The following is a 71,393-nucleotide window of genomic DNA, read 5'->3' as shown; positions in this document are numbered from 1 at the left end:
TGCGGCCGGCCCCCCCTGCACCCCCCACGCTACGCCACTGGCAAAAGTATGTCTTAACAGTTTTTTCATTTTATTGTATATCATTTCCCAAAAGCTTTTCACTTTCTTATTCCCACCACACATGAAAGAACGTCCCTTCTTTTTCTTTACATTTCCAACATTTGTTACACCTCTTATACATCTTTGCTAACTTTACAGGTGTGATGTACCATCTGTAAAACATTTTCATAACATTTTCTTTCAGTGCCGTGCATGCAGTAAATTTTATATTCTCTTTCCACAATTTTTCCCATTCATCAAATTGAATATTATACCCAAAATCTTTGGCCCACTGTATCATTACCGATTTAACCTCTTCATCTTTCGTATGTGTCAGGGGTTCAGGAGCAGAGGCAAGGGCAAGGGAGGAAACAGAGAGCGAGGGGGAGGAGGCAGAAGAAAAGATGAGTGATGACGACGACCCGAGATCTCCGAGTCTTTCCAGTGAATCAGAAGATTCACAGAAAGGAGCACCAGTGGTCAGGGCAAGGGGGGAGCCTAGGGGGACACCCCAGGAAGATAGAGCCAGAGGGGACTCCGAGGAGAGCAGTTGGAAATCGGGACCAGCGTCACAGCCAGAGAGCAGGGAAGAGGAAGAGCGCCAGAGATCAAGCGCTGGCAGCTCGCAACAGGGGGGAGGGCACGAGTCAGGAGTGGCCACACCTCCATCGGGGAGCGAAGAAACGGTCAGACGGAAAGTGGAAGGTTGGGCGCGCGCGCCAAGTTCAAATGCACAGGAAAGTGACGCAGTAGGCAGCCAGGAAAGGGAGCCAGGTCCTAAAGCCCGGCGCAAGGAGACAGGGAGTTCCGGGGGGTCGGCGTCAGAAGAATCCCGGAAGGAAGAGACCCCGGGGGCAGAGGGACCCAGAGGAGAGCAGTCAGGCGGAAAAGGTGGAGCAGGGCTAGGATATTAAGTTGGTGCACAAGGGGCGGAGACTCAGACGGAGCTTCGCCGATCTAGCCATTAGACGTAGAGTTGCACGCAGCAGCTTGGGAATGGAAACTGTAACTCAATAAAGACTTTTACTTAATGACCGCTGGCTAGCGTGATCCTCTGTGAGCTAGGATCTTGAAGCAGCTCTGACAGTAAGCTCCGTCCCCAAATTGTGGGCATCTACAGCCTCGAGGAGAGGAGAGAAGCAGGTGCCTACTAGCTAGCTCACGAACGGCAGACAACATGACGGCTGAGCAGCAGATAGAGGAACTCAGAAAAGCAGTGTCACAACTGAATGCTGAGGCTCTTGCATCCAGGAAGAGAGAGGAGGAGGCAGCTGCCGCCTGCAGGGATCTCCAGGTCAGGTTGGACATGCTTACGAAGCACGGGCAACTGACACCCAAACAGGAGGGAATTGGGTTGGCGAGACGAACAGGCGGTCTGGTCTCTCACTTCGATGGGAACCTGCAGCAGTACCCCAACTTTAGAGCAGATGTAATGTGCGCACTGGAACTGCTGAAAAAAGACTTTAGAGATGAGCAAGAGAAAGTGGGGTTCATCATGTCCCATTTGCATGGGGAAGCTAAAGCATGGCTGCGCAATTTGTGGAGGGATAAGGATCCGGCGCTCCAAAATGCGGATGCCTTTATTAAAGCGATGGATGGGTGTTTCTTATCAAGCATTGACGTGGATCTTGCTCAGCAGCAGGTACATGGACTGAAACAAGGGAGGGCCAGCGTAAGGCAGTATCATGCCCGCTTTTTCGCTTTGGTCAGTGCTCTGGAATGGGACAGGGATTCGGCTCCTGTAAGAGACCTGTTTTGGGAGGGATTGCACGGCTCTGTTAAAGATGAAATTGCGAGGGGGGAGAGACCCCGGACCACGCAGGAGATCGTTCAGAGGGCGCTAGCCGTGGGGGTGCGGCTGGAAGAACGTCCGTGGAGCAGGGACGAAGGGCGTGGAGGGCGCGAACCAGCCAGGGGCTCCTCCTTCCTTCCCAGAGAAGCAGCGCGTGCGCAATCCACGCCTCCACAAGGAGGAGGGGTGGAACCTATGGAGGTTGGAAGTGCAAGGGCTCAGTCAGCAGCCAGAGCCCTAGCACCGACAACAGTGAAAGCGAAGCCTCCTAGAGGGAACAGGAAGTGTTACATCTGCGAGGATCCAGGGCATATGGCGAAAGAGTGTCCCCGGAGGCTCCACAAGCACACTGCAGCCTCAGCAATGGTAACTGCAGCAACGCAACAAGGAGGACCACAGCAGGGAAACGACGATGTCTGGCTGGAGGAAGAGGCAATGGGGCCCAGCCAGACGTGTCAGTGAAGAAGTCCCCAGAGATTTCACAGCCCATGGACCCCCTCCCGCCCAAACCAGTAGTGAGGCTCACCGCATCGCTCCAGCTGCCCAATGGAATCACCATGGACGTGCCGCTCACCATTGACTCGGGAAGCAATGCGGACTTTATAGGGCAGGACTTTGTAGACCGGCACGCTATACAGTTGCTGCCGGCCACGCTGCCCCTGCAGGTGGTCACGGTGGATGGCAGGGAGCTGCTAGGGGGGCAAGTGGTGAAGCAGACGCCACCAATGGTGATGCGCCTTGGGAATCACAAGGAAATCATCAGCTTCAACGTCACTCAACTATCGGACACGCCCATTGTATTGGGCATGAGTTGGCTAGACAAGCACAGCCCAACGCTGGCTTGGTACCAGAGGCAGCTGACCTTCGGCTCTTCCTTTTGTGCTGAACACTGCATCGTCCCCCGGCAGGAAGGAGAGGAAGAGGAGTCACAGCTGCTGCTAGGCACGCTGCAAGCGATTCCCCACAAGTACGCAGAATTTTTGGAGGTTTTCTGCGAGAAGGAGGCAGACAGGCTACCCCCCCACAGACCATATGACTGCAAAATTGACCTGCTGCCGGGGGCGGCGCTGCCTAAAGGGAAGCTGTATTCCATGTCTGAGGACGAACTGCAGGAACTCAAAGAGTTCATAGATCATAATTTGGAGCGCGGTTTCATCCGGGAGTCCAAGGCAGCGGGGGGCAGTCCTGTATTCTTTGTTAAGAAGCGGGACACGCCCCAAAAAAGACTTGTGGTGGACTATCGCATCTTAAACAGTGTGACCAAGCCATCGGACTTCCCCATGCCCCGAATCGACGACCTCCTCGCAAAGGTACGGAAGGGCAGCGTGTTCACCAAGTTAGACCTGCGAGGGGCGTACAACCTCATTCGCATGCGGGAAGGGGATGAGTGGAAGACGGCCATGTTCACGCCTCTGGGCACCTACGAATATAGAGTTATGCCTTTTGGATTGCAAAATGGCTCCCACGTTTTTCAAGCGTTCATGCATCACGTGTTGGCGGGGCTCCTCTACAAGACGTGCGTCTGTTTCTTAGATGACATCCTGATCTTTTCGGAATCGCAGCAGGAGCATGACAGACACGTCAAAGAAGTGCTAAGCAGGCTACAGCAGCATAGGCTCTACGCCAAGCTGGAGAAGTGCCAATTCGACGTGACGGAGGTGGATTTTCTGGGCTACAAGTTGTCTGACAAGGGGCTCGCCATGGACAGCGCCAAGGTTCAAGCGGTGTTGGACTGGAAGAGCCCACGCAACCGGAAGGAGGTCCAACGGTTTGTCGGCTTCGCGAACTTCTATCGCAAGTTTATCAAAGGCTTCGCTATGCAGACAGCGGCCATCACGGACACGCTTAGCTCCAAGAAAAAGAAGTTCATCTGGACAGAGCAGGCGGAGCAGTCCTTTCAGGCACTCAAGCGTCTCTTCGCGTCGGAAGAGCAGCTGCTGCATGTCGACCCCAGCAGGCCGATGAGGGTGGAGACAGACGCCTCGGACAGAGCCGTGGGAGCAGTCCTGCTGCAGAAAGACCCGCAGGGGGTTTGGAGGCCGGGAGCGTTTTACTCCAGGAAGCTCAGCAAGTCCGAACAGAACTACACCATCTGGGACAGGGAGTTGCTGGCCATTCATGCAGCATTCAAAGCATGGAGGCACTTCCTGATCGGCGCCAAGCACACGGTGCAGGTCTGCACGGACCACAAGAATCTGGAGCACTGGCGCACGGCACAGTTCCTGAACCAAAGGCAGATACGTTGGGCTGAGTTCTTTGCGAACTTTAACTTCCGAATAGAGTATGTCCCGGGGGACACCAACATCATGGCGGACGCTCTCTCTCGTAAGCCACAATATCTGGAGGACGCCAAGCCAGCGGCCGCCATGCACATCTTCGCACCAACAGTGTGGGCGTGCGCTGCGGCAACAGTGGACCTGGAGGCGGTGCGGCGAGCGTTGCAGGATGACTCCTTTGCGCAAGCGAAGATGGCAGAGGTGCACAGGGGCACGGCAGCGACCGACGAGTTCCAGCTGAGAGATGGATTGCTCATTCGTAAAGGGGCCATCTACGTGCCAGGGGACGATCTTCGCGCCAAGGTACTGCAGCAGTTGCACGACGCGCCCACTGCCGGGCACTTTGGCAAGGAGAAGACGGTGGAATTAGTCGCCAGGGACTTCTGGTGGCCCGGAATGAGAGGGGAGGTCGCGGACTACGTGGCGCGGTGTGACACCTGCCAGAGGGCCAAACCGGTGCACAAACCGCCGGCCGGACTGTTGGAACCACTGCAAACTCCGGTCGAACCATGGGAGAGAGTGGCCCTGGACTTTGTCACGGATCTGCCCAGCTCGAGGTGCAAGACGGCCGTGCTGGTGGTGGTGGACTTGTTCTCCAAGATGGCACATTTCATTCCGTGTGCCAAGGTGGCCACGGCGGAGCAAACCGCCAAACTGTTCATAGACCACGTGTTCAAGGTTCACGGTCTGCCACGGTCTATTCTGTCCGACCGGGGGCGACAGTTCATCTCGAATTTCTGGCAGAAGCTGATGGGCTTCCTGAACGTCAAGATCAACCTGGCGTCGGCGAGACACCCGCAGACCAACGGGCAGGCGGAGCGGGTCAATGCCATCATGCAGCAGTACCTGAGATGTTATGCGAATCAACAGCCTGCGACGTGGGTGGATTACCTGCCGCTCGCCGAGTTTGCCTAAAACAACACGAAGCACGTGTCCACGGGGGTCACGCCGTTCTTCGCTAACAACGGGAGGCACCCCAGAACCTTCCCGGGACTGGAAAGGATGGGGGAGGGGGAGCCACAGACAGCAGATGCGTTCGCGTCGGAGTTGCAGGAGGTCCACGATCAGCTGCGGCGACACCTGGAGCTGGCCAAACATGCATACAAGGTGCAAGCGGACAAACACAGAAGGGTTGGCGAAGAGATCCATGTGGGAGACTGGGTCTGGTTAGCAGCCCACGCAGTGCCGGCCAGGTCGTTGGCCAAGAAGAAGCTGGGGCATAAGCAACTGGGGCCCTACCAAGTCGAAGAGCAGGTCAACCCGGTGGCTTTCAGGCTGGCGCTTCCGGAGGGTTCCAGAATGCATCCGGTGTTCCACAGATCGGTGCTCACTCCCTACAAGGCACCGCACAGGTTTCAGGAACCCGGAACGGCACCGAGTCCGCTCAGAGATGGAACCGGGCACGCGGGAGTGGCACAGAAGGAACGCATCAACGAAGTCACAGAGATTTTGGACTCCAGATGGGGGGAAGAAGGGGTAGAATACCTTCTCGCCAAGGAGGGCACCCCGGCCAGTGCGAACAGCTGGGTGCCGGGCTACGCCTTGGACGAACCTCTGCTCAAAGACGAGTTTCATGCCCTCTTCCCACATAGACCAATGCCAGCAGACTTTTTCGACGACTGGCTTTTCACGCCAACGCTTTCTGCCAGCACGTTCCGGGGGTTCGACTCGGACGAGGACCCGATACGAGACGCCCGTTCCCCGGAGGGGTCACCCTCGGGATCTGCCTCAGAACCCTCGTATTGGTGGGACGATAGACCAGAGGAGCAGTGGCGCAGGAAGTGGCAGGAAGGTCCAGGACGAGCAACGCCGCCAGGAGGAAGTGAGGGAGAGACGGACATGGACGTTTTCGTGGACGACCCTGGTTTTGAGCACGGCGGCACAGAGATGGAAGCGGAGGTGACCGTCATCGACGAGAGCAGGGAGGCAGAACCGGGAGACTTCAGATGGAGGCCCGCCACGGGAAGCGAACTGTATCCGACGTTCGTCCCTCTGACACAGCAGCACCCAGTTCCCGCACCGGAAGGAGGGGAGGGGGGAACGGGGGGCTTCGAGGGGGGGATGGATGTCAGGGGTTCAGGAGCAGAGGCAAGGGCAAGGGAGGAAACAGAGAGCGAGGGGGAGGAGGCAGAAGAAAAGATGAGTGATGACGACGACCCGAGATCTCCGAGTCTTTCCAGTGAATCAGAAGATTCACAGAAAGGAGCACCAGTGGTCAGGGCAAGGGGGGAGCCTAGGGGGACACCCCAGGAAGATAGAGCCAGAGGGGACTCCGAGGAGAGCAGTTGGAAATCGGGACCAGCGTCACAGCCAGAGAGCAGGGAAGAGGAAGAGCGCCAGAGATCAAGCGCTGGCAGCTCGCAACAGGGGGGAGGGCACGAGTCAGGAGTGGCCACACCTCCATCGGGGAGCGAAGAAACGGTCAGACGGAAAGTGGAAGGTTGGGCGCGCGCGCCAAGTTCAAATGCACAGGAAAGTGACGCAGTAGGCAGCCAGGAAAGGGAGCCAGGTCCTAAAGCCCGGCGCAAGGAGACAGGGAGTTCCGGGGGGTCGGCGTCAGAAGAATCCCGGAAGGAAGAGACCCCGGGGGGCAGAGGGACCCAGAGGAGAGCAGTCAGGCGGAAAAGGTGGAGCAGGGCTAGGATATTAAGTTGGTGCACAAGGGGCGGAGACTCAGACGGAGCTTCGCCGATCTAGCCATTAGACGTAGAGTTGCACGCAGCAGCTTGGGAATGGAAACTGTAACTCAATAAAGACTTTTACTTAATGACCGCTGGCTAGCGTGATCCTCTGTGAGCTAGGATCTTGAAGCAGCTCTGACAGTATGCCATTCCAACAATATCTTATACATTTTTGACCGAGTTTTATATTAATTGTTTATTATGTCTATTTGAAATTTAGATTCTTTTTCTACATAACCCCTTTCTTTTAAGTCTTTTTTAAACATTTCATTTACTTGAAAGTAATGCAACCAATCATATACATAATCTTTAACTTGTTCAAATGGTTTCAATTTCCATTTTCCTCCTTCTTTAATTACCAATTCACCATATGTACTCCAATTACCTCTCATATTAATTTTCTTAACACTCATTACCTCCAGCGGAGATAGCCAATAAGGGACTTTTGGCTCCAATATATTTTTGTATCTATCCCATACTTCTATTAAAGAACTCCTGAAAATGTGGTTTCCCGCTCAGGCTTGTGCGATTTTGAATATGACACCTGAAGCTGGAGGATGCCCCACGGCGATTGGTGGAGCTGGGATTGGACTGAGGTGGGTGATGAAGGTGGGGCTCACACAAGGCACCCCTAAGTGTCCGGGTCAGGAGGGATGACCATTGAGTGCCTCCAGCTCACAACCCTGTGTGGTGGGCTGAGGGGATGGGAATGAATCATCCCAATAACAATTTACACCCGGCTGGGTGTGAACGGACCTGATTCAGCCCTCTCTTTCTCTCCCGATAAGTATTTTCTATTTTCTAGGGTGCTAGTCTCCGTCCAGGTGGGCGCCGTGCCACCCGCCTCGCAAGCGAGACTCTTCCGCTACCACTACCAGCTTTCCAGGGAGAAAGTGGCAAGTCAGGGTTTGCTTGGGCCAATGGAACTCCCTGCCAAAGGAAGAGCCTCCGGCACTTGAATCCACTGCCCGCCTAACTCTTCTTTTCATCTCTCAGCTGGCACCGAGTTCTGGTTGGGCCTGGCAAGAAGAGAAGCTTCTGGTCGACAGCGGTGGCAAGTTTCAGGCAAGCCTTCTCAGAAAGTTTGGGGGCTGTGGGACTGCCTGCCACTGGAGTTGCTATAATAATGACTTTTCCTTATGTTATTCCTGTTAAACTCCTTTTAAAGGTGACAGTGTTTGTCCACTTTCGGGACTGCCTGCCACTGGATGCCCTATAAAGATATGGGGCTTTTCAGCATGAAAAAGAAATCCCAATGACCCCTTTGGGACTCACTGCTACAGTGCCGGGGGGGGCTTTGGAACTCCCTGCCACTTTGAAATGCCTCTCTGGGCGAGGCGTTCAGCAGGTGGTGGGTTCGAATTCCTCCCTGGCAGGAATGCAGACTTAAAGCTGCTAGTCTGAACCCGTGTCTTGCGGTGGACAACATAGCGTACGCAGCCGGAGGTGGGTGCGAGGAGCAGTGCCAGGGGAGCAGCAAGGAAGGTGAAGAAGCCCAGCAATTGGTGGATCCAGGGTTTGAGAGACAGTATTTTTGCACGGCTTCTTTCCGGCCAGAGCAAAGAAAAGTGACCATGAGAGTAGAGATAATTTATTAAATTTATCTGCTTTATCTGGTTCAATAATTATAATAATTATAATTATTATTTAATTATTGTCAGGGGTTCAGGAGCAGAGGCACAGGAAAGGGAGGAAACAGAGAGCGAGGGGGAGGAATCCGAAGGAAATATGAGCGATGACAGCGGCCCCAGATCTCTGAGTCTTTCCAGTGAATCGGAAGATTCACAGAAAGGTGCGCCAGTGGTCAGAGCAAGGGGGGCGCCTAGGGGGACACCCCAGGAAGAAGGGACCAGAGGACTTCCGGGTTGGCGCGGACAGCTAATGGCGGATTCCCTCCGAGCTCCGGAGGGAATCGGCTCCGCTGGGGACGGGTCCGGCCGCGACGGCGACGCGGGGACCCTCAAAAACCTCAGGCGCGGATGCCTGAGGACCTGGTGACTCGGTGGGCACCTTAAGCGCCCTCCCCGATTCACGAAGAGCCTTTTTAAAGGCTACGGAGAGGATACGGAGAGTGGCGTGGTGCTGAGAGTAAACCGCTACCCCAGCAGAGCGAAGCCGTGTGCCATGGCTGAAAAGCGCTGACTTGCTTCCTTGAAAATTTGGACTGAAAGAATCACCCGTGAGTAAGACGGATTGGGACTTTTAAAATTTTTTCCTTGAATTGGAGACGACCGGGGGGTGTGCTAAAAGGAAGTCCGCACCCCCCCCCCTGCAGACGATTCAAGCAACGACATAAGAGCTAAGCTGGAGAGCCTACCCTTGGTGGGGTGAGTTAAAAAGGACACTAACTTTCAAGATTTAGTTAAAGGAAATTTTGTGCTGGAGAGTGGAGTTTTGGAGACCCTCTTTATGTTTTGAACAACCCCCCCTCCCGGGCTCGGGAACGTCCTGCCTTTGAGCCTGTGTAAGAGCTGCGGAGTTTGACAGCTGTCAAAGCTGTCAAACGGGCAGTTTAAAGCGGAAAAATAACTATTTAAGATCCCTCTGGAATAAGATGAGTTATAATTGAGTTAAAATTGTTGGAAACAAAGTAACAATAACAAGCTAAAGGACTGTTGGAGAAAAAACCAATAAGTAACCAGATTCCCTCTAGGGGGAATTCTGTGAAACTACAATGGATACAATGGCTGTGGATGGAAAGTTACTAGTGGAAATCGAAAGGATGTTTCAATTGGTGGGAACCTTACAAGAGCAGAGCTTAGCCATGAATAAACAACTTAACATTATGACCTTGGGAACAGGCAACTCTGCTGTTTGTATTGAGGACCTGAATGAGAAAGAATCCACAGCTGAATGGGAAACAATGTCTACAGAGGTGGAAGAGACTAAACAAGAAAAAGAGAAAGTAACCTTGGGAAGCAACAACCAAAAGCTGACATCTGCGGAACACAAGCAAGGAGACTCTGGGAACACATCTACCACAAGTCTGCGAAAGATGCAGAAGAAGAAGGAGGAGGTTCTGGGACAATATGCACAGGAACTTAAAATAAAGAAATATGATTGGGGCCTCCATTTGGACTTTGACTTTGAGGATACAGGCTTTGTGGAAACACTCCAGCAGTTGCTCTCAAATCTCCTTGTGGGAAGAGAATATGTTTTGATGGTGAAAGATCCTTTTCCAGACTCGACGATTGACATAAAGGACTACCAACAAGACCGGCGGAGAGGGACTGAAAGGGACTTGAAAGCCTCGGACATGAGGAACCCAGGCTGAGAATCTTGACTTTGGATTTTTATTGGGAAGGGACAAAAACCGGGGATGGGAGGGAGGGAAGAGGAGATTCTTAAAAACTCTTAAGACTTTCATGTTTGGTTAATATGACTTTTATTCAAGACAAAATGAAAAATCGATGGAAGAGAACTTAAGTCCAACTTAGGAAAATCAATTTTTTTTATTAGAAAAGAGGCAACAAAATGAATAAGATGGCTAAGAGGAGAAATACCAACTTGCTGATATAATCTTGGGAATTGGGATGCATGAGGGGGGGTGGGGGGGAGTCAGGGAACAAGGTTATGAGAAGAGGATCTGCTGAATTTATACATGTTTGTGTCTTGTGTTATTGTTCGTATTGTCTTTATAAAAGCGGAAAACCCAATAAAAATTTTATAAAAAAAAAAAAAGGAAGAAGGGACCAGAGGGGACTCAGAGAGCAGCAGTTGGAAATCGGGACCAGCTTCCCCACCAGAGCGCAGTAGGGGGGAGGGGTCCCAGGTATCGGGATCTGGCGGCTCGCCGCAAGCGGGAGGGCATGTGTCAGGGGTTCAGGAGCAGAGGCGAGCCCGGAAAGGGAGCCAGGTCCTAAAGCCCGACGCAAGGAGACAGAAGGGTCCGGGGGGTCAGCGTCAGAAGCATCCCGGAAGGAAGAGGCCACGGGGGCAGAGGGACCCAGAGAATAACGGTCAGGCGGAAAAGGTGGAGTAAGGCTAGGGTATTAAGCTGGTGTACAGGGGGCGGAGACTCAGACGGAGCTTCGCCGGTCTAACCCATAAGACGTAGAGCTGCACGCAGCAGCTTGAGAATGGAAACTGTAACTCAATAAAGACTTTTACAAAGTGGCCGCTGGCTAGCGTGATCCTCTGTGAGCTAGGATCTGGAAGCATCTCTGACAGTAAGCTCCGTCCCAACTTGTGGGCATCTACGGCCTCGCGGAGGGGAGAGAAGGCGGGTGCCTACTAGCGAGCTCACGAACGGCAGACAATATGACGGCCGAACAGCAGATAGCGGAACTCAGAGAAGCAGTGACACGACTGAATGCCGAGACACTTGCATCCAGGAAGAGAGAGGAGGACGCAGCTGCTGCCTACAGGGATCTCCAGGTCAGGTTGGAAATGCTTACGAAGCAAGGGCAACTGACACCCAAACCGGAGGGGATTGGGTTGGGGAGACGAACAGGCGGTCTAGTCTCTCACTTCGATGGGAATTTACAACAGTACCCCAACTTTAGAGCAGATGTAATGTGTGCACTGCAACTGCTGGCTAAGGACTTTAGAGATGAGCAAGAGAAGGTGGGATTTATCATGTCCCATTTGCATGGAGATGCCAAAGCATGGCTGCGCAATTTGTGGAGAGATAAGGATCCGGCGCTCCAAGATGCGGATGCCTTTATTAAAGCGATGGATGGGTGCTTTTTATCAAGCATAGACGTGGATCTTGCCCGGAAGGAGGTACATGGACTGAAACAAGGGAGGGCCAGTGTAAGGCAGTATCATGCCCGCTTTTTTGCATTGGTCAGTGCCCTGGAATGGGACAGAGATTCGGCTCCAGTCAGAGACCTGTTTTGGGAAGGATTGAACAGCGCGGTTAAAGACGAAATTGCAAGGGGGGAGAGACCCCGGAGCACGCAGGAGATCGTTCAGAGGGCGCTGGCGGTTGGGGTGCGGCTGGAGGAACGTCCATGGAGCAGGGACGAAGGGCGTGGAGGGCGCGAACCAGCGAGAGGGTTCTCCTTCGTTCCCAGGGAAGCTGCGCGTGCGCAATCCACGCCTCCGCCAGGAGGGGGAGCGGAACCTATGGAGGTTGGCGGTGCCAGAGCTCAGTCAGCAACCAGAGCCATAGCGCCGGGAGCAGTCAAAGCGAAGCCTCCTAGAGGGAACCGGAAGTGTTACATCTGCGAAAGTCCTCAACACATGGCAAAAGAGTGTCCCCTGAGGATCCACAAGCTCAATGCAGCCTCTGCAACGGTGACTGCAGCTACTCAGCACGGAGACTCACAGCAGGGAAACGACGGAGTCTGGCTGGAGACAGAGGCACTGGGGCCCAGCCAGACGAGTCAGTGAAGCAGTCCCCAGAGATTTTGCAGCCCACAGACCCCCTCCCGCCCAAACCAGTAGTGCAGCTCACTGCATCGCTTCAGCTACCCAAATGGCCTCATTCTAGACGTGCCAATCACCGTTGACTCAGGAAGCAATGCGGACTTTATAGGGCAGGACTTTGTCGACAAACACGCTATACAGCTGCTGCCTGCCACGCTGCCCCTACAGGTCGTCACAGTGGATGGCAGGGAGCTGCTAGGGGGGCAGGTGGTGAAGCAAACGCCACCTTTGGTGATGCGACTTGGAAATCACAAGGAAGTCATCAGTTTTAATGTCACCAGACTGTCGGACACGCCTATTGTCTTGGGCATGAGTTGGCTGGACAGACACAGTCCGACGTTGGCGTGGTACCAGCGGCAGCTGGTCTTCTGCTCATCATATTGCGCTGAACACTGCATTCTGCCCCGGCAGGAGGGAGAGGAGGAGGAGGCACAGCTGCAGCTGGGGACGCTGCAAGCAATCCCCCACAAATACGCGGGATTTTTGGAGGTCTTCTGCGAGAAGGAGGCGGACAAGCTACCCCCCCACAGACCATATGACTGCAAAATTGACCTACTGCCAGGGGCGGCGCTGCCCAAAGGGAAGCTGTATTCCATGTCTGAGGAAGAACTACAGGAACTCAAAGAGTTCATAGATCATAATTTGGAGCGCGGTTGTCAGGGGTTCAGGAGCAGAGGCAAGGGCAATGGAGGAAACAGAGAGCGAGGGGGAGGAGGCAGAAGAAAAGATGAGTGATGACGACGACCCGAGATCTCCGAGTCTTTCCAGTGAAGGGCGCCAGGTATCAAGCGCTGGCAGCTCACAACAGGAGGGAGGGCACGAGTCAGGAGTGGCCACACCTCCATCGGGGAGCGAAGAAACGGTCAGGCGGAAAGTGGAAGGTTGGGCGCGCGCGCCAAGTTCAAATGCACAGGAAGGTGGCGCAGTAAGCAGCCCGGAAAGGGAGCCAGGTCCTAAAGCCCGGCGCAAGGAGACAGGAGGGTCCGGGGGGTCAGCGTCAGAAGAATCCCGGAAGGAAGAGACCCCGGGGGGCAGAGGGACCCAGAGAAGAACGGTCAGGCGGAAAAGGTGGAGTAAGGCTAGGTTAGTAAGCTGGTGCACAGGGGGCGGAGACTCAGACGGAGCTTCGCCGGTCTAACCCATAAGACGTAGAGTTGCACGCAGCAGCTTGAGAATGGAAACTGTAACTCAATAAAAGACTTTTATAAGTGACCGCTGGCTAGCGTGATCCTCTGTGAGCTAGGATCTGGAAGCAGCTCTGACAGCGGTTTCATCCGAGAGTCCAAGGCAGTGGGGGGCAGTCCTGTATTCTTTGTTAAGAAGAAGGACACGCCCCAAAAAAGGCTTGTGGTGGACTATCGCACCTTGAACAGTGTGACCAAGCCCTCGGACTTCCCCATGCCCAGAATCGACGACCTCCTCGCAACGGTACGCAAGGGCCGCGTGTTCACCAAGTTGGACCTGCGAGGGGCGTACAACCTCATTCGCATGCGGGAAGGAGATGAGTGGAAGACAGCCATGTTCACGCCCCTAGGCACCTACGAATATAGAGTTATGCCTTTTGGACTGCAAAATGGCTCCCACTGTTTTCAAGCTTTCATGCATCACGTGTTAGCGGGGCTCCTCTACAAGACGTGTGTCTGCTTCTTGTTTTTTTTTTTTATAATAATTTTTATTGCATTTTTCCAGTTTCAGATAGTACAGAAAGAAGAAAAAGCAGAAAAGATAAAAAGAAAACGAAAAAAAAATCAAACCATTCCAACAACTTATTTCATCTTCTATCGGACTTCCCCACATCTCCCGCATAATGCATTCTTATCAATAAATTTAATCAGCAAGTTGTAACCTTGTTTCGCGTGTTTCTTTGTACTTTCAATTAGAATTTGAGTTTAAATCCCTTATTTTCCAATTACTCTAAAAACATAACATATTATCACTTTTAACTATTTAAACATTGGTTCTTTCAAAGATGTTATCCAATTTCATATAAAATCCACTTTCATTACTGGGGCTAACCTTCTGAATCATGCGGCATATTATAGTTCATATAACTTATAATGTTTTTGTAGATAGTCTTTAAATTTTTCCCAGTCCTCCTCCATCGTCTCTTCTCCCAAGTCTCGGATCCTGGCAGTCATCTCGGCTAATTCCATGTAGTTCATCAGTTGCGTCTGCCAATCTTCCAGTGTGGGCAAATCTTGAGTCTTCCAATACTTAGCGATAAGAATTCTTGCTGCTGTAGTAGCATACATAAAAAACGTTCTGTCCTTCTTTGACACCTTTTGGCCGACAATGCCCAAGAGGAAGGCCTCCGGTTTCTTAGGAAAGGTGTACTTAAACACCTTTTTTAACTCATTGTAAATCATTTCCCAGAAGGCCTTCACTTTTGGACAAGTCCACCACAGGTGAAAGAATGTCCCTTCAGCCTCCTTGCATTTCCAACATTTATTATCAGACAAATGGTATATCTTAGCAAGCTTGACTGGGGTCATGTACCACCTGTATACCATTTTCATAATGTTTTCTTTCAGAGCATTACATGCAGTAAACTTCATACCGGTGGTCCATAACCTTTCCCAGTCCTCCGACATGATATTGTAACCAATGTCCTGAGCCCATTTTATCATGGCTGATTTGACTATCTCATCCTGAGTATTCCATTTAAGCAGCAAGTTATACATTCTCGATAATAACTTGGTCTTTGGTTCTAACAACTCTGTCTCAAGTTTCGATTTTTCCACCTGGAATCCTATTTTTTTGTCTAGCTTAAACACCTCGTTAATTTGGGCATAATGAAACCAATCTTGCACCTTACCCTTTAATTTTTCAAAGCTCTGCAACCTCCAATTACCTCCAATGTTTTCTAAAATTTCCCAATATTTCGGCCAGCCGGCCTCCATATTAGGTTTTTTCCGAGCCTTGGCCTCTATTGGTGAGACCCACCTCGGAGTTTTACTTTCCAGTAAGTCTTTGTATTTTTTCCAGACCATAAATATTGCTTTTCTGACAATATGGTTTTTGAACATTCCATATGTTTTAGCCTTGTCATACCACAGGTACGCATGCCAACCTAACGAATTGTTAAAGCCTTCCAGATCTAGGACATCAGTGTTTTCTAGCAGAATCCAATCTTTCATCCAGCAGAAGGCAGCAGCTTCATAGTATAACCTTAAGTCTGGCAGGGCAAAACCCCCTCTCTCCTTTGCGTCAGTTAGTATTTTAAACTTTATTCGGGGCTTTTTGCCCTGCCAAACAAATTTCGATATATCCTTCTGCCACTTTCCAAAACATTCCACTCTGTCCACAACCTGCAAGGCTTGAAACAAAAACAACATTTTTGGCAAAACGTTCATTTTTATAGCTGCGATTCGGCCTAACAAGGATAGTTTCAGTCTTGACCAGATTTCTAGATCTTTTTTGACTTCTGTCCAACATTTCTCATAATTATCTTTAAATAAGTTCAAGTTCTTAGAGGACAGATTGACCCCCAGGTATTTCACTTTTTTAACGATGTTTAGTTCTGTTTCCTTCTGAAACTCCTCTGTTTCAGTAGCTGTCAAATTTTTCCCTAAAACCTTAGTTTTTTGTTTATTCAGCTTAAAACCCGCCACCCGACCAAATTTCTGAATCAATTCTAAAACTCTTTTTGTACTAGCTTCTGGCTCCTGTAATGTCAAAACCAAGTCATCTGCAAATGCTTTCAATTTATATTGTTTCGCTCCGACCCGTATTCCTTGTACCTGCCGATCTTTCCTAATCATATTCAGCAACACCTCCAGGACCGAAATAAATAATAAAGGGGAAAGGGGGCACCCCTGTCTTGTTCCTTTTTCAATGTAAAATTCTTCTGTCACCACATTGTTCACTATCAACTTAGCCTTTTGTTCTGAATAAATTGCATCTATTCCATTCTCAAACCCCCGTCCCACTCCCATCCCTTCCAAATTTTTCTTCATAAACTTCCAAGAAATATTATCAAAGGCCTTCTCTGCATCAATAAATATAAGCACTGCTTTGGTGTTAATATTTGTTTGCAACAGTTCCAAAATGTCAATAATATTCCTGGTATTGTCAAACAAATGCCTGCCTGGGAGAAAGCCTGCTTGGTCCTTATGAATCACTTCATTAAGTACTTTTTAAAATCTATTTGCCAAAATGTCTGCAAATATTTTATAATCCACATTTAGGAGTGAGATGGGACGGTAGTTCTTAAGTTGAGTCTTTTCAGTTTCCACTTTAGGTATCAATGTGATGAATGCTTCTTTCCACGTTTCTGGTGCCCTCCCTCCCCCCATAATCTGACTGCAAACCTCCATTAAAGGTTGTATCAGGTAGTCTTTTAACGTCCTATAATACTTGGAGGTAAGTCCATCAGGGCCTGGAGATTTGCCTAGCTGCATGTTCTGAATGGCATCCTCAATTTCCTGTTGTGTTATTTTGGAATTTAAGATTACTCTCTTCTCCTGAGATAGTTCTGGTAGGCCATTGTCTTTCAGAAATTGTTCTATCTCAATCGCTTCCTCAGACCCTTGGGTATATAGTTTTTTAAAGTATTTCTGGAAACACTTTCTAATTTCTGAATGTTTTTCCCTTCAACTTCTAAGTTGGTAACGTAGTTTAATTTTTGTCTCTTTTTCAACTGCCAAGCCAACAGTTTCCCACATTTATTCGCTGATTCAAAAGATCTTTGTTTCATTTGTTTAATTTTCCATTCCACTTCTTGGTTAATCAATTTCGTGTATTGTGACTGGTGGAATTTAATTTCTCTTAAAATCTCCTTTGATTTTGGATTCAGTCTTAATTTTTTCTCTCCATCTCTTATCCTCTCTAATATCTTATCTTTTTTCCCATTCCAAAATTTTTTCTTAATCGTATTCTGTTGTATCAGAAACCCTCTCATAACAGCTTTGCTTGCGTCCCAGACTATTCTTTTTTCCACCGAGGTGTTCAAGTTGATTTCAAAATAGTCCTTTAAAGCTTTTTGGGCCTTCTTTACAATCTCTTGATCTCTTAACAGGTTGTCATTCATTTTCCATCTAAAGGAATCGGCAGTAGTAAATCTCATTTCCATTTTCAAGGCGTTGTGGTCGGAGCAGGTCTTTGGGCAGATTTCCACTCTTATAGTCTTAGGTGCCAGCCCTCTGGTTGTCCAAATTTGGTCGATTCTTGTCTAGGACAGGTGAGCCTCAGAAAAGAAAGTTCCTTCTTTACCTAAGGGGTTTCTCGTCCTCCATAAGTCAATCAAGTCCATATTGTCAGTTAGTTCGAAAAAAGTTTTTGGTAGTCTTCCGTCCTTGGTCAGATTCTGATTCTGTGACTTATCCATATAAGTAGAGACCACCCCATTCATGTCTCCCATCATAATGATGTTAGAATAGTCCAGATAGTCCAGCAATGTCTCATGTAGCTTCTTGTAAAATTCTGATTTCCCCTCATTAGGTGCGTAGATTCCTAGTATCAAAACTTTTTCCCCTTGGGTTTGTATTTCGATTGCCAGGATTCTTCCTTGTTCATCTTTAAACAAAAATTTTGGTAGTAAATTCTCTTTTGCATAGATCACCACGCCTCTCTTTTTGACTCTGTCTGATGAGATAAATTCTTGGCCTAGTCTTTTGTTTATTAACACTTTCCTGTGAAGCCTAGTCACGTGAGTTTCTTGTAAACAGATTATATCCAAATGTTCTTTTTTCAGAATATGAAAAATCCTTTTGCGTTTTTCCGGGGAATTTGCGCCATTAATGTTCCAACTGTACAGCTGCAGAGACATCCTGTATCAATCTGTTGTTGCTCTTTATGGGGTGTCTTCTTTTTTATCCGAACCCGGAGGTGCTGGTTCTTTCCCAGATTCTGGTGGGGGCCAAGGAACTGCTGTACCCTTCTGCAGGTCTTCTCCGTGGTCGTGTAGGAACTTCTGGCTGTCCTCTTTCGTTCTAATTTTAACCTTCTTTTCTTTGTAGTTGAATGATAAACCTTGCGGGAACTCCCACCTATAAGGTATCCCGTTACTTCTCAAAAGTCCAGCTAGATCAGTGTAGTTAGCTCTGAGATCTAACAATTGTTTAGGAATATCCTTGTAGATTTGCGCTCTTCTGTCCTGGATCTCGAGTGCTTTGTTGAAGTGAAGGTCAAGTAGTTTGTCTCTCTCTTGTTTGGTCCTTAGGATGATCAAGCAGTCTCTGGGTCTGTCCTTCCTGGTAACTCTTCCCAGTCTAAATGCAGTTGTAATTTTGAAGTCTGTGTCTTCCTTTATACCCCAAAATTTAGAGAATTCTGTTGTCAAAAAGCCAGTCAGATCTTCTTTCTCAATCTCAGGGATAGAGCGTAATCTTAAATTATTTTCCCGATTTTTCAGTTCCACCATAGACAGATAGGCCTGTTGGTCACTAATATGTTTATGTAGTGGCCTTACCTCTCCTTTCAATTCGTCCACTTTCTGAACAGCTTGATCAGCTTTTTCGTTTGCAGCCTCGGCCAATTTCCGAATCTCAGATGTAGCGTCCTTTAAATTCCCAATTTCTTGTGAATGCTGAGCCACTTGTTCCGATAGTTTGGTAATTGAGGATGTGGCTAAGTCGATTTTAGCTGTTTGGTCATCAACCTTCTTATTTAAAATTGCAAATTGTTGTAGCATTTCATCTAGAAGGGTATTAGATCCCCCTGCTGCCATATCCTCAGTTGTTGGTTGTTCAGGTTCCTTTAGTAGTGCTGTTGTTGAGGGTGCAACTCCCTGTAGAACGGCAGGGACTGAAGATCTACGAGACTGAGAAATCAGGGTTGTTTGTACAAGTTGGCCTTTCCCTGCTTTCGATTTTGCAGATCTTGTTTTCGGAGGGCCACTCATTCCACACCTGTCTTTGGATTCAAGGTCAGACTGTCAAATGTTCCATGGGAAAGACAGGCCTCAGAGTAGATAACCAAACAACAGAAAGTCAAAACAAAGTTAGTTCCCAGGAATTTGTAAATCCCAAGCTCCACTAGAGGGAGTGTTGTTAAAGTTCAGAAAGAAAGAAGGAAAGTTTTGGTCGCCATTAAAGTTCCTACGCAGCATAAAATAAGAATAGTCCTTAAAACTTTTTTCCACTTGCAGAGCCCTTTCAATGTTGCCACAGTAATCCCATCTAAAGGAGCAAGATACAGTTACTAAGTTGTTTCTTTCAATAATGCCTCTATGTATCCATTTCGACTTTATAAATTGTATCCGCAAAGAACCCTTTTTCCCCTGTCAGCCCGGGGCTGGGTTTTAAAGTTTTTAAAGTCAACAAAAGGAGAAGGTCCCCAAGTTAAAACTGCACAATAACATAAAAAGAAGGTTTGCCTTTCCTTTCAGTTGCCAGCTCTGCCAATCGCACGATGCTTCCCGTTTTTAAAGTCCCTTTCTAATGCTTCCAGCTTGTCGTTTCCTTTGCCTTTGATCTCTAAGCGCTACCGGGAGACGGACTTCCTTTTTCTCGTCTCCCGCTTTCAGCCAATTTTACAATTTGTAATTCCAGATTTAAAGTGTTTCTTACTCACGAGTAAGTAGTTTGGAGTCCAATGCTTAAGGAAGAAAGGTCGGCGCTCATCAGCAGCAGCCGCGCGGCTTTGCTCCCGCAGAAAGAGCGATGTACTCTCAGCACCGCTTCCCCTCCGCGCTTCCGGAGCCCCTTACGGGGTCCCTTCGTCGTTTTGGGGGTCGCTCCAGGTGCCCGCCGAGTCCCACGGCCACGAGCTCACTCTGCTCGTGGTTTTTCTTAATGGGTCGTCGCTGTGCCACAGCGAACGACCCTTTTCTGCGGAGCTCCTCTTCACAGCGCAAAGAGGACCGCCATTGCTTGTTTCGCGCCGCCTCCGGAAGTAAGACGTGTGTCTGCTTCTTGGATGACATCCTGATCTTTTCTGAATCGCAGCAGGATCACGACAGACACGTCAAGGAAGTGCTGAGCAGGCTACAGCAGCATAGGCTTTACGCCAAGCTGGAAAAGTGCCAGTTCGACGTGACGGAAGTGGATTTCCTGGGCTACAAGTTGTCAGACAAGGGGCTCGCCATGGACAGTGCCAAGGTTTGCGCAGTGTTGGATTGGAAAAGCCCGCGCAGCCGGAAGGAGGTCCAGCGGTTTGTCAGCTTTGCGAACTTCTATCGCAAGTTTATCAAGGGATTTGCTATGCAAACAGCGGCCATCACGGACACGCACAGCTCCAAGAAAAAGAAGTTCATCTGGACGGAGCAGGCGGAGCAATCCTTTCAGGCACTCAAGCGTCTCTTCGCGTCGGAAGAGCAGCTACTGCATGTCAACCCCAGCAGGCCGATGAGGGTGGAGACAGACGCTTCTGACAGAGCCGTGGGAGCAGTCCTGCTGCAGCGAGACCCGCAGGGGGCTTGGAAGCCGGGAGCGTTTTACTCCAGGAAGCTCAGCAAGTCTGAACAGAACTACACCATCTGGGACAGGGAGTTGCTTGCCATTCATGCAGCATTCAAGGCGTGGAGGCACTTCCTGATCGGCGCCAAGCACACGGTGCAGGTCTGCACGGACCACAAGAATCTGGCGCACGGCGCAGTTCCTGAACCAGAGGCAGATACGTTGGGCTGAGTTCTTTGCGAACTTCGACTTCCGAATAGAGTATGTCCCGGGAGACACCAACGTCATGGCGGATGCCCTATCCCGTAAACCACAGTATCTGGAGGAGGCGACGCCAGCGGCTGCCATGCACATCTTCACACCGGCAGTGTGGGCGTGCGCTTCGGCAACAGTTGACCTGGATGCGGTACGACGAGCGTTGCAGGATGACTCCTTCGCTCAAGCAAAGATGGCAGAGGTGCACAGGGGCACGGCAGCGACCGACGAGTTCCAGGTGCGCGATGGATTGCTCATCCGTAAAGGGGCCATCTACGTGCCGGGAGACGAACTTCGCGCCAAGGTACTGCAGCAGCTGCACAACGCGCCCACTGCCGGGCACTTTGGCAAGGAGAAGACGGTGGAATTAGTCGCCAGAGACTTCTGGTGGCCCAGGATGAGAGGGGAAGTCGCGGACTACGTGGCGAGGTTCGACACCTGCCAGAGGGCCAAACCAGTGCACAGACCGCCGGCCGGACTGCTGGAACCGCTGCAAACTCCGTTCGAACCATGGGAGAGAGTGGCCTTGGACTTTGTCACGGATCTGCCCAGCTCGAGGGGCAAGACGGCGGTGCTAGTGGTGGTGGACTTGTTCTCCAAGATGGCACATTTCATTCCGTGTGCCAAGGTGGCCACGGCGGAACAAACCGCCAAACTGTTCATAGATCACGTGTTCAAGGTTCACGGTCTGCCGCGGTCTATTCTGTCCGACCGGGGGCGGCAGTTCATCTCGAACTTCTGGCAGAAGCTGATGGGCTTCCTGAACGTCAAGATCAACCTGGCTTCGGCTAGACACCCGCAGACCAACGGACAAGCGGAGCGGGTCAATGCCATCATGCAGCAATACCTGAGATGTTATGCGAACCAACAGCCCGCGACGTGGGTGGATTACCTGCCTCTCGCCGAGTTCGCCTACAACAACACGAAGCACGTGTCCACGGGGGTGACGCCGTTCTTCGCAAACAACGGAAGGCACCCCAGAACCTTCCCGGGACTGGACAGAATGGGGGGGAGGAGCCGCAGACAGCAGACGCGTTCGTGTCAGAGTTGCAGGAGGTCCACGATCAGCTTCGGCGGCACCTGGAGCTGGCTAAGCACGCATACAAGGTACAAGCGGACAGACACAGGAGGGTTGGCGAAGAGATCCATGTGGGCGACTGGGTATGGTTGGCAGCCCACGCAGTGCCGGCCAGGTCGTTAGCGAAGAAGAAATTAGGGCATAAACAACTGGGACCCTACCAAGTCGAAGAGCAGGTCAACTCGGTAGCCTTCAGGCTGACGCTGCCGGAGGGCTCCAGGATGCATCCGGTGTTCCACAGATCGGTGCTCACTCCCTACAAGACACCTCACAGATTTCAGGAACCAGGAACGGTGCCGAGTCCGCTCCGAGAGGGAACCGAGCAAAGGGGAGTGCCACAGGAGGAGCCCATCAACGAAGTCACAGAGATTTTGGACTCGAGATGGGGGGAAGAGGGAGTAGAATACCTTCTCGCCAGAGAGGGCACCCCGGCCAGTGCCAACAGCTGGGTGCCGGGCTACGCTTTGGAGGAACCTCTGCTCAAGGACGAGTTTCATGCCCTCTTCCCACACAGGCCCATGCCAGCAGACTTTTTCGACGATTGGCTTTTCACACCGACGCTTTCAGCCAGCACGTTCCGGGGGTTCGACTCGGACGAGGAACCGACAATGGACACACGTTCCCCGGAGGGGTCGACCGCGGGATCGGCCTCAGAACCCTCGTATTGGTGGGACGATAGACCAGAGGAACAGTGGCGCAGGAAGTGGCGGGAGGTTCCAGGTCGAGCGACGGACCCGGGAACGACTGAGGTTGAGACGGACGTGGACATGTACGGGGAGGATTTTGGGTTCGAGCACGGAGGCACAGAGATGGAGGCAGAGGTGACCGTTGTCGACGAGCGCAGGGAGGAAGAACCGGAAGTCTTCAGTTGGAGGCCCGCCACGGGAAGCGAACTGTATCCGACATTTGTCCCCATGACACTGCAGCACCCAGCTCCCACACCGGAAGGGGGGGCTTCGAGGGGGGATGGATGTCAGGGGTTCAGGAGCAGAGGCGAGGGCAAGGGAGGAAACAGAGAGCGAGGGGGAGGAGGCAGAAGAAAAGATGAGTGATGACGACGACCCGAGATCTCTGAGTCTTTCCAGTGAATCAGAAGATTCACAGAAAGGAGCGCCAGTGGCCAGAGCAAGGGGGAAGCCTAGGGGGACACCCCAGGAAGAAGGGTCCAGAGGGGGCTCAGAGGGCAGCAGTTGGAAATCGGGACCAGCGTCACCAACAGAGCGCAGTGGAGAGGAAGGGCGCCAGGTATCAAGCTCTGGCAGCTCGCAGCAGGAGGGAGGGCATGAGTCAGGAGTGGCCACACCTCCATCGGAGAGCGAAGAAACGGTCAAGCGGAAAGTGGAAGGTTGGGTGTGCGCGCCAAGTTCAAATGCACAGGAAGGTGGCGCAGTAAGCAGCCCGGAAAGGGAGCCAGGTCCTAAAGCCCGACGCAAGGAGACAGAAGGGTCCGGGGGGTCAGCGTCAAAAGCGTCCCGGAAGGAAGAGGCCACGGGGGGCAGAGGGACCCAGAGAAGAACGGTCAGGCGGAAAAGGTGGAGTAAGGCTAGGTTATTAAGCTGGTGTACAGGGGGTGGAGACTCAGACGGAGCTTCGCCAGTCTAACCCATAAGACGTAGAGCTGCACGCAGCAGCTTGAGAATGGAAACTGTAACTCAATAAAGACTTTTACAAAGTGACCGCTGGCTAGCGTGATCCTCTGTGAGCTAGGATCTGGAAGCAGCTCTGACAGTAAGCTCCGTCTCATATTGTGGGCATCTACGGCCTCGCGGAGAGGAGAGAAGGCGGGTGCCTACTAGCGAGCTCACGAACGGCAGACAATATGACGGCCGAACAGCAGATAGCGGAACTCAGAGAAGCAGTGACACGACTGAATGCCGAGACACTTGCATCCAGGAAGAGAGAGGAGGACGCAGCTGCCGCCTACAGGGATCTCCAGGTCAGGTTGGAAATGCTTACGAAGCAAGGGCAACTGACACCCAGACCGGAGGGGATTGGGTTGGGGAGACGAACAGGCGGTCTAGTCTCTCACTTCGATGGGAATTTACAACAGTACCCCAACTTTAGAGCAGATGTAATGTGTGCACTGCAACTGCTGGCTAAGGACTTTAGAGATGAGCAAGAGAAGGACGAGAAGAGGCGCTTGAGTTTCCGAAAGGACTGCTCCGCCTGCTCCGTCCAGATGAACTTCTTCTTCTTGGAGCTGAGCGTGTCGGTAATGGCCGCTGTCTGCATCGCGAACCCCTTGATGAACTTGCAATAGAAGTTAGCAAAGCCGACAAACCGCTGGACCTCCTTCTGGCTGCGCGGGCTCTTCCAGTCCAACACTGCACGAACCTTGGCGCTGTCCATGGCTAGCCCCTTGTCCGACAACTTGTAGCCCAGGAAATCCACCTCCGTCATGTCGAACTGGCACTTCTCCAGCTTGGCGTACAGTCTATGCTCCTGTAGCCTTTGCAGAACTTCCTTGACGTCTCTGTCGTGAACCTCCTGTGATTCTGAAAATATCAGGATGTCGTCCAGGAAGCAGACACACTTCTTGTAGAGGAGCCCCGCTAACACGTGATGCATGAAAGCTTGAAAACAGTGGGAGCCATTTTGTAATCCAAACGGCATAACTCTGTATTCGTAGGTGCCCAGGGGCGTGAACATGGCCGTCTTCCACTTGTCGCCCTCCCGTATGCGAATAAGGTTGTACGCCCCTCGCAGATCCAACTTGGTGAACACGCGTCCTTTGCGCACCGTCGCGAGGAGGTCGTCGATCTTGGGCATGGGGAAAGCCGTGGGCTTGGTTTTCGAGTTCAAAATCCTATAGTCCACCACAAGTCTTTTTTGGGGCGTGTCCTTCTTCCTCACAAAGAATACAGGACTGCCCCCCACTGGCTTGGACTCCCGGATGAACCCGCGCTCCAAATTATGATCTATGAACTCCCTGAGTTCCTGCAGCTCATCTTCAGACATGGAATACAGTTTCCCTGTCGGCAGCGTCGCCCCTGGCAGGAGGTCAATCTTGCAGTCATAGGGCCTGTGGGGAGGCAGCTTGTCCGCCTCCTTCTCGCAGAAAACCTCCAAAAATTCTGCGTACTTGTGGGGCACTGCTTGCAGCGTGCCTAATTGCAGCTGTGTGTCCTCTTCTTCCCCCTCCGGTCTGGGCAGGATGCAGTGTTCTGCACAGTAAGAGGAGCCGAAAGTTAGTTGCCGCTGGTACCAAGCCAACGTTGGACTGTGCCTGTCCAGCCAACTCATGCCCAACACCACAGGCGTGTCCGACAGTTGGGTGACATTAAAGCTGATGACTTCCCTGTGATTTCCAATTTGCATCACCATCGGTGGCGTTTGCTTCACCACCTGCCCCCCTAGCAATTCCCTGCCATCCACCGTGACAACCTTCAGGGGCAGCGTGGCTGGCAGTAGCGTTATATTGTGCTGCTCGATGAAATCCTGTCCTATAAAGTCCGCGTTGCTACCAGAGTCAATGGTAATTGGCACTTCCATTGTAAGTCCATTGGGTAGCTGGAGCGATGCGGTGAGCTGCACTACTGGTTTGGGCGGGAGGGGGTCTGTGGGCTGCAAAATCTCTGGGGACTGCTTCACTGACTTGTCTGGCTGGGCCCCAGTGCCTCTGTTTCCAGCCAGACTCCGTCGTTTCCCTGCTGTGGTTCTCTCTGCTGAGTTGCTTCTGTTACCGTCGCGGAGGCTGCAGTGTGCTTGTGGAGCCTCTGGGGACACTCTTTCGCCATGTGCTGAGGACTGTCACAGAGGTAGCACTTCCTGTTCCCTCTAGGAGGCTTCGCTTTGACTGCTCCCGGTGCTAGGGCTCTGGTTGCTGACTGAGCCCTGGCGCCTCCAACCTCCATAGGTTCCCCTCCTCCTCCTGGCGGAGGCGTGGAGTGCGCACGCGCTGCATCCCTGGGAAAGAAGGAAGGCGCTCTTGCCGACTCGCGTCCTCCACGCCCTTCGTCTCTGCTCCATGGACGTTCTTCTAGACGCACCCCAATCATCAGCGCCCTCTGAACGATCTCCTGAGTGCTCCGGGGTCTCTCCCCCCGCGCAATTTCGTCTTTTACCGCACTGTTCAACCCTTCCCAGAAAAGGTCTCTGACTGGAGCTGAATCTTTGTCCCATTCCAGGGCACTGACCAGTGCAAAAAAGTGGGAATAATACTGCCTCACACTGGCCCTCCCTTGTTTCAGCCCATGTATCTCTTTTCTGGCGATATCAACGTCTATATTTGATAAAAAACACGAATCCATCGCTTTAATGAAGGCATCTGCACTTCGGAGCGCCGGATCCTGATCTCTCCACAGATTGCGCAGCCACGCTTTAGCGTCTCCATGCAAATGGGATAAAATAAACCCCACCTTCTCTTGCTCATCTCTAAAGTCTTTGTCCAGCAGTTGCAGCGCAAACTGCACATCTGCTCGGAAGTTGGGGTACTGCTGTAAATTCCCATCGAAATGAGATACAAGGCTGCCTCCTCTTCTCTCCAGCCCAATTCCCTCCGATTTGGGTCCCGGTTGCCCCTGCTTTGTAAGCACTTCCAACCTGACCTGGAGATCCTTGTAGGCGGCAGCCGCTTCCTCCTCCCTCTTCCTGGATGTGAGTATCTCAGCGTTTAGTTGTGTCACTGCGTTTTGCAGGGCTGCTATCTGCTGTTCACTATTCATCTCGTCCGACTTTCGTGAGCTCGCGAAGCACCAATCTTCACCCCTCGCTGCGCCCACTCACGCTGCGAGGCTTTTGGTGCAAAAGGGAGACGGAACTTACTGTCAGAGCCGCTTCCAGGTCCCAGCTCACAGAGGACCACGCTAGCCGGCAGTACTGTACAAAAGTCTTTATTGAGTTACAGTTTCAATTTCCAAGCCGCAGCGCGCAGCTCTACATCTTAGAAGCTAGACCGGCGAAGCTACGTCTGAGTCTCCGCCTCCTGTACACCAACTTAATACTCTAGCCTTGCTCCACCTCTTCCGTCTTTCCTTCCTCCTCTGGGTCCCCCGTGGCCTCTTCCTTCCTGGACTCTTCTGACGCTGACCCCCCGGACTCTTCTCCCTCCTTGCGGCGGGCTTTAGGACCTGGCTCCCTATCCGGGCTGCTTACTGTGCTGCCTTCCTGTGTATTTGAACTTGGCGCGCACTCCCAGCCTTCAACCTTCCTCTTGACCGTTTCCTCGCTCCCCGATGGAGGTGTGGCCAATCCTGACTCATGCCCTCCCGCTTGCGGCGAGCCGCCAGATCCCGATACCTGGGACCCCTCCCCCCTACTGCGCTCTGGTGGGGAAGCTGGTCCCGATTTCCAACTGCTGCTCTCTGAGTCCCCTCTGGTCCCTTCTTCCTGGGGTGTCCCCCTAGGCGCCCCCCTTGCTCTGACCACTGGCGCCCCTTTCTGTGAATCTTCCGATTCACTGGAAAGACTCAGAGATCTGGGGCTGCTGTCATCGCTCATATTTCCTTCGGATTCCTCCCCCTCGCTCTCTGTTTCCTCCCTTTCCTGTACCTCTACTCCTGAACCCCTGACAATAATTAAATAATAATTATAATTATTATTGTCAGAGCTGCTTCAAGATCCTAGCTCACAGAGGATCACGCTAGCCAGCGGTCATTAAGTAAAAGTCTTTATTGAGTTACAGTTTCCATTCCCAAGCTACTGCGTGCAACTCTACGTCTAATGGCTAGATCGGCGAAGCTCCGTCTGAGTCTCCGCCCCTTGTGCACCAACTTAATATCCTAGCCCTGCTCCACCTTTTCCGCCTGACTGCTCTCCTCTGGGTCCCTCTGCCCCCCGGGGTCTCTTCCTTCCGGGATTCTTCTGACGCCAACCCCCCGGAACTCCCTGTCTCCTTGCGCCGGGCTTTAGGACCTGGCTCCCTTTCCTGGCTGCCTACTGCGTCACTTTCCTGTGCATTTGAACTTGGCGCGCGCGCCCAACCTTCCACTTTCCGTCTGACCGTTTCTTCGCTCCCCGATGGAGGTGTGGCCACTCCTGACTCGTGCCCTCCCCCCTGTTGCGAGCTGCCAGCGCTTGATCTCTGGCGCTCTTCCTCTTCCCTGCTCTCTGGCTGTGACGCTGGTCCCGATTTCCAACTGCTCTCCTCGGAGTCCCCTCTGGCCCTATCTTCCTGGGGTGTCCCCCTAGGCTCCCCCCTTGCCCTGACCACTGGTGCTCCTTTCTGTGAATCTTCTGATTAACTGGAAAGACTCGGAGATCTCGGGTCGTCGTCATCACTCATCTTTTCTTCTGCCTCCTCCCCCTCGCTCTCTGTTTCCTCCCTTGCCCTTGCCTCTGCTCCTGAACCCCTGACATCCATCCCCCCCTCGAAGCCCCCCGTTCCCCCCTCCCCTCCTTCCGGTGCGGGAACTGGGTGCTGCTGTGTCAGAGGGACGAACGTCGGATACAGTTCGCTTCCCGTGGCGGGCCTCCATCTGAAGTCTCCCGGTTCTGCCTCCCTGCTCTCGTCGACGACAGTCACCTCCGCTTCCATCTCTGTGCCGCCGTGCTCGAAACCAGGGTCGTCCCCGAAAACGTCCATGTCCGTCTCTCCCTCACTTCCTCCTGGCGGCGTTGCTCGTCCTGGACCTTCCTGCCACTTCCTGCGCCACTGCTCCTCTGGTCTATCGTCCCACCAATACGAGGGTTCTGAGGCAGATCCTGAGGGTGACCCCTCCGGGGAACGGGCGTCTCGTATCGGGTCCTCGTCCGAGTCGAAACCCCGGAACGTGCTGGCAGAAAGCGTGGGCGTGAAAAGCCAGTCGTCGAAAAAGTCTGCTGGCATTGGTCTATGTGGGAAGAGGGCATGAAACTCGTCTTTGAGCAGAGGTTCGTCCAAGGCGTAGCCCGGCACCCAGCTGTTCGCACTGGCCGGGGTGCCCTCCTTGGCGAGAAGGTATTCTACCCCCTCTTCCCCCCATCTGGAGTCCAAAATCTCCATGACTTCGTTGATGCGTTCCTCCTGTGCCACTCCCGCATGCCCGGTTCTTTCTCTGAGCGGACTCGGTGCCGTTCCGGGTTCCTGAAACCTGTGCGGTGCCTTGTAGGGAGTGAGCACCGATCTGTGGAACACCGGATGCATTCTGGAACCCTCCGGAAGCACCAGCTTGAAAGCCACCGGGTTGACCTGCTCTTCGACTTGGTAGGGCCCCAGTTGCTTATGCCCTAGTTTCTTCTTGGCCAACGACCTGGCTGGCACTGCGTGGGCTGCTAACCAGACCCAGTCTCCCACATGGATCTCTTCGCCAACCCTTCTGTGTTTGTCCGCTTGCACCTTGTATGCATGTTTGGCCAGCTCCAGGTGCCGCCGCAGCTGATCGTGGACCTCCTGCAACTCCGACGCGAACGCATCTGCTGTCTGCGGCTCCCCCTCCCCCATCCTTTCCAGTCCCGGGAAGGTCCTGGGGTGCCTCCCGTTGTTGGCGAAGAACGGCGTGACCCCCGTGGACACGTGCTTCGTGTTGTTGTAGGCGAACTCGGCGAGCGGCAGGTAATCCACCCACGTCGCAGGCTGTTGATTCGCATAACATCTCAGGTACTGCTGCATGATGGCATTGACCCGCTCCGCTTCCCCGTTGGTCTGTGGGTGTCTCGCCGACGCCAGGTTGATCTTGACGTTCAGGAAGCCCATCAGCTTCTGCCAGAAGTTCGAGATGAACTGCCGCCCCCGGTCGGACAGAATAGACCGTGGCAGACCGTGAACCTTGAACACGTGGTCTATGAACAGTTTGGCGGTTTGCTCCGCCGTGGCCACCTTGGCACACGGAATGAAATGTGCCATCTTGGAGAACAAGTCCACCACCACCAGCACGGCCGTCTTTCCCCTCGAGCTGGGAAGATCCATGACAAAGTCCAGGGCCACACTCTCCCATGGTTCGACCGGAGTTTGCAGCGGTTCCAACAGTCCGGCCAGCGGTCTGTGCACCGGTTTGGCCCTCTGGCAGGTGTCGCACCTCGCCAGGTAGTCCGCTACCTCCCCTCTCATTCCGGGCCACCAGAAGTCCCTGGCGACTAATTCCACCGTCTTCTCCTTGCCAAAGTGCCCGGCAGTGGGTGCGTCGTGCAGCTGCTGCAGGACCTTGGCGCGAAGTTCGTCTCCCGGCACGTAGATGGCCCCTTTACGGATGAGCAATCCATCTCTCAGCTGGAACCCGTCAGTCGCTGCCGTACCCCTTTGCACCTCTGCCATCTTTGCTTGCGCGAAGGAGTCATCCTGCAACGCTCGCCGCACCGCCTCCAGGTCAACTGTTGCCGCAGCGCACGCCCACACTGTTGGTGCGAAGATGTGCATGGCGGCCGCTGGCGTGGCGTCCTCCAGATATTGTGGCTTACGGGAGAGAGCGTCCGCCATGATGTTGGTGTCCCCCGGGACATACTCTATTCGGAAGTCGAAGTTCGCAAAGAACTCAGCCCAACGTATCTGCCTTTGGTTCAGGAACTGTGCCGTGCGCCAGTGCTCCAGATTCTTGTGGTCCGTGCAGACCTGCACCGTGTGCTTGGCGCCGATCAGGAAGTGCCTCCACGCTTTGAATGCTGCATGAATGGCCAGCAACTCCCTGTCCCAGATGGTGTAGTTCTGTTCGGACTTGCTGAGCTTCCTGGAGTAAAACGCTCCCGGCCGCCAAACCCCCTGCGGGTCTTTCTGCAGCAGGACTGCTCCCACGGCTCTGTCTGAGGCGTCTGTCTCGACCCTCATCGGCCTGCTGGGGTCGACATGCAGCAGCTGCTCTTCCGACGCGAAGAGACGCTTTGAGTGCCTGAAAGGACTGCTCCGCCTGCTCTGTCCAGATGAACTTCTTTTTCTTGGAGCTAAGCGTGTCCGTGATGGCCGCTGTCTGCATAGCGAAGCCTTTGATAAACTTGCGATAGAAGTTCGCGAAGCCGACAAACCGTTGGACCTCCTTCCGGTTGCGTGGGCTCTTCCAGTCCAACACCGCTCGAACCTTGGCGCTGTCCATGGCGAGCCCCTTGTCAGACAACTTGTAGCCCAGAAAATCCACCTCCGTCACGTCGAATTGGCACTTCTCCAACTTGGCGTAGAGCCTATGCTGCTGTAGCCTGCTTAGCACTTCCTTGACGTGTCTGTCATGCTCCTGCTGCGATTCTGAAAAGATCAGGATGTCATCTAAGAAACAGACGCACGTCTTGTAGAGGAGCCCGGCCAACACGTGATGCATGAACGCTTGAAAAACGTGGGAGCCATTTTGCAATCCAAAAGGCATAACTCTATATTCGTAGGTGCCCAGTGGCGTGAACATGGCTGTCTTCCACTCATCTCCTTCCCGCATGCGAATGAGGTTGTACGCCCCTCGCAGGTCTAACTTGGTGAACACGCTGCCCTTCCTTACCTTTGCGAGGAGGTCGTCGATTCGGGGCATGGGGAAGTCCGATGGCTTGGTCACACTGTTTAAGATGCGATAGTCCACCACAAGTCTTTTTTGGGGCGTGTCCCGCTTCTTAACAAAGAATACAGGACTGCCCCCCGCTGCCTTGGACTCCCGGATGAAACCGCGCTCCAAATTATGATCTATGAACTCTTTGAGTTCCTGCAGTTCGTCCTCAGACATGGAATACAGCTTCCCTTTAGGCAGCGCCGCCCCCGGCAGCAGGTCAATTTTGCAGTCATATGGTCTGTGGGGGGGTAGCCTGTCTGCCTCCTTCTCGCAGAAAACCTCCAAAAATTCTGCGTACTTGTGGGGAATCGCTTGCAGCGTGCCTAGCAGCAGCTGTGACTCCTCTTCCTCTCCTTCCTGCCGGGGAACGATGCAGTGTTCAGCACAAAAGGAAGAGCCGAAGGTCAGCTGCCTCTGGTACCAAGCCAGCGTTGGGCTGTGCTTGTCCAGCCAACTCATGCCCAATACAATGGGCGTGTCCGATAGTTGAGTGACGTTGAAGCTGATGATTTCCTTGTGATTCCCAAGGCGCATCACCATTGGTGACGTCTGCTTCACCACTTGCCCCCCTAGCAGCTCCCTGCCATCCACCGTGACCACCTGCAGGGGCAGCGTGGCCGGCAGCAACTGTATAGCGTGCCGGTCTACAAAGTCCTGCCCTATAAAGTCCGCATTGCTTCCCGAGTCAATGGTGAGCGGCACGTCCATGGTGATTCCATTGGGCAGCTGGAGCGATGCGGTGAGCCTCACTACTGGTTTGGGTGGGAGGGGGTCCATGGGCTGTGAAATCTCCGGGGACTTCTTCACTGACACGTCTGGCTGGGCCACATTGCCTCTTCCTCCAGCCAGACATCGTCGTTTCCCTGCTGTGGTCCTCCTTGTTGCGTTGCTGCAGTTACCATTGCTGAGGCTGCAGTGTGCTTGTGGAGCCTCCGGGGACACTCTTTCGCCATATGCCCTGGATCCTCGCAGATGTAACACTTCCTGTTCCCTCTAGGAGGCTTCGCTTTCACTGTTGTCGGTGCTAGGGCTCTGGCTGCTGATTGAGCCCTTGCACTTCCAACCTCCATAGGTTCCACCCCTCCTCCTTGTGGAGGTGTGGATTGCGCACGCGCTGCTTCTCTGGGAAGGAAGGAGGAGCCCCTGGCTGGTTCGCGCCCTCCACGCCCTTCGTCCCTGCTCCACGGACGTTCTTCCAGCCGCACCCCCACGGCTAGCGTCCTCTGAACGATCTCCTGCGTGGTCCGGGGTCTCTCCCCCCTCGCAATTTCATCTTTAACAGAGCCGTGCAATCCCTCCCAAAACAGGTCTCTTACAGGAGCCGAATCCCTGTCCCATTCCAGAGCACTGACCAAAGCGAAAAAGCGGGCATGATACTGCCTTACGCTGGCCCTCCCTTGTTTCAGTCCATGTATCTGCTGCCGAGCAAGATCCACGTCAATGCTTGATAAGAAACACCCATCCATCGCTTTAATAAAGGCATCCGCATTTTGGAGCGCCGGATCCTTATCCCTCCACAAATTGCGCAGCCATGCTTTAGCTTCCCCATGCAAATGGGACATGATGAACCCCACCTTCTCTTGCTCATCTCTAAAGTCTTTTTTCAGCAGTTCCAGTGCGCACATTACATCTGCTCTAAAGTTGGGGTACTGCTGCAGGTTCCCATCGAAGTGAGAGACCAGACCGCCTGTTCGTATCGCCAACCCAATTCCCTCCTGTTTGGGTGTCAGTTGCCCGTGCTTCATAAGCATGTCCAACCTGACCTGGAGATCCCTGCAGGCGGCAGCTGCCTCCTCCTCTCTCTTCCTGGATGCGAGAGCCTCGGCATTCAGTTGTGACACTGCTTTTCTGAGTTCCTCTATCTGCTGCTCAGCCGTCATGTTGTCTGCCGTTCGTGAGCTAGCTAGTGGGCACCTGCTTCTCTCCTCTCCTCGAGGCTGTAGATGCCCACAATTAAGAGACGGAGCTTACTGTCAGAGCTGCTTCAAGATCCTAGCTCACAGAGGATCACGCTAGCCAGCGGTCATTAAGTAAAAGTCTTTATTGAGTTACAGTTTCCATTCCCAAGCTACTGCGTGCAACTCTACGTCTAATGGCTAGATCGGCGAAGCTCCGTCTGAGTCTCCGCCCCTTGTGCACCAACTTAATATCCTAGCCCTGCTCCACCTTTTCCGCCTGACTGCTCTCCTCTGGGTCCCTCTGCCCCCCGGGGTCTCTTCCTTCCGGGATTCTTCTGACGCCGACCCCCCGGAACTCCCTGTCTCCTTGCGCCGGGCTTTAGGACCTGGCTCCCTTTCCTGGCTGCCTACTGCGTCACTTTCCTGTGCATTTGAACTTGGCGCGCGCGCCCAACCTTCCACTTTCCGTCTGACCGTTTCTTCGCTCCCCGATGGAGGTGTGGCCACTCCTGACTCATGCCCTCCCCCCTGTTGCGAGCTGCCAGCGCTTGATCTCTGGCGCTCTTCCTCTTCCCTGCTCTCTGGCTGTGACGCTGGTCCCGATTTCCAACTGCTCTCCTCGGAGTCCCCTCTGGCCCTATCTTCCTGGGGTGTCCCCCTAGGCTCCCCCCTTGCCCTGACCACTGGTGCTCCTTTCTGTGAAACTTCTGATTCACTGGAAAGACTCGGAGATCTCGGGTCGTCGTCATCACTCATCTTTTCTTCTGCCTCCTCCCCCTCGCTCTCTGTTTCCTCCCTTGCCCTTGCCTCTGCTCCTGAACCCCTGACAATTATAATTATTGAACCAGATAAAGCAGATAAATTTAATAAATTATCTCTACTCTCATGGTCACTTTTCTTTGCTCTGGCCGGAAAGAAGCCGTGCAAAAATACTGTCTCTCAAACCCTGGATCCACCAATTGTTGGGCTTCTTCACCTTCCTTGCTGCTCCCCTGGCACTGCTCCTCGCACCCACCTCCGGCTGCGTACGCTATGTTGTCCACCGCAAGACACGGGTTCAGACTAGCAGCTTTAAGTCTGCATTCCTGCCAGGGAGGAATTCGAACCCACCACCTGCTGAACGCCTCGCCCAGAGAGGCATTTCAAAGTGGCAGGGAGTTCCAAAGCCCCCCCCGGCACTGTAGCAGTGAGTCCCAAAGGGGTCATTGGGATTTCTTTTTCATGCTGAAAAGCCCCATATCTTTATAGGGCATCCAGTGGCAGGCAGTCCCAAAAGTGGACAAACACTGTCACCTTTAAAAGGAGTTTAACAGGAATAACATAAGGAAAATTCATTATTATAGCAACTCCAGTGGCAGGCAGTCCCACAGCCCCCAAACTTTCTGAGAAGGCTTGCCTGAAACTTGCCACCGCTGTCGACCAGAAGCTTCTCCTCTTGCCAGGCCCAACCAGAACTCGGTGCCAGCTGAGAGATGAAAAGAAGAGTCAGGTGGGCAGTGGATTCAAGTGCCGGAGGCTCTTCCTTTGGCAGGGAGTTCCATTGGCCCAAGCAAACCCTGACTTGCCACTTTCTCCCTGGAAAGCTGGTAGTGGTAGCGGAAGAGTCTCGCTTGCGAGTCGGGTGGCACGGCGCCCACCTGGACGGAGACTAGCACCCTAGAAAATAGAAAATACTTATCGGGAGAGAAAGAGAGGGCTGAATCAGGTCCGTTCACACCCAGCCGGGTGTAAATTGTTATTGGGATGATTCATTCCCATCCCCTCAGCCCACCACACAGGGTTGTGAGCTGGAGGCACTCAATGGTCATCCCTCCTGACCCGGACACTTAGGGGTGCCTTGTGTGAGCCCCACCTTCATCACCCACCTCAGCCCAATCCCAGCTCCACCAATCGCCATGGGGCATCCTCCAGCTTCAGGTGTCATATTCAAAATCGCACAAGCCTGAGCGGGAAACCACATTTTCAGGAGTTCTTTAATAGAAGTATGGGATAGATACAAAAATATATTGGAGCCAAAAGTCCCTTATTGGCTATCTCCGCTGGAGGTAATGAGTGTTAAGAAAATTAATATGAGAGGTAATTGGAGTACATATGGTGAATTGGTAATTAAAGAAGGAGGAAAATGGAAATTGAAACCATTTGAACAAGTTAAAGATTATGTATATGATTGGTTGCATTACTTTCAAGTAAATGAAATGTTTAGAAAAGACTTAAAAGAAAGGGGTTATGTAGAAAAAGAATCTAAATTTCAAATAGACATAATAAACAATTAATATAAAACTCGGTCAAAAATGTATAAGATATTGTTGGAATGGCATACGAAAGATGAAGAGGTTAAATCGGTAATGATACAGTGGGCCAAAGATTTTGGGTATAATATTCAATTTGATGAATGGGAAAAATTGTGGAAAGAGAATATAAAATTTACTGCATGCACGGCACTGAAAGAAAATGTTATGAAAATGTTTTACAGATGGTACATCACACCTGTAAAGTTAGCAAAGATGTATAAGACGTGTAACAAATGTTGGAAATGTAAAGAAAAAGAAGGGACGTTCTTTCATGTGTGGTGGGAATAAGAAAGTGAAAAGCTTTTGGGAAATGATATACAATAAAATGAAAAAACTGTTAAGATATACTTTTGCCAGTGGCATAGAGTGGGGGGTGCAGGGGGGGGCGGCCGCACCGGGCGCAACATCTGGGGGTTAGGGTTAGGGGGCGCAAATCCACGGGTTAGGGGGCGCAAATTACTTGCCTTGCCCCGGGTGCTGACAACCCACGCTACGCCACTGACTTTTGCAAAAAAACCAGAGGCTTTTCTTTTAGAGATCTTAGGAAAAGACATAAGAAGAAAAGACTGTAAACTCTTTCAATATGCAGCAACGGCAGCCAGAATCTTGTTGGCCCAGAAATGGAAGCAAGAGGAAATACCGACGATAAAAGAATGGAGACTGAAATTGACAGATTATGCGGAATTGGACAAATTAACTGGGAAAATCAGATACACCAAAGACCAAAAGTTCATCGAAGACTGGGGAAAGTTCGTAGATTATCTGAAAAACGTATGCGGCGTGAACACAACTCTAGTGGGATTTCAAGAGGCACTGTAAAAATAGAGAAATATTGTTAATATGAAATAGTGGGGGAAGGGAGGTATAATGGCAATACGAAAGAAGGGAATGTGTAATTAAAGTTATAAATATGGATGATTATCAGAGACGCTGAAGGAAATTAAAAAAAGAAGATAATTTGTTGTATTTTGGATAAAAATGTATAATTGCATGTGTCAGGGGTTCAGGAGCAGAGACGCAGAGAAGGGAGGAGACAGAGAGCGAGGGGGAGGAATACGAAGGAAAGATGAGTGGGGATGACGAACCGAGATCGCCGAGCTTATCCAGTGAGTCCGAGGATTCCCAGAAGGGAGCGCCAGCGGTCAGAGCAAGGGGGGAAAACAGGGGGACACCCCAGGAAGAAGGGTCCAGAGAGGGATCAGAGAGCAGCAGTTGGAGATCGGGACCCACGTACCCAGCCGGGAGCAGCGGGGAGGAAGGGGACCAGATATCGGGTTCCGGAGGCTTTCAGAAGGAGGGAGGGCATGAGTCAGGAGTAGTCACGCCCACCTCGGGGAGCGACGAAACGATCAAGAGGAAGGTGGAGAGTTGGGCGCGCGCGCCAAGTTCAAATGTAGCGGAAGCTGGCACAGTAAGCAGCCCAGAGAGTGAGCCAGGTCCCAAAGCCCGCCGCAAGGAGGCGGAAGGGTCAGGGGGGTCCGCGTCAGAAGAGAGTAGGAAAGAAGAGACCCCGGGGGGCAGAAGGACCCAGAGACGGAAGGAAAGGCGCAGGAGGTGGAGCAAGGCTAGGATATTAAGCTGGTGTGCTAGAGGCGGAGACTCAGACGGGTCTTCGCCGGTCTGACCTAGAAGAAGTAGGGCTGCACATTGCAGTTTGGAAATGGAACCTGTAATCCAATAAAGACTCTTTTAACCTGAACGCTGGCTAGCGTGGTCCTATGTGAGCTGGGACTGAGTGGCAGCCCTGACAGCATGGAAAATCAATAAAATTTATTATAAAAAAAACAAAAAAAAAACCTTATGCGAATAAAGCATTGCTTATTCTTCATCCACTGGTGTGCTTATTGGCTCCAGATCCAGAAATAACCCTGCCCTTGGCAGAACATATACAGTGCTTTTTTCGGGGGAGGGGGCACAGAGGAATGCATAAAACATTTTGTGAATGTACTTTTGTCCATTTACTGTAATTATTTTTCCCGGTTTGAACTAAAAAATGGCGATTTTCTTGAGTCAAAATGAGAGTACCCCCAATCATTTTTTTTAGAAAAGAAGCACTGCATATATACACACACATATACATATATCCGTTTTATTTTTATTTATTTACAAACGGACACCTATATCTAGGTATGTATATTCTTGTATATAAACTTCCGCGGCCCACCCGCCCCATCCCTCCGCCAAGGGGCACGAGAGGAAGGCCACTGGGGGAGAAAGGCAGGTGAGGGCGGGGCGGCCCCCTGGGAAGAGCGGGGTCGAGAGAGAGTGGGCGGGAGAAAGAGAGAGGGCCAGCCTGGCTCGGCACGTCTCTGCTGGCCCAACGTCGCAGCGCCTCTTCCGCCCGTTTCCCTCCCCTTCCTGTCAGCTTGCCTCTCCTCCGGTGGCACCTCCTTCCGGTACCCCTGCCCTCGCCCAAGATGGCGGCAGCACAGGCTCTTCCACCCGTTTCCCTCCCCTTCCTGTCCTCTTGCCTCTCCTCCGGTGGCATCTTTTTCCAGTACCCCTGCCCTCGCCCAAGATGGCGGCAGCACAGGCTCTTCCGCCCGTTTCCCTCCTTTTCCTGTCCTCTTGCCTCTCCTCCGGTGGCATCTCCTTCCGGTACCCCTGCCCTCGCTCAAGATGGCGGCAGCACAGGCTCTTCCGCCCATTTCCCTCCCCTTCCTGTCCTCTTGCCTCTCCTCCGGTGGCATATTTTATCGTTTACCTCTGCCCTCGCCCAAGATGGCGGTAGCACAGGCTCTTCCGCCCGTTTCCCTCCCCTTCCTGTCCTCTTGCCTCTCCTCCGGTGGCACCTCCTTCCGGTACGCCTGCCCTCGCCCAAGATGGCGGCAGCACAGGCTCTTCCGCCAGTTTCCCAGCCCCTTCTGTTTGCACCAGAATCACACTACCAAAGCAGAAAGGTCTTCTGGATTCCATCTACATAGGAAGAAGATGAAAACGCTCTGATTGGGCTTATTTCAAATAAGTGTTTTTGGGGTTACAATGCACATTCAACCAAAAATCGCAGAGCGAAATGTATGTTATCAGCCCAAATCAAGCATGGGTGTTTTGGTTCATCTCAATTGAAAGAGGAAGAAGCTTGGATTGCACAAATAGAAAATCGAAGTATCATAAGCATAATCAACGCAAAACAGGTTGTTTTGGGTTCCGTCTACATAGAAAGAAGAATCTTGGATTTCGCTTAATAAAAAGTATTGTTCTTTGGTGTTAATGCACATTTACCCCAAAATGGCAAAGTGAATGTAATGCGACCAAAATAAAGAAACACCATTCCTCTTCCATATACTTCTTCCAGAAGACGAATAAGCTTCGAGAGGGCTTATTTGAATTTGCATGGTGTTTTTTGGGTTTGCACTAGAATCACACAACCAAAGCAAAAAGAATGCACATTCAACCAAAAATCGCAGTGAAATGTTTGTTATCAGCCAAAATCAACCATAGGTGTTTAAGTTAATCTCAATCGAAAGAGGACAAATAAGCTTGGATTGCATTTCGGTATTCATTTACCCACAAACTGCAAATCGAAGTGTCATAAGCATAAACAAAGCAAAACAGGTTGTTTTGGATACCATCTACATAGAAAGAAGAATCTTGGATTGCGCTTATTTCAAAGTCGTGTTCTTTGGTTCTAATGTACATTGACCCACAAATTGCCAAGTGAGTGTAATGAGCCTAAAATGACAAAACATATTTCCGCTTCCATATGCGGAGAAAGAAGACGCATAAGCTTCGAGGCTTATTTCAATTCACAGGGTGTTTCTTGGGTTTGCACTAGAATCACACAACCAAAGCAAAAAGAATGCACATTCAACCAAAAATCGCAGAGTGAAATGTTTTTTATCAGCCAAAATCAACCATGTAGGTGTTTAAGTTCATCTCAATAGAAAGAGAACGAATAAGCTTGGATTGCTCTTTCGGTGTTCATTCACCCACAAATAACAAAGCAAAGTGTAATAAGCCTAAAGAAAGCAAAACAGGTTGTATTCGGTTCCATCTACATAGAAATAAGAATCTTGGATTTCGCTTATTTCAAAGTCGGGTTCTTTGGTATTAATGCACTTTTACCCAGAAATCGCAAAGTGTATGTAATGAGACCAAAATAACAAAACGCCATATTTCCGCAACCATATGCGTAGAAAGAAGACGAATAAGCTTCGATGGGGCTTATTTCAATTCATAGAATCATAGAATCATAGTTGGAATTTATATGGTGTTTTTTGGGTGAGCACCAGAATCACCCCCAAACAAAGCAATAAGGTGTTCTGGGTTCAATCTACATAAAAAGAAGATGAACACACTCTGATTGGGCTTATTTCAAATAGCTGTTTTTGGGGTTAGAATGAACATTCAACCAAAAATCGCAAATGTTTGTTATCAGCCCAAAGCAAGCATAGGTGTTTTAGTTAATAATAGAAAGAGGACGAATAAGCTTCGAGAGGGCTTATTTGAATTTGCATGGTCTTTTTTTGGTGTATACCAGAATCACCCCCAAAGAAAGCAATAAAGTATTTTGCGTTCTATCTACGTAGGAAGAAGATAAAAACGCTCTGATTTGGATTATTTCAAATAGTTTTTGGGGTTAGAATGCACATTCAACAAAAAAACACTGAGCGAAATGTTTGTTATCAGCCCAAATCAACCATAGGTGTTTATGTTCATCTCAATAGAAAGAGAACGAATAAGCTTGGATTGCTCTTTCGTTGTTCATTCACCCACAAGCTGCAAAGCAAAGTGTCATAAGCATAAACAACGCAAAACAGGTTGTTTTGGTTTCCATCTACATAGAAAGAAGAATCTTGGATTTCGCTTATTTCAAAATCGTGTTCTTTGGAGTTAATGCACATTTACCCAGAAATCGTAGTGTATGTAATGACCAAAATAACAAAACGACATATTTCCGCTTCCATATGAGTAGAAAGAAGACGAATAAGCTTCGATTGGGCTTATTTCAATTCATAGAATCATAGAATCATAGTTGAAATTAGCGTGGTGTTTTTTGGGTGTGCACCAGAATTACCTAACCAAAGCAAAAAGGTGTTCTGGGTTTGAAATAAGCGAAATCCAAGATTCCTCTTTCTATGTAGATGGAAACCAAAACAAAATGTTTTGCTTTCTTTCGGCTTTGGAATTTGTGGGTGAATGAACACCTAAGGAGCAATCCAAGCTTATTCGTCCTCTTTCTATTGAGATTAACTAAAACGTCTATGCTTGATTTGGGCTGATAACAAACATTTCGCTCTGCGATTTTTGGTTGAATGTGCATTCTAACCCCCAAAACACCTATTTGAAATAATCCCAATCAGAGCGTTTTTATCTTCCTCCTACGTAGATAGAACGCAAAATACTTTATTGCTTTCTTTAGGGGTGATTCTGGTATACACCCAAAAAACACCATGCAAATTCAAATAAGCCCTCTCGAAGCTTATTCGTCTTCTTTCTACCCATGTGGAAGCGGAAATATGGTGTTTCTTTATTTTGGTCGCATTACATTCACTTTGTGATTTTTGGGTAAATGTGCATTAACACCAAAGAACACTACTTTTTAATAAGCGAAATCCAATATTATTCTTTTATGCAGATGTTAGCCAAAATACCTTTTTGCTTTGGTTGTGTAATTCTGGTGCACACCCTAAAAAACACCACGCTAATTTCAACTCTATGATTCTATGATTCTATGAATTGAAATAAGCCCAATCGAAGCTTATTCGCCTTCTTTCTACTCATATGGAAGCGGAAATATGTCGTTTTGTTATTTTGGTCTCATTACATACACTGCGATTTCTGGGTAAATATGCATTAACTCCAAAGAACACGATTCTGAAATAAGCGAAATCCAAGATTCTTCTTTCTATGTAGATGGAAACCAAAACAACCTGTTTTGCGTTGTTTATGCTTATGACACTTTGCTTTGCAGCTTGTGGGTGAATGAACACCGAAAGAGCAATCCAAGCTTATTCGTTCTCTTTCTATTCAGATAAACATAAACACTTATGGTTGATTTGGGCTGATAACAAACATTTGGCTCTGTGATTTTTTGTTGAATGTTCATTCTAACCCCAAAAACAGCTATTTGAAATAAGCCCAATCAGAGCGTGTTCATCTTCTTTCTACGTAGATGGAACGCAAAACACCTTATTGCTTTGTTTGGGGGTGATTCTGGTGCTCACCCAAAAAACACCATATAAATTCCAACTGTGATTCTATGATTCATAGAATACAACCTGTTTTGCTTTCTTTAGGCTTATTACACTTTACTTTGTTATTTGTGGGTGAATGAACACCGAAAGAGCAATCCAAGCTTATTCGTTCTCTTTCTATTGAGATGAACTTAAACACCTATATGGTTGATTTTGGCTGATAAAAAACATTTCACTCTGCGATTTTTGGTTGAATGTGCATTCTTTTTGCTTTGGTTGTGTGATTCTAGTGCAAACCCAAAAAACACCCTGTGAATTGAAATAAGCCTCGAAGCTTATGCGTCTTCTTTCTCCGCATATGGAAGCGGAAATATGGTGTTTTGTCATTTTAGGCTCATTACACTCACTTGGCGATTTGTGGGTCAATGTACATAGAACCAAAGAACACGACTTTGAAATAAGCGCAATCCAAGATTCTTCTTTCTATGGAGATGGTATCCAAAACAACCTGTTTTGCTTTGTTTATGCTTATGACACTTCGATTTGCAGTTTGTGGGTAAATGAATACCGAAATGCAATCCAAGCTTATTTGTCCTCTTTCGATTGAGATTAACTTAAACACCTACGGTTGATTTTGGCTGATATCAAACATTTCACTGCGATTTTTGGTTGAATGTGCATTCTTTTTGCTTTGGTTGTGTGATTCTAGTGCAAACCCAAAAAACACCATGCAAATTCAAATAAGCCCTCTCGAAGCTTATTCGTCTTCTGGAAGAAGTATATGGAAGAGGAATGGTGTTTCTTTATTTTGGTCGCATTACATTCACTTTGCCAAAGAACAATACTTTTTATTAAGCGAAATCCAAGATTCTTTTTTCTATGTAGACGGAACCCAAAACAACCTGTTTTGCGTTGATTATGCTTATGATACTTCGATCTTCTATTTGTGGGTGAATGAAAACCGAGTGCAATCCAAGCTTCTTCTCCCTCTTTCAATTGAGATGAACCAAAACACCCATGCTTGATTTGGGCTGATAACATACATTTCGCTCTGCGATTTTTGGTTGAATGTGCATTGTAACCCCAAAAACACTTATTTGAAATAAGCCCAATCAGAGCGTTTTCATCTTCTTCCTATGTAGATGGAATCCAGAAGACCTTTCTGCTTTGGTAGTGTGATTCTGGTGCAAACAGAAGGGGAGGGAAACGGGCGGAAGAGCCTGTGCTGCCGCCATCTTGGGCGAGGGCAGGGGGTACCCGGAAGGAGGTGCCACCGGAGGAGAGGCAAGAGGACAGGAAGGGGAGGGAAATGGGCGGAAGAGCCTGTGCTGCCGCCATCTTGGGCGAGGGCAGGCGTACCGGAAGGAGGTGCCACCGGAGGAGAGGCAGGAGGACAGGAAAAGGAGGGAAACGGGCAGAAGAGCCTGTGCTGCCGCCATCTTGGGCGAGGGCAGGGGTACCGGAAGGAGGTGCCACCGGAGGAGAGGCAAGCTGACAGGAAGGGGAGGGAAACGGGCGGAAGAGCCTGTGCTGCGACGTTGGGCCAGCAGAGACGTGCCGAGCCAGGCTGGCCCTCTCTCTTTCCCCCGCCCACTCTCTCTCGACCCCGCTCTCCGCAGGGGGCAGCCCTGCCCCCCGCCCCGCCCTCACTTGCCATTCTCCCCCAGTGGCCTTCCTCTCGTGCCCCTTGGCGGAGGGATGGGGCGGGTGGGCCGCGGAAGTTTATATACAAGAATATACATACCTAGATATAGGTGTCCGTTTGTAAATAAATAAAAATAAAACGGATATATGTATATGTGTGTGTATATATGCAGTGCTTCTTTTCTAAAAAAAATGATTGGGGGTACTCTCATTTTGACTCAAGAAAATCGCCATTTTTTAGTTCAAACCGGGAAAAATAAATACAGTAAATGGACAAAAGTACATTCACAAAATGTTTTATGAATTCCTCTGTGCCCCCCCCCCCCAGAAAAAAGCACTGTATATGTTCTGCCAAGGGCAGGGTTATTTCTGGATCTGGAGCCAATAAGCACACCAGTGGATAAAGAATAAGCAATGCTTCATTTGAATAAGGTTTTTTTTTTATATAATAAATTTTATTGATTTTCCATGCAATTATACATTTTTATCCAAAATACAACAAATTATCTCCTTTTTTGAACTTCCTTCAGCGTCTCTGATAATCATCCATATTTATAACTTTAATTACACATTCCCTTCTTTCGTATTGCCATTATACTTCCCCCACTATTTCATATTAACAATATTTCTCTATTTTTACAGTGCCTCTTGAAATCCCACTAGAGTTGTGTTCACGCCGCATACGTTTTTCAGATAGGAACTTTCAGTAGGAACTTTCCCCAGTCTTCGATGAACTTTTGGTCTTTGCTGTATCTGATTTTCCCAGTTAATTTGTCCAATTCCGCATAATCTGTCAATTTCAGTCTCCATTATTTTATCGTCGGTATTTCCTCTTGCTTCCATTTCTGGGCCAACAAGATTCTGGCTGCCGTTGCTGCATATTGAAAGAGTTTACAGTCTTTTCTTCTTATGTCCTTTCCTAAGATCTCTAAAAGAAAAGCCTCCGGTTTTTTTGCAAAAGTCAGTGGCGTAGCGTGGGTTGTCAGCACCCGGGGCAAGGCAAGTAATTTGCGCCCCCTAACCCGTGGATTTGCGCCCCCTAACCCGTTGATTTGCGCCCCCTAACCCTAACCCCCAGATGTTGCGCCCGGTGCGGCCGGCCCCCCCTGCACCCCCCACGCTACGCCACTGGCAAAAGTATATCTTAACAGTTTTTTCATTTTATTGTATATCTGTCAGGGGTTTAGGAGCAGAGGCAAGGGCAAGGGAGGAAACAGAGAACGAAGGGGAGGAGGCAGAAGAAAAGATGAGTGATGACGACGACCCGAGATCTCCGAGTCTTTCCAGTGAATCAGAGGATTCACAGAAAGGAGCACCAGTGGCCAGGGCAAGGGGGGAATTTAGGGGGGCACCCCAGGAAGATAGAGCCAGAGGGGACTCAGAGGAGAGCAGTTGGAAATCGGGACCAGCGTCACCGCTAGGGAGCAGGGAGGAGGAAGGGAGCCAGGGGGCAAGCGCTGGCAGCTCACCACAGGAGGGAGGGCATGAGTCAGGAGTGGCCACACCTCCATCGGGGAGCGAAGAAACGGTTAAGCGGAAAGTGGAAGGTTGGGCGCGCGCGCCAAGTTCAAATGCAGAGGAAGGCGGCGCAGTAAGCAGCCCGGAAAGGGAGCCAGGTCCTAAAGCCCGGCGCAAGGAGGCAGGAGGGTCCGGGTCAGCATCAGAAGAATCCCGGAAGGAAGAAACCCCGGGGGGCAGAGGGACCCAGAGGAGAACAGTCAGGCGGAAAAGGTGGAGCAGGGCTAGGATATTAAGTTGGTGCACAAGGGGCGGAGAATCAGACGGAGCTTCGCCGATCTAGCTACTAGACGTAGAGTTGTACGCAGCAGCTTGAGAATGGAAACTGTAACTCAATAAAGACTTTTACTTAATGATCGCTGGCTAGCGTGATCCTCTGTGAGCTAGGATCTTCGAGCAGCTCTGACAGTAAGCTCCGTCTCCCAAGTGTGGGCATCTACAGCCTCGAGGAGGGGAGAGAAGCAGGTGCCTACCAGCGAGCTCACGAACGGCAGCCGACATGACGGCTGAGCAGCAGATAGCGGAACTCAGAGAAGCAGTGTCGCAACTGAATGCAGAGGCTCTCGCATCCCGGAAGAGAGAGGAGGAGGCAGCTGCCGCCTGCAGGGATCTCCAAGTCAGGTTAGACGTGCTTACAAAGCAGACACCCAGACAGGAGGGAATTGGGTTGGCGAGACGAACAGGCGGTCTGGTCTCTCACTTCGATGGGAACCTGCAACAGTATCCCAACTTTAGAGCAGATGTACTGTGCGCACTGCAACTGCTGAATAAAGACTTTAGAGATGAGCAAGAGAAGGTGGGATTCATCATGTCCCATTTGCATGGGGATGCTAAAGCATGGCTGCGCAATCTATGGAGAGATAAGGATCCGGCGCTCCAAGATGCGGATGCCTTTATTAAAGCGATGGATGGGTGTTTTTTATCAAGCATTGACGTGGATCTTGCCCGGAAGGAGGTGCATGGACTAAGGCAAGGGAGGGCCAGCGTAAGGCAATATCATGCCCGCTTTTTCGCTTTGGTCAGTGCCCTGGAATGGGACAGAGATTCGGCCCCTGTGAGAGACCTCTTTTGGGAGGGGCTGCACAGCTCGATTAAAGATGAAATCGCGAGGGGGGAGAGACCCCGGACCACCCAGGAGGTCGTTCAGAGGGCATTGGCAGTGGGGGTGCGGCTGGAAGAACGTCCGTGGAGCAGGGACGAAGGGCGTGGAGGGCGCGAACCAGCCAGGGGCTCCTCCTTCCTTCCCAGAGACGCAGCGCGGGCGCAATCCACGCCTCCACCAGGAGGAGGAGCGGAACCTATGGAGGTGGGAGGTGCAAGGGCTCAGTCAGCAACCAGAGCCCTAGCACCGGCAGCAGTGAAAGCGAAGCCTCCTAGAGGGAACAGGAAGTGTTACGTCTGTGAGGAGCCAGGGCACATGGCGAAAGAGTGTCCCCAGAGGCCCCACAAGCTCACTGCAGCCTCAGCAATGGTGACTGCAGCGACGCAGCAAGGTGGACCACAGCAGGGAAACGACGCAGTCTGGCTGGAGGAAGAGGCACTGGGGCCCAGCCAGACGTGTTAGTGACGCAGTCCCCAGAGATTTTACAGCCCGTGAACCCCCTCCCGCCCAAACCAGTAGTGAGGCTCACCGCATCTCTCCAGCTGCCCAATGGAATCACCATGGACGTGCCAATCACCGTGGACTCGGGCAGCAATGCGGACTTTATAGGGCAGGACTTTGTCGACAAACACGCTATACAGTTGCTGCCGGCCACACTGCCCCTGCAGGTTGTCACGGTGGATGGCAGGGAGCTGCTAGGGGGGCAAGTGGTGAAGCAGACGCCACCAATGGTGATGCGACTTGGGAATCACAAAGAAGTCATCAGCTTCAATGTCACTCAACTATCGGATACGCCCATTGTATTGGGAATGAGTTGGCTGGACAAGCACAGCCCAACGCTGGCTTGGTACCAGAGGCAGCTGATCTTCGGCTCTTCCTTTTGTGCTGAACACTGCATCGTGCCCCGGCAGGAAGGAGAGGAAGAGGAGTCACAGCTGCTGCTAGGCACGCTGCAAGCGATTCCCCACAAGTACGCAGAATTTTTGGAAGTTTTCTGCGAAAAGGAGGCGGACAGACTACCCCCTCACAGACCATATGACTGCAAAATTGACCTGCTGCCGGGGGCGGCGCTGCCTAAAGGGAAACTGTATTCCATGTCAGAGGACGAACTGCAAGAACTCAAGGAGTTCATAGATCATAATTTGGAGCGCGGTTTCATCCGAGAGTCCAAGGCAGCGGGGGGCAGTCCTGTATTCTTTGTTAAAAAGCGAGACACGCCCCAAAAAAGACTGGTCGTGGACTATCGCATTTTAAACAGTGTGACCAAGCCATCGGACTTCCCCATGCCCCGAATCGACGACCTCCTAGCGAAGGTGCGGAAGGGAAAAGTGTTCACCAAGTTAGACCTGCGAGGGGCGTACAACCTCATTCGCATGCGGGAAGGAGATGAGTGGAAGACGGCCATGTTCACGCCACTGGGGACCTACGAATATAGAGTTATGCCTTTTGGATTGCAAAATGGCTCCCACGTTTTTCAAGCTTTCATGCATCACGTGTTGGCGGGACTTCTCTACAAGACGTGCGTCTGTTTCTTAGATGACATCCTGATCTTTTCGGAATCGCAGCAGGAGCATGACGGGCACGTCAAGGAAGTGCTGAGCAGGCTAAAGCAACATAGGCTCTACGCCAAGCTGGAGAAGTGCCAATTTGACGTGACGGAGGTGGACTTTCTGGGCTACAAGCTGTCTGACAAGGGGCTCGCCATGGACAGCGCCAAGGTTCGAGCGGTGTTGGATTGGAAGAGTCCACGCAACCGGAAGGAGGTCCAACGGTTTGTCGGCTTCGCGAACTTCCATCGCAAGTTTATCAAAGGCTTCGCTATGCAGACAGCGGCCATCACAGACACGCTTAGCTCCAAGAAAAAGAAGTTCGTTTGGACAGAGCAGGCGGAGCAGTCCTTTCAGGCACTCAAGCGTCTCTTCGCGTCGGAAGAGCAGCTGCTTCATGTCAACCCCAGCAGGCCGATGAGGGTGGAGACAGACGCCTCGGACAGAGCCGTGGGGGCGGTCCTGCTGCAGAAGGACCAGCAGGGGGTGTGGCGACCGGGAGCGTTTTACTCCAGGAAGCTCAGCAAGTCCGAACAGAACTACACCATCTGGGACAGGGAGTTGCTGGCCATTCATGCAGCGTTCAAAGCGTGGAGGCACTTCCTGATCGGCGCCAAGCACACGGTGCAGGTTTGCACGGACCACAAGAATCTGGAGCACTGGCGCACGGCACAGTTCCTAAACCAGAGGCAGATACGTTGGGCTGAGTTGTTTGCGAACTTCGACTTCCGCATAGAGTATGTCCCGGGGGACACTAACATCATGGCGGACGCCCTCTCCCGTAAGCCACAGTATCTGGAGGACGCAACGCCAGCGGCCGCCATGCACATCTTCGCACCAACAGTGTGGGCGTGCGCTGCGGCCACCGTGGACCTGGAGGCGGTGCGACGAGCGTTGCAGGATGACTCCTTCGCGCAAGCAAAGATAGCAGAGGTGCAAAGGGGCAAGGCTGCGGCCGATGGTTTCCAGCTACGAGATGGATTGCTCATCCGTAAAGGGGCCATCTACGTGCCGGGAGACGACCTTCGCGCCAAGGTGCTGCAGCAGCTGCACGACGCGCCAACGGCCGGGCACTTTGGCAAGGAGAAGACGGTGGAATTAGTAGCCAGGGATTTCTGGTGGCCTGGAATGAGAGGGGAGGTCGCAGACTACGTGGAGAGGTGTGACACCTGCCAGAGGGCCAAGCCAGTGCACAGACCGCCGGCCGGACTGTTGGAACCGCTGCAAACTCCGGTCGAACCTTGGGAAAGGGTGGCTCTGGACTTTGTCACAGATCTGCCCAGCTCGAGAGGCAAGACGGCCGTGCTGGTGGTGGTGGACTTGTTCTCCAAGATGGCACATTTCATTCCGTGTGCCAAGGTGGCCACGGCGGAGCAAACCGCCAAACTGTTCATAGACCACGTGTTCAAGGTTCACGGTCTGCCACGGTCTATTCTGTCCGACCGGGGGCGACAGTTCATCTCGAATTTCTGGCAGAAGCTGATGGGCTTCCTGATCAACCTGGCGTCGGCGAGACACCCGCAGACCAACGGGCAGGCAGAGCGGGTCAATGCCATCATGCAGCAGTACCTGAGATGTTATGCGAATCAACAGCCTGCGACGTGGGTGGATTACCTGCCGCTCGCCGAGTTTGCCTACAACAACACGAAGCACGTGTCCACGGGGGTCACGCCGTTCTTCGCTAACAACGGGAGGCACCCCAGAACCTTCCCGGGACTGGAAAGGATGGGGGAGGGGGAGCCGCAGACAGCAGATGCGTTCGCGTCGGAGTTGCAGGAGGTCCACGATCAGCTGCGGCGACACCTGGAGCTGGCCAAACATGCATACAAGGTGCAAGCGGACAAACACAGAAGGGTTGGCGAAGAGATCCATGTGGGAGACTGGGTCTGGTTAGCAGCCCACGCAGTGCCGGCCAGGTCGTTGGCCAAGAAGAAGCTGGGGCATAAGCAACTGGGGCCCTACCAAGTCGAAGAGCAGGTCAACCCGGTGGCTTTCAGGCTGGCGCTTCCGGAGGGTTCCAGAATGCATCCGGTGTTCCACAGATCGGTGCTCACTCCCTACAAGGCACTGCACAGGTTTCAGGAACCCGGAACGGCACCGAGTCCGCTCAGAGATGGAACCGGGCACGCGGGAGTGGCACAGAAGGAACGCATCAACGAAGTCACGGAGATTTTGGACTCCAGATGGGGGGAAGAAGGGGTAGAATACCTTCTCGCCAAGGAGGGCACCCCGGCCAGTGCGAACAGCTGGGTGCCGGGCTACGCCTTGGACGAACCTCTGCTCAAAGACGAGTTTCATGCCCTCTTCCCACATAGACCAATGCCAGCAGACTTTTTCGACGACTGGCTTTTCACGCCAACGCTTTCTGCCAGCACGTTCCGGGGGTTTGACTCGGACGAGGACCCGATACGAGACGCCCGTTCCCCGGCGGGGTCACCCTCGGGATCTGCCTCAGAACCCTCGTATTGGTGGGACGATAGACCAGAGGAGCAGTGGCGCAGGAAGTGGCAGGAAGGTCCAGGACGAGCAACGCCGCCAGGAGGAAGTGAGGGAGAGACGGACATGGACGTTTTCGTGGACGACCCTGGTTTCGAGCACGGCGGCACAGAGATGGAAGCGGAGGTGACCGTCGTCGACGAGAGCAGGGAGGCAGAACCGGGAGACTTCAGATGGAGGCCCGCCACGGGAAGCGAACTGTATCCGACGTTCGTCCCTCTGACACAGCAGCACCCAGTTCCCGCACCGGAAGGAGGGGAGGGGGGAACGGGGGGCTTCGAGGGGGGATGGATGTCAGGGGTTCAGGAGCAGAGGCAAGGGCAAGGGAGGAAACAGAGAGCGAGGGGGAGGAGGCAGAAGAAAAGATGAGTGATGACGACGACCCGAGATCTCCGAGTCTTTCCAGTGAATCAGAAGATTCACAGAAAGGAGCACCAGTGGTCAGGGCAAGGGGGGAGCCTAGGGGGACACCCCAGGAAGATAGAGCCAGAGGGGACTCCGAGGAGAGCAGTTGGAAATCGGGACCAGCGTCACAGCCAGAGAGCAGGGAAGAGGAAGAGCGCCAGAGATCAAGCGCTGGCAGCTCGCAACAGGGGGGAGGGCACGAGTCAGGAGTGGCCACACCTCCATCGGGGAGCGAAGAAACGGTCAGACGGAAAGTGGAAGGTTGGGCACGCGCGCCAAGTTCAAATGCACAGGAAAGTGACGCAGTAGGCAGCCAGGAAAGGGAGCCAGGTCCTAAAGCCCGGCGCAAGGAGACAGGGAGTTCCGGGGGGGTCGGCGTCAGAAGAATCCCGGAAGGAAGAGACCCCGGGGGGCAGAGGGACCCAGAGGAGAGCAGTCAGGCGGAAAAGGTGGAGCAGGGCTAGGATATTAAGTTGGTGCACAAGGGGCGGAGACTCAGACGGAGCTTCGCCGATCTAGCCATTAGACGTAGAGTTGCACGCAGCAGCTTGGGAATGGAAACTGTAACTCAATAAAGACTTTTACTTAATGACCGCTGGCTAGCGTGATCCTCTGTGAGCTAGGATCTTGAAGCAGCTCTGACAGTATGCCATTCCAACAATATCTTATACATTTTTGACCGAGTTTTATATTAATTGTTTATTATGTCTATTTGAAATTTAGATTCTTTTTCTACATAACCCCTTTCTTTTAAGTCTCTTTTAAACATTTCATTTACTTGAAAGTAATGCAACCAATCATATACATAATCTTTAACTTGTTCAAATGGTTTCAATTTCCATTTTCCTCCTTCTTTAATTACCAATTCACCATATGTACTCCAATTACCTCTCATATTAATTTTCTTAACACTCATTACCTCCAGCGGAGATAGCCAATAAGGGACTTTTGGCTCCAATATATTTTTGCATCTATCCCATACTTCTATTAAAGAACTCCTGAAAATGTGATTTCCCGCTCAGGCTTGTGCGATTTTGAATATGACACCTGAAGCTGGAGGATGCCCCACGGCGATTGGTGGAGCTGGGATTGGGCTGAGGTGGGTGATGAAGGTGGGGCTCACACAAGGCACCCCTAAGTGTCCGGGTCAGGAGGGATGACCATTGAGTGCCTCCAGCTCACAACCCTGTGTGGTGGGCTGAGGGGATGGGAATGAATCATCCCAATAACAATTTACACCCGGCTGGGTGTGAACGGAGCTGATTCAGCCCTCTCTTTCTCTCCCGATAAGTATTTTCTATTTTCTAGGGTGCTAGTCTCCGTCCAGGTGGGCGCCGTGCCACCCGCCTCGCAAGCGAGACTCTTCCGCTACCACTACCAGCTTTCCAGGGAGAAAGTGGCAAGTCAGGGTTTGCTTGGGCCAATGGAACTCCCTGCCAAAGGAAGAGCCTCCGGCACTTGAATCCACTGCCCGCCTAACTCTTCTTTTCATCTCTCAGCTGGCACCGAGTTCTGGTTGGGCCTGGCAAGAAGAGAAGCTTCTGGTCGACAGCGGTGGCAAGTTTCAGGCAAGCCTTCTCAGAAAGTTTGGGGGCTGTGGGACTGCCTGCCACTGGAGTTGCTATAATAATGAATTTTCCTTATGTTATTCCTGTTAAACTCCTTTTAAAGGTGACAGTGTTTGTCCACTTTCGGGACTGCCTGCCACTGGATGCCCTATAAAGATATGGGGCTTTTCAGCATGAAAAAGAAATCCCAATGACCCCTTTGGGACTCACTGCTACAGTGCCGGGGGGGCTTTGGAACTCCCTGCCACTTTGAAATGCCTCTCTGGGCGAGGCGTTCAGCTGGTGGTGGGTTCGAATTCCTCCCTGGCAGGAATGCAGACTTAAAGCTGCTAGTCTGAACCCGTGTCTTGCGGTGGACAACATAGCGTACGCAGCCGGAGGTGGGTGTGAGGAGCAGTGCCAGGGGAGCAGCAAGGAAGGTGAAGAAGCCCAGCAATTGGTGGATCCAGGGTTTGAGAGACAGTATTTTTGCACGGCTTCTTTCCGGCCAGAGCAAAGAAAAGTGACCATGAGAGTAGAGATAATTTATTAAATTTATCTGCTTTATCTGGTTCAATAATTATAATAATTATAATTATTATTTAATTATTGTCAGGGGTTCAGGAGCAGGGGCACAGGAAAGGGAGGAAACAGAGAGCGAGGGGGAGGAATCCGAAGGAAATATGAGCGATGACAGCGGCCCCAGATCTCTGAGTCTTTCCAGTGAATCGGAAGATTCACAGAAAGGGGCGCCAGTGGTCAGAGCAAGGGGGGCGCCTAGGGGGACACCCCAGGAAGAAGGGACCAGAGGGGACTCAGAGAGCAGCAGTTGGAAATCGGGACTAGCTTCCCCACCAGAGCGCAGTAGGGGGGAGGGGTCCCAGGTATCGGGATCTGGCGGCTCGCCGCAAGCGGGAGGGCATGTGTCAGGGGTTCTGGAGCAGAGGCGAGCCCGGAAAGGGAGCCAGGTCCTAAAGCCTGACGCAAGGAGACAGAAGGGTCCGGGGGGTCAGCGTCAGAAGCATCCCGGAAGGAAGAGGCCACGGGGGCAGAGGGACCCAGAGAATAACGGTCAGGCGGAAAAGGTGGAGTAAGGCTAGGGTATTAAGCTGGTGTACAGGGGGCGGAGACTCAGACGGAGCTTCGCCGGTCTAACCCATAAGACGTAGAGCTGCACGCAGCAGCTTGAGAATGGAAACTGTAACTCAATAAAGACTTTTACAAAGTGGCCGTTGGCTAGCGTGATCCTCTGTGAGCTAGGATCTGGAAACAGCTCTGACAGTAAGCTCCGTCCCAACTTGTGGGCATCTACGGCCTCGCGGAGGGGAGAGAAGGCGGGTGCCTACTAGCGAGCTCACGAACGGCAGACAATATGACGGCCGAACAGCAGATAGCGGAACTCAGAGAAGCAGTGACACGACTGAATGCCGAGACACTTGCATCCAGGAAGAGAGAGGAGGACGCAGCTGCCGCCTACAGGGATCTCCAGGTCAGGTTGGAAATGCTTACGAAGCAAGGGCAACTGACACCCAAACCGGAGGGGATTGGGTTGGGGAGACGAACAGGCGGTCTAGTCTCTCACTTCGATGGGAATTTACAACAGTACCCCAACTTTAGAGCAGATGTAATGTGTGCACTGCAACTGCTGGCTAAGGACTTTAGAGATGAGCAAGAGAAGGTGGGATTTATCATGTCCCATTTGCATGGAGATGCCAAAGCATGGCTGCGCAATTTGTGGAGAGATAAGGATCCGGCGCTCCAAGATGCGGATGCCTTTATTAAAGCGATGGATGGGTGCTTTTTATCAAGCATAGACGTGGATCTTGCCCGGAAGGAGGTACATGGACTGAAACAAGGGAGGGCCAGTGTAAGGCAGTATCATGCCCGCTTTTTTGCATTGGTCAGTGCCCTGGAATGGGACAGAGATTCGGCTCCAGTCAGAGACCTGTTTTGGGAAGGATTGAACAGCGCGGTTAAAGACGAAATTGCAAGGGGGGAGAGACCCCGGAGCACGCAGGAGATCGTTCAGAGGGCGCTGGCGGTTGGGGTGCGGCTGGAGGAACGTCCATGGAGCAGGGACGAAGGGCGTGGAGGGCGCGAACCAGCGAGAGGGTTCTCCTTCGTTCCCAGGGAAGCTGCGCGTGCGCAATCCACGCCTCCGCCAGGAGGGGGAGCGGAACCTATGGAGGTTGGCGGTGCCAGAGCTCAGTCAGCAACCAGAGCCATAGCGCCGGGAGCAGTCAAAGCGAGGGAACCGGAAGTGTTACATCTGCGAAAGTCCTCAACACATGGCAAAAGAGTGTCCCCTGAGGATCCACAAGCTCAATGCAGCCTCTGCAACGGTGACTGCAGCTACTCAGCACGGAGACTCACAGCAGGGAAACGACGGAGTCTGGCTGGAGACAGAGGCACTGGGGCCCAGCCAGACGAGTCAGTGAAGCAGTCCCCAGAGATTTTGCAGCCCACAGACCCCCTCCCGCCCAAACCAGTAGTGCAGCTCACTGCATCGCTTCAGCTACCCAATGGCCTCATTCTAGACGTGCCAATCACCGTTGACTCAGGAAGCAATGCGGACTTTATAGGGCAGGACTTTGTCGACAAACACGCTATACAGCTGCTGCCTGCCACGCTGCCCCTACAGGTCGTCACAGTGGATGGCAGGGAGCTGCTAGGGGGGCAGGTGGTGAAGCAAACGCCACCTTTGGTGATGCGACTTGGAAATCACAAGGAAGTCATCAGTTTTAATGTCACCAGACTGTCGGACACGCCTATTGTCTTGGGCATGAGTTGGCTGGACAGACACAGTCCGACGTTGGCGTGGTACCAGCGGCAGCTGGTCTTCTGCTCATCATATTGCGCTGAACACTGCATTCTGCCCCGGCAGGAGGGAGAGGAGGAGGAGGCACAGCTGCAGCTGGGGACGCTGCAAGCAATCCCCCACAAATACGCGGGATTTTTGGAGGTCTTCTGCGAGAAGGAGGCGGACAAGCTACCCCCCCACAGACCATATGACTGCAAAATTGACCTACTGCCAGGGGCGGCGCTGCCCAAAGGGAAGCTGTATTCCATGTCTGAGGAAGAACTACAGGAACTCAAAGAGTTCATAGATCATAATTTGGAGAGCGGTTGTCAGGGGTTCAGGAGCAGAGGCAAGGGCAATGGAGGAAACAGAGAGCGAGGGGGAGGAGGCAGAAGAAAAGATGAGTGATGACGACGACCCGAGATCTCCGAGTCTTTCCAGTGAATCAGAAGATTCACAGAAAGGAGCACCAGTGGCCAGGGCAAGGGGGGAGCCTAGGGGGACACCCCAGGATGAAGGGGCCAGAGGGGACTCAGAGAGCAGCAGTTGGAAATCGGGACCAGCGTCACCAAAAGAGAGCAGGGGAGAGGAAGGGCGCCAGGTATCAAGCGCTGGCAGCTCACAACAGGAGGGAGGGCACGAGTCAGGAGTGGCCACACCTCCATCGGGGAGCGAAGAAACGGTCAGGCGGAAAGTGGAAGGTTGGGCGCGCGCGCCAAGTTCAAATGCACAGGAAGGTGGTGCAGTAAGCAGCCCGGAAAGGGAGCCAGGTCCTAAAGCCCGGCGCAAGGAGACAGGAGGGTCCGGGGGGTCAGCGTCAGAAGAATCCCGGAAGGAAGAGACCCCGGGGGGCAGAGGGACCCAGAGAAGAACGGTCAGGCGGAAAAGGTGGAGTAAGGCTAGGTTAGTAAGCTGGTGCACAGGGGGCGGAGACTCAGACGGAGCTTCGCCGGTCTAACCCATAAGACGTAGAGTTGCACGCAGCAGCTTGAGAATGGAAACTGTAACTCAATAAAAGACTTTTATAAGTGACCGCTGGCTAGCGTGATCCTCTGTGAGCTAGGATCTGGAAGCAGCTCTGACAGCGGTTTCATCCGAGAGTCCAAGGCAGTGGGGGGCAGTCCTGTATTCTTTGATAAGAAGAAGGACATGCCCCAAAAAAGGCTTGTGGTGGACTATCGCACCTTGAACAGTGTGACCAAGCCCTCGGACTTCCCCATGCCCAGAATCGACGACCTCCTCGCAACGGTACGCAAGGGCCGCGTGTTCACCAAGTTGGACCTGCGAGGGGCGTACAACCTCATTCGCATGCGGGAAGGAGATGAGTGGAAGACAGCCATGTTCATGCCCCTAGGCACCTACGAATATAGAGTTATGCCTTTTGGACTGCAAAATGGCTCCCACTGTTTTCAAGCTTTCATGCATCATGTGTTAGCGGGGCTCCTCTACAAGACGTGTGTCTGCTTCTTGGATGACATCCTGATCTTTTCGGAATCGCAGCAGGAGCATGACAGACACGTCAAGGAAGTGCTGAGCAGGCTACAGCAGCATAGGCTCTACGCCAAGCTGGAGAAGTGCCAATTCGACGTGACGGAGGTGGATTTTCTGGGCTACAAGTTGTCAGACAAGGGGCTCGCCATGGACAGCGCCAAGGTTTGCGCAGTGTTGGATTGGAAAAGCCCGCGCAGCCGGAAGGAGGTCCAGCGGTTTGTCGGCTTTGCGAACTTCTATCGCAAGTTTATCAAGGGATTTGCTATGCAAACAGCGGCCATCACGGACACGCTCAGCTCCAAGAAAAAGAAGTTCATCTGGACGGAGCAGGCGGAGCAATCCTTTCAGGCACTCAAGCGTCTCTTCGCGTCGGAAGAGCAGCTACTGCATGTCAACCCCAGCAGGCCGATGAGGGTGGAGACAGACGCTTCTGACAGAGCCGTGGGAGCAGTCTTGCTGCAGCGAGACCCGCAGGGGGCTTGGAAGCCGGGAGCGTTTTACTCCAGGAAGCTCAGCAAGTCTGAACAGAACTACACCATCTGGGACAGGGAGTTGCTTGCCATTCATGCAGCATTCAAGGCGTGGAGGCACTTCCTGATCGGCGCCAAGCACACGGTGCAGGTCTGCACGGACCACAAGAATCTGGCGCACGGCGCAGTTCCTGAACCAGAGGCAGATACGTTGGGCTGAGTTCTTTGCGAACTTCGACTTCCGAATAGAGTATGTCCCGGGAGACACCAACGTCATGGCGGATGCCCTATCCCGTAAACCACAGTATCTGGAGGAGGCGACGCCAGCGGCTGCCATGCACATCTTCGCACCGGCAGTGTGGGCGTGCGCTTCGGCAACAGTTGACCTGGATGCGGTACGACGAGCGTTGCAGGATGACTCCTTCACTCAAGCAAAGATGGCAGAGGTGCACAGGGGCACGGCAGCGACCGACGAGTTCCAGGTGCGCGATGGATTGCTCATCCGTAAAGGGGCCATCTACGTGCCGGGAGACGAACTTCGCGCCAAGGTACTGCAGCAGCTGCACGACGCGCCCACTGCCGGGCACTTTGGCAAGGAGAAGACGGTGGAATTAGTCGCCAGAGACTTCTGGTGGCCCAGGATGAGAGGGGAAGTCGCGGACTACGTGGCGAGGTGCGACACCTGCCAGAGGGCCAAACCAGTGCACAGACCGCCGGCCGGACTGCTGGAACCGCTGCAAACTCCGTTCGAACCATGGGAGAGAGTGGCCTTGGACTTTGTCACGGATCTGCCCAGCTCGAGGGGCAAGACGGCGGTGCTAGTGGTGGTGGACTTGTTCTCCAAGATGGCACATTTCATTCCGTGTGCGAAGGTGGCCACGGCGGAACAAACCGCCAAACTGTTCATAGATCACGTGTTCAAGGTTCACGGTCTGCCGCGGTCTATTCTGTCCGACCGGGGGCGGCAGTTCATCTCGAACTTCTGGCAGAAGCTGATGGGCTTCCTGAACGTCAAGATCAACCTGGCTTCGGCTAGACACCCGCAGACCAACGGACAAGCGGAGCGGGTCAATGCCATCATGCAGCAATACCTGAGATGTTATGCGAACCAACAGCCCGCGACGTGGGTGGATTACCTGCCTCTCGCCGAGTTCGCCTACAACAACACGAAGCACGTGTCCACGGGGGTGACGCCGTTCTTCGCAAACAACGGAAGGCACCCCAGAACCTTCCCGGGACTGGACAGAATGGGGGGGGAGGAGCCGCAGACAGCAGACGCGTTCGCGTCAGAGTTGCAGGAGGTCCACGATCAGCTTCGGCGGCACCTGGAGCTGGCTAAGCACGCATACAAGGTACAAGTGGACAGACACAGGAGGGTTGGCGAAGAGATCCATGTGGGCGACTGGGTATGGTTGGCAGCCCACGCAGTGCCGGCCAGGTCGTTAGCGAAGAAGAAATTAGGGCATAAACAACTGGGACCCTACCAAGTCGAAGAGCAGGTCAACTCGGTAGTCTTCAGGCTGACGCTGCCGGAGGGCTCCAGGATGCATCCGGTGTTCCACAGATCGGTGCTCACTCCCTACAAGACACCTCACAGATTTCAGGAACCAGGAACGGTGCCGAGTCCGCTCCGAGAGGGAACCGAGCAAAGGGGAGTGCCACAGGAGGAGCCCACCAACGAAGTCACAGAGATTTTGGACTCGAGATGGGGGGAAGAGGGAGTAGAATACCTTCTCGCCAGAGAGGGCACCCCGGCCAGTGCCAACAGTTGGGTGCCGGGCTCCGCTTTGGAGGAACCTCTGCTCAAGGACGAGTTTCATGCCCACTTCCCACACAGGCCCATGCCAGCAGACTTTTTCGACGATTGGCTTTTCACACCGACGCTTTCAGCCAGCACGTTCCGGGGGTTCGACTCGGACGAGGAACCGACAATGGACACACGTTCCCCGGAGGGGTCGACCGCGGGATCGGCCTCAGAACCCTCGTATTGGTGGGACGATAGACCAGAGGAACAGTGGCGCAGGAAGTGGCGGGAGGTTCCAGGTCGAGTGACGGACCCGGGAACGACTGAGGTGGAGACGGACGTGGACATGTACGGGGAGGATTTTGGGTTCGAGCACGGAGGCACAGAGATGGAGGCAGAGGTGACCGTTGTCGACGAGCGCAGGGAGGAAGAACCGGAAGTCTTCAGTTGGAGGCCCGCCACGGGAAGCGAACTGTATCCGACATTTGTCCCCATGACACTGCAGCACCCAGCTCCCGCACCGGAAGGGGGGGCTTCGAGGGGGGATGGATGTCAGGGGTTCAGGAGCAGAGGCGAGGGCAAGGGAGGAAACAGAGAGCGAGGGGGAGGAGGCAGAAGAAAAGATGAGTGATGACGACGACCCGAGATCTCCGAGTCTTTCCAGTGAATCAGAAGATTCACAGAAAGGAGCGCCAGTGGCCAGAGCAAGGGGGAAGCCTAGGGGGACACCCCAGGAAGAAGGGTCCAGAGGGGGCTCAGAGGGCAGCAGTTGGAAATCGGGACCAGCGTCACCAACAGAGCGCAGTGGAGAGGAAGGGCGCCAGGTATCAAGCTCTGGCAGCTCGCAGCAGGAGGGAGGGCATGAGTCAGGAGTGGCCACACCTCCATCGGAGAGCGAAGAAACGGTCAAGCGGAAAGTGGAAGGTTGGGTGTGCGCGCCAAGTTCAAATGCACAGGAAGGTGGCGCAGTAAGCAGCCCGGAAAGGGAGCCAGGTCCTAAAGCCCGACGCAAGGAGACAGAAGGGTCCGGGGGGTCAGCGTCAAAAGCGTCCCGGAAGGAAGAGGCCACGGGGGGCAGAGGGACCCAGAGAAGAACGGTCAGGCGGAAAAGGTGGAGTAAGGCTAGGGTATTAAGCTGGTGTACAGGGGGTGGAGACTCAGACGGAGCTTCGCCAGTCTAACCCATAAGACGTAGAGCTGCACGCAGCAGCTTGAGAATGGAAACTGTAACTCAATAAAGACTTTTACAAAGTGACCGCTGGCTAGCGTGATCCTCTGTGAGCTAGGATCTGGAAGCAGCTCTGACAGTAAGCTCCGTCTCATATTGTGGGCATCTACGGCCTCGCGGACAGGAGAGAAGGCGGGTGCCTACTAGCGAGCTCACGAATGGCAGACAATATGACGGCCGAACAGCAGATAGCGGAACTCAGAGAAGCAGTGACACGACTGAATGCCGAGACACTTGCATCCAGGAAGAGAGAGGAGGACGCAGCTGCCGCCTACAGGGATCTCCAGGTCAGGTTGGAAATGCTTACGAAGCAAGGGCAACTGACACCCAGACCGGAGGGGATTGGGTTGGGGAGACGAACAGGCGGTCTAGTCTCTCACTTCGATGGGAATTTACAACAGTACCCCAACTTTAGAGCAGATGTAATGTGTGCACTGCAACTGCTGGCTAAGGACTTTAGAGATGAGCAAGAGAAGGACGAGAAGAGGCGCTTGAGTTTCCGAAAGGACTGCTCCGCCTGCTCCGTCCAGATGAACTTCTTCTTCTTGGAGCTGAGCGTGTCGGTAATGGCCGCTGTCTGCATCGCGAACACCTTGATGAACTTGCGATAGAAGTTAGCAAAGCCGACAAACCGCTGGACCTCCTTCTGGCTGCGCGGGCTCTTCCACTCCAACACTGCACGAACCTTGGCGCTGTCCATGGCTAGCCCCTTGTCCGACAACTTGTAGCCCAGGAAATCCACCTCCGTCATGTCGAACTGGCACTTCTCCAGCTTGGCGTACAGTCTATGCTGCTGTAGCCTTTGCAGAACTTCCTTGACGTCTCTGTCGTGAACCTCCTGTGATTCTGAAAATATCAGGATGTCGTCCAGGAAGCAGACACACTTCTTGTAGAGGAGCCCCGCTAACACGTGATGCATGAAAGCTTGAAAACAGTAGGAGCCATTTTGCAATCCAAACGGCATAACTCTGTATTCGTAGGTGCCCAGGGGCGTGAACATGGCCGTCTTCCACTTGTCGCCCTCCCGTATGCGAATAAGGTTGTACGCCCCTCGCAGATCCAACTTGGTGAACACGTGTCCTTTGCGCACCGTCGCGAGGAGGTCGTCGATCTTGGGCATGGGGAAAGCCGTGGGCTTGGTTTTCGAGTTCAAAATCCTATAGTCCACCACAAGTCTTTTTTGGGGCGTGTCCTTCTTCCTCACAAAGAATACAGGACTGCCCCCCACTGCCTTGGACTCCCGGATGAACCCGCGCTCCAAATTATGATCTATGAACTCCCTGAGTTCCTGCAGCTCATCTTCAGACATGGAATACAGTTTCCCTGTCGGCAGCGTCGCCCCTGGCAGGAGGTCAATCTTGCAGTCATAGGGCCTGTGGGGAGGCAGCTTGTCCGCCTCCTTCTCGCAGAAAACCTCCAAAAATTCTGCGTACTTGTGGGGCACTGCTTGCAGCGTGCCTAATTGCAGCTGTGTGTCCTCTTCTTCCCCCTCCGGTCTGGGCAGGATGCAGTGTTCTGCACAGTAAGAGGAGCCGAAAGTTAGTTGCCGCTGGTACCAAGCCAACGTTGGACTGTGCCTGTCCAGCCAACTCATGCCCAACACCACAGGCGTGTCCGACAGTTGGGTGACATTAAAGCTGATGACTTCCCTGTGATTTCCAATTTGCATCACCATCGGTGGCGTTTGCTTCACCACCTGCCCCCCTAGCAATTCCCTGCCATCCACCGTGACAACCTTCAGGGGCAGCGTGGCTGGCAGTAGCGTTATATTGTGCTGCTCGATGAAATCCTGTCCTATAAAGTCCGCGTTGCTACCAGAGTCAATGGTAATTGGCACTTCCATTGTAAGTCCATTGGGTAGCTGGAGCGATGCGGTGAGCTGCACTACTGGTTTGGGCGGGAGGGGGTCTGTGGGCTGCAAAATCTCTGGGGACTGCTTCACTGACTTGTCTGGCTGGGCCCCAGTGCCTCTGTTTCCAGCCAGACTCCGTCGTTTCCCTGCTGTGGTTCTCTCTGCTGAGTTGCTTCTGTTACCGTCGCGGAGGCTGCAGTGTGCTTGTGGAGCCTCTGGGGACACTCTTTCGCCATGTGCTGAGGACTGTCACAGAGGTAGCACTTCCTGTTCCCTCTAGGAGGCTTCGCTTTGACTGCTCCCGGTGCTAGGGCTCTGGTTGCTGACTGAGCCCTGGCGCCTCCAACCTCCATAGGTTCCCCTCCTCCTCCTGGCGGAGGCGTGGAGTGCGCACGCGCTGCATCCCTGGGAAAGAAGGAAGGCGCTCTTGCCGACTCGCGTCCTCCACGCCCTTCGTCTCTGCTCCATGGACGTTCTTCTAGACGCACCCCAATCATCAGCGCCCTCTGAACGATCTCCTGAGTGCTCCGGGGTCTCTCCCCCCGCGCAATTTCGTCTTTTACCGCACTGTTCAACCCTTCCCAGAAAAGGTCTCTGACTGGAGCTGAATCTTTGTCCCATTCCAGGGCACTAACCAGTGCAAAAAAGTGGGAATAATACTGCCTCACACTGGCCCTCCCTTGTTTCAGCCCATGTATCTCTTTTCTGGCGATATCAACGTCTATATTTGATAAAAAACACGAATCCATCGCTTTAATGAAGGCATCTGCACTTCGGAGCGCCGGATCCTGATCTCTCCACAGATTGCGCAGCCACGCTTTAGCGTCTCCATGCAAATGGGATAAAATAAACCCCACCTTCTCTTGCTCATCTCTAAAGTCTTTGTCCAGCAGTTGCAGCGCAAACTGCACATCTGCTCGGAAGTTGGGGTACTGCTGTAAATTCCCATCGAAATGAGATACAAGGCTGCCTCCTCTTCTCTCCAGCCCAATTCCCTCCGATTTGGGTCCCGGTTGCCCCTGCTTTGTAAGCACTTCCAACCTGACCTGGAGATCCTTGTAGGCGGCAGCCGCTTCCTCCTCCCTCTTCCTGGATGCGAGTATCTCGGCGTTTAGTTGTGTCACTGCGTTTTGCAGGGCTGCTATCTGCTGTTCACTATTCATCTCGTCCGACTTTCGTGAGCTCGCGAAGCACCAATCTTCACCCCTCGCTGCGCCCACTCACGCTGCGAGGCTTTTGGTGCAAAAGGGAGACGGAACTTACTGTCAGAGCCGCTTCCAGGTCCCAGCTCACAGAGGACCACGCTAGCCGGCAGTACTGTACAAAAGTCTTTATTGAGTTACAGTTTCAATTTCCAAGCCGCAGCGCGCAGCTCTACGTCTTAGAAGCTAGACCGGCGAAGCTCCGTCTGAGTCTCCGCCTCCTGTACACCAACTTAATACTCTAGCCTTGCTCCACCTCTTCCGTCTTTCCTTCCTCCTCTGGGTCCCCCGTGGCCTCTTCCTTCCTGGACTCTTCTGATGCTGACCCCCCGGACTCTTCTCCCTCCTTGCGGCGGGCTTTAGGACCTGGCTCCCTATCCGGGCTGCTTACTGTGCTGCCTTCCTGTGTATTTGAACTTGGCGCGCACTCCCAGCCTTCAACCTTCCTCTTGACCGTTTCCTCGCTCCCCGATGGAGGTGTGGCCAATCCTGACTCATGCCCTCCCGCTTGCGGCGAGCCGCCAGATCCCGATACCTGGGACCCCTCCCCCCTACTGCGCTCTGGTGGGGAAGCTGGTCCCGATTTCCAACTGCTGCTCTCTGAGTCCCCTCTGGTCCCTTCTTCCTGGGGTGTCCCCCTAGGCGCCCCCCTTGCTCTGACCACTGGCGCCCCTTTCTGTGAATCTTCCGATTCACTGGAAAGACTCAGAGATCTGGGGCCGCTGTCATCGCTCATATTTCCTTCGGATTCCTCCCCCTCGCTCTCTGTTTCCTCCCTTTCCTGTACCTCTGCTCCTGAACCCCTGACAATAATTAAATAATAATTATAATTATTATAATTATTGAACCAGATAAAGCAGATAAATTTAATAAATTATCTCTACTCTCATGGTCACTTTTCTTTGCTCTGGCCGGAAAGAAGCCGTGCAAAAATACTGTCTCTCAAACCCTGGATCCACCAATTGCTGGGCTTCTTCACCTTCCTTGCAGCTCCCCTGGCACTGCTCCTCGCACCCACCTCCGGCTGCGTACGCTATGTTGTCCACCGCAAGACACGGTGTCAGAGCTGCTTCAAGATCCTAGCTCACAGAGGATCACGCTAGCCAGCGGTCATTAAGTAAAAGTCTTTATTGAATTACAGTTTCCATTCTCACGCTGCTGTCTGCAACTCTACGTCTACTAGCTAGATCGGCGAGGCTCCGTCTGAGTCTCCGCCCCGTGCGCACCAACTTAATATCCTAGCCTTGCTCCACCTTTTCCTCCTGACTGTCCTCCTCTGGGTCCCTCTACCCCCCGGGGCTTCTTCCTTCCGGGATTCTTCTGACGCTGACCCAGACCCTTCTGCCTCCTTGCGCCGGGCTTTAGGACCCGGTTCCCTTTCGGGGCTGCTCACTGCGCCGCCTTCCTCTGCATTTGAACTTGGCGCGCGCGCCCAACCTTCCACTTTCCTCTTAACCGTTTCTTCGCTCCCCGATGGAGGTGTGGCCACTCCTGACTCCTGCCCTCCCTCCTGTGGTGAGCTGCCAGCGCTTCCCTCCTGGCTCCTTTCCTCTTCCCTGCTTCCTGGCGGTGACGCTGGTCCCGATTTCCAGCTGCTCCCCCCTGAGTCTCCTCTGGCTCTATCTTCCTGGGGTGCCTCCCTAGACTCCCCCCTTGCCCTGGCCACTGGTGCTCCTTTCTGTGAATCCTCTGATTCACTGGAAAGACTGGGAGATCTCGGGTCGTCGTCATCACTCATCCTTTCCTCTGTCTCCTCCCCTTCGCTCTCTGTTTCCTCCCTTGCCCGTGCCTCTGCACCTAAACCCCTGACATCCATCCCCCCCTCGAAGCCCCCCAGTCCCCCCTCCCCTCCTTCCGGTGCTGGAGCTGGGGGCTGCTGTTGCAAAGGGACGAACGTCGGATATCGGTCGCTTCCCGTGGCAGGCCTCCAGCGGAACTCTTCCAGGTCTTCCTCTCTGCTCTCGTTGACGACAGTCACCTCCTCTTCCATCTCTGTGCCGCCGTGCTCGAAACCAGGGTCGTCCCCGAAAATGTCCATGTCCGTCTCTCCCGCACTTCCTCCAGGCGGCGTTGCTCGGCCGGAACAGTCCAGCCACTTCCTGCGGAACTGCTCCTCCGGCCTATCGTCCCACCAATACGAGGGTTCTGAGACAGATCCCGAGGGTGACCCCTCCGGGGAACGGACGTCTCGTGTTGGTTCCTCGTCCGAGTCGAACCCCCTGAACGTGCTGTCCGAAAGCGTGGGCGTGAAAAGCCAGTCGTCGAAAAAGTCTGCTGGCATAGGTCTATGTGGGAAGAGGGCATGAAACTCGTCTTTGAGCAGAGGTTCGTCTAAAGCGTAGCCCGGCACCCAGCTGTTCGCACTGGCCGGGGTGCCCTCCCTGGCGAGAAAGTATTCTACTCCCTCTTCCCCCCATCTGGAGTCCAAAATCTCCGTGACTTCGTTGATGCGCTCCTCCTGTGCCACTCCCGCGTGCCCCGTTCCTTCTCTGAGCGGACTCGGCGCCGTTCCGGGTTCCTGGAACCTGTGCGGTGCCTTGTAGGGAGTGAGCACCGATCTGTGGAACACCGGATGCATTCTGGAACCCTCCGGAAGCGCCAGCCTGAAAGCCACCGGGTTGACCTGCTCTTCGACTTGGTAGGGCCCCAGTTGTTTATGCCCTAGTTTCTTCTTGGCCAACGACCTGGCCGGCACTGCGTGGGCTGCTAACCAGACCCAGTCTCCCACGTGGAGCTCTTCGCCAACCCTTCTGTGTTTGTCCGCTTGTACCTTGTATGCGTGTTTAGCCAGCTCCAGGTGGCGCCGCAGCTGATCGTGGACTTCCTGCAGCTCCGACGCGAACGCATCTGCTGACTGCGGCTCCCCTTCTCCCCTGCATTCCAGTCCCGGAAAGGTTCTAGGGTGCCGCCCGTTGTTGGCGAAGAACGGCGTGACGCCCGTGGATACGTGCTTCGTGTTGTTGTAGGCAAACTCTGCAAGCGGCAGGTAATCCACCCACGTCGCAGGCTGTTGGTTTGCATAACATCTCAGGTACTGCTGCATGATGGCATTGGCTCGCTCCGCTTGCCCGTTGGTCTGCGGGTGTCTCGCCGACGCCAGATTGATCTTGACGTTTAGGAAGCCCATCAGTTTCTGCCAGAAGTTCGAGATGAACTGCCGCCCGCGGTCGGACAGAATAGACCGTGGCAGACCGTGAACCTTGAACACGTGGTCTATGAACAGTTTGGCGGTTTGCTCCGCCGTGGCCACCTTAGCACACGGAATGAAATGCGCCATCTTGGAGAACAGGTCCACCACCACCAACACTGCCGTCTTGCCCCTTGAGCTGGGCAGATCCGTGACAAAGTCCAGAGCCACCCTTTCCCAAGGTTCGACCGGAGTTTGCAGCGGCTCCAACAGTCCAGCCGGCGGTTTGTGCACCGGCTTTGCCCTCTGGCAGGTGTCACACCTCGCTACGTAGTCTGCGACCTCCCCTCTCATTCCAGGCCACCAGAAATCCCTGGCTACTAATTCCACCGTCTTCTCCTTGCCAAAGTGCCCGGCCGTGGGTGCGTCGTGCAGCTGCTGTAGCACCTTGGCTTGAAGTTCGTCACCCGGCACGTAGATGGCCCCTTTACGGATGAGCAAGCCATCTCGTAGCTGGAAACCGTCGGCCGCTGCCTTGCCCCCTCGCACCTCTGCCATCTTCGTTTGTGCGAAGGAGTCCCCCTGCAACGCTCGCCGCACCGCCTCTAGGTCCACGGTCGCCGCGGCGCACGCCCACACTGTCGGTGCAAAGATGTGCATGGCGGCCGCTGGTGTTGCGTCCTCCAGATACTGTGGCTTGCGGGAGAGAGCGTCTGCCATGATGTTGGTGTCCCCCGGGACATACTCTATTCGGAAGTCGAAGTCCGCAAAGAACTCAGCCCAACGTATCTGCCTCTGGTTCAGGAACTGTGCCGTGCGCCAGTGTTCCAGATTCTTGTGGTCCGTGCAAACCTGCACCGTGTGCTTGGCGCCGATCAGAAAGTGCCTCCACGCCTTGAACGCTGCATGAATGGCCAGCAACTCCCTGTCCCATATGGTGTAGTTCTGCTCGGACTTGCTGAGCTTCCTGGAGTAAAACGCTCCCGGCCGCCACACGCCCTGCGGGTCCTTCTGCAGCAGGACCGCCCCCACTGCTCTGTCCGAAGCGTCTGTCTCCACCCTCATCGGCATGCTGGGGTTGACATGAAGCAGCTGCTCTTCCGACGCGAAGAGACGCTTGAGGGCCTGAAAGGACTGCTCCGCCTGCTCTGTCCAGATGAACTTCTTCTTCTTGGAGCTAAGGGTGTCAGTGATGGCCGCCGTCTGCATCGCGAAGCCCTTGATAAACTTGCGATAGAAGTTCGCAAAGCCGACAAACCGTTGGACCTCCTTCCGGTTGCGTGGGCTCTTCCAATCCAACACCGCTCGAACCTTGGCGCTGTCCATGGCGAGCCCCTTGGCAGACAGCTTGTAGCCCAGAAAATCCACCTCCGGCACGTCAAATTGGCACTTCTCCAGCTTGGCGTAGAGCCTGTGTTGCTTTAGCCTGCCCAGCACTTCCTTGACGTGCTTGTCATGTTCTTGCTGCGACTCCGAAAAGATCAGGATGTCATCCAAGAAACAGACGCACGTCTTGTAGAGAAGTCCCGCCAACACGTGATGCATAAATGCTTGAAAAACGTGAGCGCCATTTTGCAGTCCAAAAGGCATAACTCTGTATTCGTAGGTACCCAGTGGCGTGAACATGGCTGTCTTCCACTCATCACCTTCCCGCATGCGAATGAGGTTGTACGCCCCCCGCAGGTCCAACTTGGTGAACACCTTTCCCTTCCGTACCTTCGCCAGGAGGTCGTCGATGCGGGGCATGGGGAAGTCCGACGGCTTGGTCACACTGTTCAAAATCCTGTAATCCACTACGAGTCTTTTTTGGGGCGTGTCTCGCTTCTTAACAAAGAATACAGGACTGCCCCCCACTGCCTTAGACTCCCGGATGAAACCGCGCTCCAAATTATGATCGATGAAGTCTTTGAGTTCCTGCAGTTCGTCCTCAGACATGGAATACAGCTTCCCTTTAGGCAGCGCCGCCCCCGGCAGCAGGTCAATTTTGCAGTCATATGGTCTGTGAGGGGGTAGCCTGTCCGCCTCCTTCTCGCAGAAAACTTCCAGAAATTCTGCGTACTTGTGGGGAATCGCTTGCAGCGTGCCTAGCAGCAGCTGTGACTCCTCTTCCTCTCCTTCCTGCCTGGGTACGATGCAGTGTTCAGCACAAAAGGAAGAGCCGAAGACCAGCTGCCTCTGGAACCAAGCCATCGTTGGGCTGTGCTTGTCCAGCCAACTCATACCCAATACAATGGGCGTGTCAGACAGTTGAGTGACGTTGAAGCTGATGACTTCCCTGTGATTCCCAAGTCGCATCACCATTGGTGGCGTCTGCTTCACCACTTGCCCCCCTAGCAGCTCCCTGCCATCCACCGTGACAACCTGCAGGGGCAGTGTGGCCGGCAGCAACTGCACAGCGTGCCTGTCGACAAATTCCTGCCCTATAAAGTCCGCGTTGCTGCCGGAGTCGATGGTGATTGGCACGTCCATGGTGATTCCATTGGGCAGCTGGAGAGATGCTGTGAGCCTCACTACTGGTTTGGGCGGGAGGGGGTTCACTGGCTGTAAAATTTCTGGGGACTGCGTCACTAACACGTCTGGCTGGGCCCCAGTGCCTCTTCCTCCAGCCAGACATCGTCGTTTCCCTGCTGTGGTCCTCCCTGCTGCGTTGCTGCAGTCACCATTGCTGAGGCTGCAGTAAGCTTGTGGGGCCTCTGGGGACACTCTTTCGCCATATGCCCTGGCTGCTCACAGACGTAACACTTCCTGTTCCCTCTAGGAGGCTTCGCCTTCACTGCTGCCGGTGCTAGGGCTCTGGTTGCTGACTGAGCCCTTGCACCTCCAACCTCCATAGGTTCGGCTCCTCCTCCTGGCGGAGGCGTGGATTGCGCTCGCGCTGCTTCTCTGGGAAAGAAGGAGGGGCCCCCGGCTGGTTCGCGCCCTCCACGTCCTTCGTCCTTGCGCCACGGACGTCCTTCCAGCCTCACCCCCACTGCCAGTGCCCTCTGAACGACCTCCTGGGTGGTTCGGGGTCTCTCCCCCCTCGCTATCTCATCTTTAATCGAGTTGTGCAGTCCCTCCCAAAAGAGGTCTCTTACAGGAGCCGAATCTCTGTCCCATTCCAGGGCGCTGACCAAGGCGAAAAAGCGTGCATGATACTGTCTGACGCTGGCCCTCCCTTGTCTCAGCCCATGCACCTCCTTCCGTGCAAGATCAATGTCAATACTTGATAAGAAACACCCATCCATCGCTTTAATAAAGGCATCCGCATTCTGGAGCGCCGGATCGTTATCTCTCCATAAATTGCGCAACCATGCTTTCGCCTCCCCATGCAGATGGGACATGATGAACCCCACTCTCTCCTGTTCATCTCTAAAATCTTTATGCAACAGTTGCAGTGCGCACAGTACGTCGGCTCTAAAGTTGGGATACTGTTGCAGGTTCCCATCGAAGTGAGAGAGCAGCCCGCCTGTCCGTCTCGCCAACCCAATTCCCTCCTGCCGGGGTGGTTGCTTTGCCAGTACGTCTAACCTGACCTGGAGATCCCTGCAGGCGGCAGCTGCCTCGTCCTCTCTCTTCCTGGATGCGAGAACCTCGGCGTTCAGTTGTGCCACTGCTTTTCTGAGGTCCTCTATCTGCTGCTCGGCCGTCATGTCTCCTGCCGTTCGTGAGCTCGCTAGTGGGCGCCTGTTTCTCTCCCCTCCTCGAGGCTGCAGATGCCCACAATGTGGAGACGGAGCCTACTGTCAGAGCTGCTTCAAGATCCTAGCTCACAGAGGATCACGCTAGCCAGCGGTCATTAAGTAAAAGTCTTTATTGAATTACAGTTTCCATTCTCACGCTGCTGTCTGCAACTCTACGTCTACTAGCTAGATCGGCGAGGCTCCGTCTGAGTCTCCGCCCCGTGCGCACCAACTTAATATCCTAGCCTTGCTCCACCTTTTCCTCCTGACTGTCCTCCTCTGGGTCCCTCTACCCCCCGGGGCTTCTTCCTTCCGGGATTCTTCTGACGCTGACCCAGACCCTTCTGCCTCCTTGCGCCGGGCTTTAGGACCCGGTTCCCTTTCGGGGCTGCTCACTGCGCCGCCTTCCTCTGCATTTGAACTTGGCGCGCGCGCCCAACCTTCCACTTTCCTCTTAACCGTTTCTTCGCTCCCCGATGGAGGTGTGGCCACTCCTGACTCCTGCCCTCCCTCCTGTGGTGAGCTGCCAGCGCTTCCCTCCTGGCTCCTTTCCTCTTCCCTGCTTCCTGGCGGTGACGCTGGTCCCGATTTCCAGCTGCTCCCCCCTGAGTCTCCTCTGGCTCTATCTTCCTGGGGTGCCTCCCTAGACTCCCCCCTTGCCCTGGCCACTGGTGCTCCTTTCTGTGAATCCTCTGATTCACTGGAAAGACTGGGAGATCTCGGGTCGTCGTCATCACTCATCCTTTCCTCTGTCTCCTCCCCTTCGCTCTCTGTTTCCTCCCTTGCCCGTGCCTCTGCACCTAAACCCCTGACACACGGGTTCAGACTAGCAGCTTTAAGTCTGCATTCCTGCCAGGGAGGAATTCGAACCCACCACCTGCTGAACGCCTCGCCCAGAGAGGCATTTCAAAGTGGCAGGGAGTTCCAAAGCCCCCCCGGCACTGTAGCAGTGAGTCCCAAAGGGGTCATTGGGATTTCTTTTTCATGCTGAAAAGCCCCATATCTTTATAGGGCATCCAGTGGCAGGCAGTCCCAAAAGTGGACAAACACTGTCACCTTTAAAAGGAGTTTAACAGGAATAACATAAGGAAAATTCATTATTATAGCAACTCCAGTGGCAGGCAGTCCCACAGCCCCCAAACTTTCTGAGAAGGCTTGCCTGAAACTTGCCACCGCTGTCGACCAGAAGCTTCTCCTCTTGCCAGGCCCAACCAGAACTCGGTGCCAGCTGAGAGATGAAAAGAAGAGTCAGGTGGGCAGTGGATTCAAGTGCCGGAGGCTCTTCCTTTGGCAGGGAGTTCCATTGGCCCAAGCAAACCCTGACTTGCCACTTTCTCCCTGGAAAGCTGGTAGTGGTAGCAGAAGAGTCTCGCTTGCGAGGCGGGTGGCACGGCGCCCACCTGGACGGAGACTAGCACCCTAGAAAATAGAAAATACTTATCGGGAGAGAAAGAGAGGGCTGAATCAGGTCCGTTCACACCCAGCCGGGTGTAAATTGTTATTGGGATGATTCATTCCCATCCCCTCAGCCCACCACACAGGGTTGTGAGCTGGAGGCACTCAATGGTCATCCCTCCTGACCCGGACACTTAGGGGTGCCTTGTGTGAGCCCCACCTTCATCACCCACCTCAGCCCAATCCCAGCTCCACCAATCGCCATGGGGCATCCTCCAGCTTCAGGTGTCATATTCAAAATCGCACAAGCCTGAGCGGGAAACCACATTTTCAGGAGTTCTTTAATAGAAGTATGGGATAGATACAAAAATATATTGGAGCCAAAAGTCCCTTATTGGCTATCTCCGCTGGAGGTAATGAGTGTTAAGAAAATTAATATGAGAGGTAATTGGAGTACATATGGTGAATTGGTAATTAAAGAAGGAGGAAAATGGAAATTGAAACCATTTGAACAAGTTAAAGATTATGTATATGATTGGTTGCTGTCAGAGCTGCTTCAAGATCCTAGCTCACAGAGGATCACGCTAGCCAGTGGTCATTAAGTAAAAGTCTTTATTGAGTTACAGTTTCCAT

The sequence above is a fragment of the Podarcis bocagei genome, assembly GCF_964188305.1.
Source record: "Podarcis bocagei genome assembly, chromosome: 15".
NCBI lineage: Eukaryota > Metazoa > Chordata > Lepidosauria > Squamata > Lacertidae > Podarcis > Podarcis bocagei.
The sequence above is the reverse complement of the archived record's forward strand: the minus strand, read 5'-3'. Positions refer to the sequence as shown.